This window comes from Halichoerus grypus, chromosome 7 (assembly GCF_964656455.1).
Source record: "Halichoerus grypus chromosome 7, mHalGry1.hap1.1, whole genome shotgun sequence".
NCBI lineage: Eukaryota > Metazoa > Chordata > Mammalia > Carnivora > Phocidae > Halichoerus > Halichoerus grypus.
The window spans coordinates 148,660,824-148,732,912 of NC_135718.1; positions in this window are offsets into that span (position 1 = coordinate 148,660,824).

Below are 72,089 nucleotides of genomic sequence, written 5' to 3' on the forward strand. Positions count from 1 at the left end.
GGTGCCATTAAAGCCAGCCACCAAGCTTCACATCCCCATGATTTCTGTCAAAATTTCAGAATCACAGGAGAGAATTGGCTCAGCTTGGATCAGCTGTAAAATCATCTGGATCAATAGCTATAGCTGAGGGGTGGGGAGGTGAGTAGACATCAAAGGCATGACCAGTCAAAACATACATATGTATCTGTGCACCCTTACTAGGCACCAACAGCATTTCGAGGAGCTAAAGATAAAGTAGAGAACAAGCAGACAGAATTTCTGCCCTCAGGAAGCTCCAGGGATCTGTGCGGGCAAGGCTGCCACCCAATTAGTGTCTATTACACTAAGCCAAGAAACAGTGTTTCCGAGGCTGAAACAGGAGATCTCCAAACTACCAGAAAGCTGTAGGCTCGTTTCTGGAGAATTTGGGGTTTTCGATACAGTGTCCTGAGCTGAAATCCCAAAACCACATAAGAGTTTAGGTTTTAAGGAAAGGGTGAAGAAGAGAGGCAGAGAGAGATTGGGAGAGAAAAAGAGAACCCTTACCAAGTCTAGGAAAGATCAACTTTATTTTAAACAATGTTAGATAATTATTAGGATTAATGGAAAAAATCCAAATTATACCCACATTTATGGTGATTATCTAGTATAGTGCCAGGTGCCATGGATGCTTATTAAATATTGGTCGAACATGAATTTACATTTTATTTATTGATAGGAAACCACAAAATATAAGCATAGTAGCAGATATACAAGCTTTTATAGTCAGGCAGCCTAAACTCTGGGATGTCATTGCTGTGTGACCCTGGACAAAGAAGTTAGACATCTTTAAATGGAGGATATTAAAGCTAAATTGAAATGTATTTTGAGGATTAAATAAAATAGTGTATATAAACTCATATAGTAAGTGCTCAGTAAATGTTTATTCTTTCTTTTTTCTTCTCTTTATCTTATTAAATAGATGCTCTTAACATTTAGAGTTTGATTTTACTAGAAAGTTCAACTTTTTAAAAAAGGCTTGGAAAGTTATTCTTATAAATGTAATGGGCTAGAGTAGAAAACCCAGGTCTCAGATAAACAATGTTTCTCAAAGTTCAAACAATGAGACTGTTCGGTCAAGGCTGCTGCTACCACCACCTGGTGGCAGCATACTGCATAATACTTTTTGAGTTGAATATGAAATCCTAAACATTCCTTAGAGTTTCATATATTACACGTACTTGTAAGGATTTAGACAACATTCTTACAACATATTTTTCTAACCGATATGTGGTAACACTTTGGTATGTAATAAAGATGCCTGATGCAGTAATCTGGTTTTCTAAATTCACTGGTATCTATCTTTTTCAAAAAATATTTTATTTATTTATTTGACAGAGAGAGACACAGCGAGAGAAGGGACACAAGCAGGGGGAGTGGGAGAAGGAGAAGCAGGCCTCCCACTGAGCAGGGAGCTCGATGTGGGGCTCGATCCCAGGACCCGAGCCGAAGGCAGATGCTTAAAGACTGAGCCACCCAGGCGCCCCATCACTGGTATCTATCCTTAATGGCAGCTGCAATACCGGTCTCCCTCAATACTCCTATCACAGTCTCAATCCAAAAGCTTAAGAGTTCCTTTGAAGAGTCATGTAAAAATAAAGCAGATCATGACGCCAAAATTACAAGCAAAAGAAAAAGAAAAAAAAAGTATTATCAAAATTAAAAACCCTGTGCTTGAAGGACATTATCAAGAAAGAGAAAAGAATGGGAGAAAATTTTTGCAAATGATATATGTGATAAGAGACGTGTGCCTAGAACATATAAAGGAGTCCTACAACATCTAATACAAAGGCAAATAACCAATTCAAAAATAGGCGAAAGATTTGGGTAGATATTTCTCTAAAGAAGATATACAAAAGGACAATAAAAAAAAGCTCAGCGTCAGCCATCAGGGAAATGCAAATCAAAGTCATAATGAGACACCACTTTACACACATGAGGATGGCTATAATCAAAAAGACAGTTAATAGCAAGTATTGGCAAAGATGGGGAGAAATTGGAACCCTCACGCACTATTAATGGAAATATAAAACGGTGCAGCTGCTTTGGTGAAATAGTCTAGTAATCTGTCAAAAGGTTAGACCTAAACCTCTCATATGGGCCCCGCGATTCCATTCCTAGATACATATTTAAGAGAAGTGAACATACATCCACACAGAAACTTGTTCGTGAAGGTTCACAAAAGCATGATTCATAACAGCCAAAAAGTGGAAACAACCCTAAATGCCCATCGAACTGATTCTTACAATGGAATATTATCCAGCCATGAAAGAATGAGCACCAATGTATGTGGCAACCCAGCTGAACCTTGCAAACATCATGCAAAGTGCAAGAAGCCAGTCACAAAGCCACATATTAGGTGACCATTTACATAAAATACTCAGAATGGACAAACCCATTGAACAGAAAACAGATACATGTTTGCCTAAGGCTGGGGGCAGGGAGTTGGAAGCTAGTGGCTAAGGGTGGCAGGGTCTCTTTTTGGGGTCATCAATGTTCTAAAATTGATTGTGGTGATGGTTGTCCAACTCTATGAATATATAAAAATATATAAAAAGCCATTGAATTGTGTCCTTTAAATGGGTGAAGTGTATGGTATTTTTTTTTAATGTTTTATTTATTTATTCGTGAGAGTCAGAGAGAGAGAGAGGCAGAGGCAGAGGGAGAAGCAGGCTTCCTACTGAGCAGGGAGCCCGATACGGGGCTCGATCCCAGGACCCTGGGATCATGACCTGAGCCGAAGGCAGACGCTTAACCATCTGAGGCACCCAGGCGCCCCAGAAGTGTATGGTATTTTAATTCTATCTCAATAAACCATGTCTGAAATGGTGAGGGAGAAGTGATCCCCTCTTTATCTCTCCCCTCTACAAACCAAAGCTTCTTCCCGTCTTAGCAAAAAAATGTCAGAACTAAACATTTCAAATCCAACACTGGAAGCTAATCTTCTAGAAACTAAAATCTTTTCCATAAACTAATTTGGAGCCTTGGAAACTTTTTTTGCCCTATTCCATTTTCCCATAAAAGAGTAGTGTCTTCTGGTTTTAGTGGTGTTCATCAAAATAGGAAAAGAATACAATTTTCCATTTAATTGTAAAAAGATTCTCTTTGATTGCCACAGCAGAGCTAGTCCCACCATCAGAAGTCCTATACGTTGGTGTTCTATTCCTGCATTAATGATCTGAGGCATATCTTCCCTACACACACACACACACACACACGTGCATACTCACGTGTGTGCGTGCATGCACACAAACCTCTGGTGCATTAGGCTGTGACGTGGAACAGTTTGGAGAACCTCATCTGCAGTACCTAGGCAGACCCTGGCTAGGTTGGCATAGGCAACCATTTGGTTTCCGGCTTTTACTATATTCCTAAAAACAGCATTTCTGGACCAATACAGGTCATTGAAACAAATCGCAGAATCTAAGCATTGTAAAGCACCTCATAAGTGGCTAAGTCTTACACAGGTCTTCCACTACAAATGAAGCCAGCCCAATCTTTCATTCCTATCTGATTCTGCTACAGTCATAGAGATGTTGTGCAAAGGATAAAAGAGCCATTTTTCATGAACTTCCTCCTTTCTCTGAACAAAGCCCAACGTCAAATCTTTGAAAAGCATGTATTATAGTAAAGAACAAGATTCAAAAAAAAAAAAATGTTTGGAGGCAGTCATGATACAGAAAAATAATTTCCTCTCTCTCCCTCATCCCCAAATAAAAAACAACCTTATGATGTGTTAGATCGGAATGTTTAAATATTGAACCAGTGCCAAAAAAATGATTTGTAAGCCTCAATAAATTTCATGAAATTTAAAAATGATATTATTATCCTATCTGACAGTGTCTTTCAGGGCTTGAAGCTGCATGGCCCAGATTAGGGGTATTCTAATGAAAAATAAATGTGTAGCACATTTGACTTACAAATATAATGATATATATATAATACTCAAAAGATATATATTCAGTGAGGTCCCCTTGCAATTGCTAGTTACTAGTATCAATTCTGCCTCCCACGCAGAGCAATGGAGTCTTTTCCTTGGGTATCAGATGCTCTTAGTTACAATGTTAAAGCTTCTTTCCAGAAAGAAAAGGGAAAAAAAAAAAGCGTGAATCTAGGAAAGGCAGCACAGTGCCTATTCACACACAGTGGAATATCCAAATTAGATATTTTAGAAAGATGGACAACTGATTCTCTATGAGAGGGGTATAATATTCACATATATAATATGAAACTCACAAATCATTTGTATACTGTAAGATATGGCAACATAATGTTGGCTGCAGGGCGGGTGGTCATTTCTAGTCTCAGCTCTATCCATTGCAGTTCCCACTATGAAATACATTCCATAAAGCCGGGAACATAGGAGGAAAGGGTCCTTTTTATCCTATTCTTCCGTTTCCATCTCTTTACCAGAAACACTTTATGCAAATAGCGGCTCTCTCGGCTCTGCAAAGCGGGGAGAGGCAGCCGGGAAGCCGCGGAGGCACGGTGAGAGCGCGGGGCGGGGCGGAGAAGGGCCTTGTTCACTGCGCGGCTCTGAGCCCCCGAGCAGGCACAAGATTGATGATGCTCCCTGGGTGGACGGGAAGATCTCCTCCGTGTGAAAGACTGCTCACGAGGCCTGATAGACTTGTCATCTCTTAATAAACATCACGGAGATGTCGGAGGGGAGAGCAGGAGCCCAGGAGCCGGGCACACCCCAGCAGCGTGCTTGCCTCTCCTGATGATCTACTCGGTGTGTCCTGCCGAAGGTGCTGGGAAGGGTGCGCCTACTTCCCCACCGCAGAAATGCCCCCGCAGGGCCTCATTCCCTCGGGGGACCCGAGCCACGTATTTGGAATCCAGCTTCTCCTTCCTTTGGGACCTCCCCTCCCCCCCCCCCCCCCCCCCCAGTTTCCCCGATCTCCTTGAAGCTGCATTCAGTGGAATCCTGGAAACAGGAGAGGCCCAAGTGTGGCAGACTTTCTGCCCGGGAAATGCAGGGCATCCATGCACTGTCATTTTTCTTAGTCCCTGGGAGTGTTGTCTCTATTTGCAGAGCAATGGAAGCAGAGCATCTAATCAGCTCTCATACACTTAAGCTGGCAGAGTCTGCCCTGGTTCTTCAAGTTCTTCACCTCTGCCCCCCTCTCCCCATCTCTTCTCTCTCTCTCCATCTTATCAATCATTCCTGAAGTCCAGGCCTCTCCACAAAAACGTTCCCTCACCGATCAATTCTGTAGACAATCCTTGGTACCCTTGACTCCACGGGGTCCGCAGAGGAGATTCTCATAGTTTCTTCTCTACTTGACCCCAAGGGAGTCCCACTTCCAGGTCCCACTTTAGGAGCTGGCATGGAGTCCGGGTCACCGACAACTGCTGCTGAGTGCATGTGTATACGGATGAATTCCGTGTTCATCCTTTTCCCTCCCCAACTTAAAAGCCAAACTTGGGGCACCTGCGTGGCTCAGTCTAAGAGCATGTGACTCTTGATCTCAGGTGTTGTGAGTTCTAGCCCCATGTTGGGGTGTAGAGATAACTTAATAAATAAAAGTTTAAAAAAAATCACCAAGTTTACTTTTGGCTTGTAAATAAACATAAAACTATTGTAATGCTCATTTCATTTTCCTTTTGATGGTTAATTCTACTCCTCAATGCCTGATCAGCACATCTGCCCTCGTGTATCTGCGTTGCAACCTTCTGGACAGCAGGGAGGCAGGGCTGTCCCTGGGCAGCCCCCACGGCTTTGGAGGAAGTAAGAAGTCTTTCCTGATGGATGTTGCCAAGGATGATGATGAAGGAAGGCACTCGTGGACACCTTCTTCGGTACTGCTGGCATTTTTCATTGTGTTGAACCAGCCATACAAGCAGCTGGTGTGGCACAAGACAGAGGCTTGGCCATTAGAATAACCGAAAACCCCCAAAACACCAATGGAGCCATAGCTCGGTGGTTGTGTAGGGCCCTGAGGCCCCAGCTCCGGTATTTGGAGCCGTAACCTCCATGCTCCATTTCCCCCTCAGGAAATTGCTCTTTTGATATTTTGAAGTCTTTTATGTATAACATGTGTGTGTGGGCCAAATAGCAAGCTCACATTTTCATCTTGAAATAATTGCGATTAATAAATTACAATGGTGCTGTAGGACAAGCTCCATTCCCAGGGGAACCACGCTATGTTTATATTCCTAGAAGTCAGCCTAGAACTCAAACAGTTCAGCCTCCACTGGAATCCAAGGGGGGTTGACAAAAGATGTGTGTCAGGGGTGGGCAGTGAGGAGGGGGCTGCAGTTTCCTTCTGGAATTGTCTTCTGTTCTCTTAGATGCAGCAGTGCATCTAAGGCAATTGTTTGTGTATTGTTCGCCCACACCCCCAACCTCAGAGCCAGACCAGAACCAGCACATTGGGGGTGGGGGGTAGCACCCCCCCCCCCGATGCCAACCTTTCAAGGAAAACAGCCTCATAGGAAGCCTTGATCAACCGTTCACCCCACAGGTCCGCGCATTGGGCAGACTGGACGAACAGAGAAAGAGGCCATTCTGTGGTGGTGTGGGGTGGGAGTTAGCTGCTTAGCTTAACTGGAAATACCGGTGATTTTTGTGGAAATACGGGAATTGCCTATATCAAAGCCCTTAAACTCAACCGAGGCAGAACAGCCAAAAGGTAGGAAACCCTGGCTCCTAAGTAAGACTAGCTTTGCTTGGATTCCAGGCTCTGCAATTTTAACTGTCGGGCTTTGCCAATTTTTATATAATCCCCCCACACACCTGTTTTCTCACCTGTAAAGTAGGGAGCATCCATGATAACATCTCGCACACAGTCATCATTCAAATATCACAACTATTATTGCTAACATAGCTATTATCATTATTATTACCAGAGCTGATTGAAATCCCCTTTATTAATTTACCTTTCACTGATCGTGTTCTATGTGCTAGGTGTGGTCAAAGATGAGTGAAAACATGTCCCGTGAAACCTGAAACTGTGAAAATATTCATAGAAACAAGCAATTCCCAGACCGTATCAGGCTGGGGGTAAAACTAAGGATGTGATCGTAATAACAAAAGCACTTCATTTGGCTTTGCTCCCACCACTTCTTCCCCAATTAAATCTCAGGGTTCTTGAGTGGCTTCTTGAGGGCTCATGGGCAAGAGATATACCCCATATTCTTCCACTTCAGTTTGCCCCATTGCTGTCTCCTTGGGCTGCCGTCCCCAGTACGGCAAGGAAGATAAACTTTTTATCTGTCTTCGGATGGCCCTAAGCACATGCTTTTGGGGAGCAGAGTATTTTTTAAATGTTGGCTTAATCCTTTAGGCCAGCTTGCCTTCTTCAGTCTGACAGACTCCACCACTATAAATTAATTGCCTTACATCTGTCACTTCACATTTCACACACATTTGTTTCTTGCCAGGACCCTACAAGGGTTGTTTCTTTTTTTTTTCTTGCAAATACCCCTTCCCATAAGTTCACTGATTCCAAAAGCTAGTGACGTCCGCCAACCTCCAAACCGCTGCGAAACCCAGGAGGCCTCCAGCATGGAGCTTCTCCTCCTTCTCGTTCCAGCTGTGCTCGGCACATAGGCACATGCTTCTCCGAATACATGAATGAGGGAATGTGCTGTCTGATGCACCCACTTCATATTCCTACCCCCCGTAACCACAGCGCCAAGAGGAGGTACTTTATGTCTCATCTTATGCCTTAGGGCATGAAACAGGGCAGCCGGGTGATCCTAAGGAGATCCTAGGGATCCAGGGAGATGTTAGCGAATCAACGTCATATTTTTCCTTTTTCTTTCTTGTTGCTTCCTCTCCCAGGCATCTTAGGAGAGATGGAGAAAACAATGAGAGCACATCCTATTGTTCTCAAAATCGTGAGGGTGCCTGTGCACATTTTGTGTTTTGACTTCCTCCTTGTTCCAGGTAGAAAGACACTGGGTTCTCAGAGAACTCTGTCAGTCATAACACAATACAGTCAGCTGCAAGTAACAGAAAATCCCTCAGAGGGCAGCTTGCATGAAGGAAAGATCTAGCAGCTGAACAGAACAACAAGTTCAGGTGTAGGCAGTGGAGGGCTGGTTAGTGGTTCAATGGCCCCAGCCCCTCGTATCCTCAGGCTTGGCCATCCTTACCCTGTGACTTCATCTTTCCGGTCACAAGATGGCAGCTACACTTGCAACCACCGTGTGTGCGCTCCAGAGCAAGAGAGGAGGAAAAGAGCAAAAAGATGTGCGAATTACTCTGTCCTATGAAAAGCCTTCCCAGAAAGCTCATCCAGCAACTACCACTTACATCTTACCCAACAGAACAGGGCCATGTGTTAATCTCCATTTTCAAGGAAGTCTAATGAAGATGAATCTTTTTTAACCAGGCTTACTACAACTCCAAGTGAAATCAGAGTTGTGTCACCAGAGAAGGAGAGACTGGAGCTTGGATAGGTAATTAGTGGTGTCTCCCAAAAGAACAGTGTGGGATGTAGCAAAAAGTGTCACCAAAGACATTTGTAAAAGAAAATGTCCATGTCTAATTTCAAGAAGGACCTTCATGTTAGATGGATGGTGCTCTACAAGGGCATAACAGGATGTCAAAGCTGGACATTTCTCCAGCGGTGGCCCCCAAGGCCAAGAGTGAGATGTTAGGGATCAGGTACACCTGCATTTGCCAAGTGAGCTTAGGGGCATTCTGTATGAGATTTGCACAGGAATAGCCCTCCACTGGGCCTCCCTGAATTAGCCAAGGACACAACTCCAGCCAGCATAAAAGAGTGGAGGTATTCCCCTCACTTGGGTTAGACAAAGAGGTCTCAAGAGAACCACCCGAGGCTTGCCGGTACCCCCGGCGGGTTGAGGAACACAGGGACTGACATCAGATTCTCTGATTCTCTGATTATCCAGCAAAAGACTGAAGATGGCAAGCTATGTTCAGCAATGGCCCGAGGGCAGAGGAGAAGAGGTGGGTGCCTTCAGAGTGAGATGCTCCTCCCCCAAGAGCTGGGCCAAAGCGTCTGCTTTTCAAGAACCAGGTTTAGAACCTCATAGAAGAGAAACACTGGGTTTGTCTGAAAATGGATTTGAATGAAGAAGGCCCGGGATTCTCCCTAACCTGTAGCCTTTCTCTATCTCTGCAGCCCTGGGGTCTCTATGAGTAGTGCGACCTTACATCCTGCTTGGCCTGGGGCCATCCCACATGACCCAGGCTGTCCCAGCATCCCGGAAGCTCTCTGAGAGGTCCTCCTTCTACTCTCAAAAGTGTCCCAGCTTAGACAATTATACGGTTATTTGGTGGCAAGGGACCGATACAAAGCACTGGATCACCAGCCTGCAGTTTCACAAGATCCTAATCAATGAGGGCCTTAAAACGTCACTGGGAAGGGACTTACCCAAACTACTTTGGAGGGAAAGTGTCTACATGGTTAATAGGATTACTCTGAGGCACCAGTTAGGATATAGAAGGGTCAGAGTTGGATCGGTGTTGCTTTCTCAGGATGGTAACTCCAGGTAAGTGGAGGTCTTCATCCTACACACAGGTTAGCCAGTTGGAACAGACCAGGGGAATAGAAGGAAGTGTGAGGGGTATTACCAGTGGTCTTCTGATTCTTGACTCTCCTATGCAGAATTCAGTGCTAAATAAACACTGAACACATAAGTCATCAGTTTAAATATCAGTTGAAAGTGGGGTGAAATAACTTGACTTTCATGGATTCTCACAGGTCTTAGTAGAGCCTTGTAAATGCATCATCATTTAGCAATTATGATTTATCACGTCCTTTTTTTCCTCTACAAAGTTGTTTTGGGGCTCATGAGGGTTGGAATATGCCCAGAGGGAGTTTCCTGTATGTGAAAAGCATCACTTACGTATACAGCAGGACCAAAAATTGGGCGGCAAGTTATCTTTTTGGATATAGATTCTGTCACAGTTACTTTTGTTATCCCTTCCGGAATGTGAGGAGGAAAAACAAAGAAGGAAAGAAAAGGAACCAGATTTAGTTCTATATCCAGGTACATGGGTTAAAAATATCCTGGAAATAGAGCATTGTTGGAAAAATGTCAAAAAATGTATCTGCATATTAGCTTTCTTCACAATATTGATAAAAGTTTTATGAGGACAGTACCCTAGTAGGTGCCACTCATAATCCCTTTGAAATTATGGTATTTCATTAATTATCACCTTTTGGGTATGGTCAATCATCAAGTTTCTCATTTGCTTACTTTATTGCCAGTTCCGATTTCTCCCTGTCCACAGAGTACCATGAAAGAGCTTGTTACATACCGCCTTGGTCCATTCAGGTTGCTATAACAGAATACCCTAGGCTGGATGGCTTATGAACAACAGAAATTGATTTCTCACAGTTCTGGGGGCTGGAAGGTCAAGATTAAGGTGTCAGCAGATTCAGTGTCTGGTGGGAATCCACTTCTTCATTCATAAACGGCCATTTTCTTACTGTGTCTTCATATGGTGGAAGGGGGCTAGGGATCTCTGGGGTTTCCTTTGTAAGGGCACTAATCCCACTCATGAAGGTACCCACTGCCATGATCTAAGCCCTCTCTTCCAAATACCATCACATGGGGGGGGGGTCAGGATTTCAACATATGGAATTTGGGGGTGGGGGACACAAACATTTAATTTATAACACACACCTTGCTGAGATCCAGCTATACTGGGTCTATTCCATTTCTCAGATATCACTATCTAATAATACTATCAAAGAAAGAAATGGGGCTAATCTGGCATGGCTTGTTCTTTGTGAACCCAATAGAGCCTGAACTCTTATTAACCATTATTGCTACCACTTCTAGATGGCCATAGCCATAAACCATAGCATCCAAGGATCGATGCTAGCCTTGTCAGGATCTGTGAAATTTGTCTTCTTTTCCTGTTTGAGAATCAAAATAACAATTGCCCACTTAGACTTCTGGCATCTCTTTGATTTGCCATGATTCTGCAAAGAGCATGCATTTCAGTAAAAGTTGCCAGATATTAAATGCTTACTAGGTACCAATCAGTATGCTGAGAACTCTTACCAGGATCATCCCCTGTATGTCAAGATTAATGGACCCAGCCTAAATGTAACGTGTGAATATAAAATGCTAATTTTTAACATTTTTAAATCAACATAATAGAATTTGTTGTCTATTTTCCTACAAAAGCCAGTTTTTTTCTCAAGTTCTCCTGCCTATCAAGTCACACTTCAACTGTGATATCCTACAACTCATCATTCAAGTCCCTGTTCCCACTGACCTCTGGAAGCCCAGTGCCTTTCTCAAGTCCTGGAGATTTCAAGGAGAGTATGTTTAATCCTATTGTCACTGCTCACCACTGAGAACAGCTCCTCTGGACTTTTTCAAGATTCTTCTCCAGACCACAATGATCTCTCCTCACATCTACCCTCCAAGTTTTGAGCACATCCTCTTTTTATTCCCCCAAGCAGAGCTGACTCTAGGCTATAATAGTCAATTAACTGGATTCAGTAGTTGAGATGATGACACAGTGGAAGGGTCCTGGGTCCACCTCAGCAATCTGAAATATGACAGGTTTGGTAGGGCATGAGGAGAAGAGAAGGAAACCCCCTGTTTTTCTAATCCCTTTATTTAATTTCTCAGACCTGGGGCTAGGGGTGGTCAGACCCTGCTCTGGAGGATCCCACAGCCACATGGTTCCTCTGTGAACAGACCTCAGCCCTCTCTCTCAGGAAGGGAGTTGGGCCAAGATGAGACGGGATGGACCTATGACCAAGCATAAAAGCAATGCAGGTATGAGAGGCAGGTGTCAAGCTACACAAATGAGTCGTATATTAATTCCAGAGATGCTGCCTTTTTTGTAAACATTTGCAGTTTTCTCTTTTTTGAACTGTTTTTGTTTTATGTGGGGACAGAATATCTTTAAGGGAGCAAACCCCCTGCCTTCGTGGTGATTTTAATCTCTAAAAACAGTCAAAAGGTATTCAGAACTAAGTCTGACAATTAAAGTGAGTAATGTGTTTCTGAGTCAAAAACCAGATGTGACAATATTGCAATGATACTGATGTTTTCTGTAACTAGGGAAATAGCTGTTAAGGATATTCCCAAAGAGGAGTTTACAAAGATGTCTGAGCAACTCAACTGATGTTGAGTTTACAAAGATTGAGCAACAATCTTTTTTTTTTTTTTAAAGATTTATTTATTTATTTTGGAGAGAGAGAGAAAGAGAGTGGGGGGAGGGACAGAGGGAGAGAGAGAGAGTCCTCAGGCAGGCTCCCCACTGAGCACAGAGCCCGACATGGGGCTCGATCCCAGGACCCTGAGATCATGACCTGAGCCGAAATCAAGATTCAGATGCCTAACCGACTGAGCCACCCAGGTGCCCCAACTGCAGTTTATTTTGAAGCCAAACACACCCCAAGGAAACATGGTGTTGTGACTAGAACACAGCCTTTGTTGGTCAGATCCCGGGCTTAAGCCACACTCTTCCACTCGTTCTGTCAATCTGGAGACAGCTCGTGGCCATTTTCCATTTCATGCTCCTCTGCTGTAATAAGTGAATAAGAGTTGCCTGGAAATTATTGTGAGGGTTATCATGCCAGGTGAGTGGACTGTTGTGGACCACAGGAAATATTACCTCCACTTTCACGATTTCAGTGGGCAAAGCCGAAGACCCTTGAAAGCCCTTGCTTGCATCCAGTCTCCAGGAAGATACTTTAGAAACACAGAAAAACTGATCACGTCCTCGTTAAGACGTTCTCAATTTGCTGCCTCCAAGTCTCAATGTACACAGGAACAGAAGAGTTAATTCTGACTGTTCAGGTGTCAAATATATTGCAAGGACAAGATATAATTTTATGAAATTAGAGTATTGATAAATGGTGACTCCGTTGGGACAGGCCTACCTGCCCAATGCCCAATAAAATGGAGTTTTGTTTACCACTTTGGCTGTCCCAGTTGGTGGGGCATCCAGGCTGAATTGGCATAGTAACAGAACCCAGAGAAAACTACACAAGTATTCAATGAACTGAAATTTTATTTTATAGAGTATATTCTTACACACACACATATACAGGTTGCACAGAGAGAGAGAGAAATGAAGACTGGGATAGACATCCAGTCTGGAAATCCTGGTTTGAGACAGTGGGAATAATAATGAAAAGATATGTAGAACCATAGTTTCAGATGGTAACGGCCTGTATTGGAGAAATTTTGTCAGCAACTGGATATACTTATTATTACAACTAATTTAAATAATAATAACAATATTTATGGAGCTCCTAAGCCCTGTACTAAATGCTATAGCCACATTATCCTATTTGCTTTATTTAGTATCAAAGTCAGTAACCACTAGCCACATATTTGAGAATGAATTCTCATGGATATAAATAGAGATTATAGGCACGCATCAATTTGCAAGTAACGGACGTCAACTTCGAAAGGGTGCGCAAGCAGTTTGGATTTCTTGGCACATCCCCAGGAGTTGGGGAATAGACAGGCCAACGAGGTGGAGACTATTCTTAGATGCTGGAGGGAGGAAGAGGGGTCATGAGGGCAAGGAGACAGCCCACTATTCTAAAGCAAATCATTTATTGTTGGATTGCTGGTGATTTTACAAAAGAGATGAGTCCGGCAGCTGGGGCAGCCATGTTTCACCAGCAGGCAGAATTATGGGGTCAGTCTGAATTCCATAAAGCTTCTGTGGTTTGTGAAAGGTACTATATGGGCCTCAATAAACAACGATGATCAGTTAACCTCTTGCTTCCGAGATGCTCCTGACTTTCCATTTGCGGTAGGACTGGACTTGGAACGTGGGCGACAGCATCCCCCCATGGATCCTGCCCTTCACAAAGCAAATGCGTTGTGACAAAATGACAGAAGATAATCTCCAAACCTCCGTCCACTTGATAAGTATGGATATTGGGCTTCTGAGTGAAGGTGGCTTATATTACCGCCAACCCCTTCACACCAAACAAAGAAGAAAGAGCTCCTCTGCAGAGCTTTTATTTTGTTTAAAGTCCCTCTGATGGGCTCCCGCGCTCAGTAGTTATATAACAAAGTGGTGGCATAATATATGGGGGCAGTGGGGCGGGAGTTGAACATACCTGTATTTGCAGCCATAATGAGAGCTCGGAGGTAACAAGGGGGGTGATTTGGATAATAATTAATAACCTGAGTTTCAGGGCAACGGGAGCAGCATGCAAATTCTATGGCCCTGCAGTGGCACCTCTTGAAGAAGAAGGTGCTTTATTGCCTCTGTCAGGCGTTCTCTTCTCAGCTGTGATTCCTCCCAGCCTTGGTGGTTTGCATACTGCAGCTAAACATTAGGCGGTAATGAATGACAACCCAGCCACTCTGTGCATTGCAGCGAGAAGCTGCCGTAATTGGCTCCCCCATCACCGTCATCCCCCCCTGCCCTGCAGAGGAGAGGACGCACTGACGGCAAGCACTTTGACAAAATAAAAAGGGCATGGGGACCCAGCACAGTACTCTGGGCCCCCCCCGCCGAGGTGGTTGTGCCAACCCCATATTTACACTCTGCCCGACCGTAGAGCCCACCGGCTTGGGATATGAAATCCGCAGCTCTTCCCTTCACTCTGGGAAGGGCCCGGCTCCAAGGAAAGAACAGAAGTGCTGGAATTCTTGATATGTGCGCCTGCTTTCTGGGTCTCTTCCCTACCCCCGCCACTGTGTCTGGGTTCCACCTGCAGAAGTGCAGGAATGAGAAGATCCACAAGAAAGATGGAAGGGAAGGACAAGGACACACCTCATTTGGACTTGGCTGTCTCTGAAGCAAACCTAAGGCTTCCGCCGTTGTTTTTCACGTCAGACTGAGTGTTCAGATCTTTGGTCTAACTTGACTTTGCCACTAGATATATGATCCTGAATGGGCTGGTGAACCGTTGTGAGTTGCAAATAGCAATAATGTCACCCACAACTACTGAAGAATATATTTAGAAGTTAAAACCATATCAATAGAAAGTTCTATTCTTACGTGTATCTTCTACTCCATCCCCCAATTTTTAAGCTTCTTTCATGTTACAACAACAGACTTAATTTCTGTTGAATTCTTGAATTCCTAAATTAGGCAATCCTCTGACATTTTGGCTTAAGTGACTGAATTTAATTGCAAATTAAATGCCGTATTTCTTACGAGTGCACAGGCCCAGTAATGACTTGAATAGAGGGCCAGGAATGAGCTTGATAATGGAGAGTAAACATTGGCCTAGTAGACTCTTCAATGATGAATATGAAGTCAAACTCTAGGAAGCAAGTAAATGGCACTAACACCTACAACACAGGGGTATTCTGAATGAGGTCCTGGTCTTGTAATTGCAGGAGATGGAAGTGTGGCTGAGGTTACCATTTGGTATTCATTTGTTCCATAGAACTACTCGAATAACATGGAGAATGGTTCTTTGATTTGGCAACTCATACATATAATGATTTGAGAACAAATGAACTAATACCATGAGATAGAACTGTATGCAGTTTATGGAATGGTGAGCAGTTCAGTCTAATCATGAAGAGCAGAGGCTCCTGAGAGAGACTGTCTGGGTTCAAATACAAGTGGAACAAAGTTGTGCTGTGAGGGTCATTAACAGGCTCGTCTTGATTTTGACAGAATGGTCACAGAAGATTGTGCGGCCAGGGTGTGATGAGCAAGGGATTTGTGATTTTATACATGTCACTAATATATATTTATTAATATTTATACATATATAAGTGATCTTCTATATATAAGTGATTTATCAGTGATTACATATATTATTTATTATATATGAAGTATATATCTCAAGTTGAGTTTATTTCCAGAACACAAGGCTTGTTTTTTTGAAAATTAATTAATGTAATTCACCTTTTTAAGGAATAAATAAGAAAATAATGATCATCTCAAGATATGCAGAAAAAAACACTTGATAAAATTCAAAGAAGCATTTTGAGAAAAACCCTTAGAAAACTGGGACTAGGAAGGCACTGCATTATTTCACACCTAAGTCCTTCAGCAAATATATGTAGCAGTGAAATATTGAAAAGCTTTCTTCCTAAAATAGGTAATGAGACAAGGTTACTTACTATCACCTTCTGCTCAACATTATTCAGAAGGGGGTATATAGTGCAATAAGATAATAAAAATATAAATAAAATTGGGGAGGGTATGTGCTACGGTGAGCGCTGTGAATTGTGTAAGACTGTTGAATCACAGACCTGTACCTCTGAAACAAGTAATACATTATATGTTAAAAAAAAAAAAAAAAAAGAAGCAGATAGCAGGAAGGGAAGAATGAAGGAGGGGAAATCGGAGGGGGAGACAAACCATGAGAGATGATGGACTCTGAGAAACAAACAGGGTTCTAGAGGGGAGGGGGTGGGGGGATGGGTTAGCCTGGTGATGGGTATTAAAGAGGGCACGTTCTGCATGGAGCACTGGGTGTTATACACAAACAATGAATCATGGAACACTACATCAAAAACTAATGATGTAATGTATGGTGATTAACATAACATAATTAAAAAAAAGTACAAACCAAAAAATATATATAAATAAAAGGAATTAGAAATATAAATATAAGGATTGGAAAATAGGAAATAAAACTTTCCCATCCACAGGGAACATGACTATGTAGATAAGCCAAAAGAATCTAAACTCTTAGACTTAGTAAGATAATTTAGCGAGATCACCAAATAAAGGTCAAAAACAACAATCAGTTTTGTTTCATCAGAGCATAGACCAACAACAAGGCAAAGAGCATCAAAGAAAGACCACAAGGGGCCAACGAATGAGAGGGAACGAGGTACAACAAATATTAGCTGCTTTGGTTTCTGGGGCTCTTGAGTCCTTAATTCCATTCCTTAAAAGGCCTACCTGTATTTTTCACTCTTGGGTTCACTGGGATACTCCAATTCCTTTTTTGAAGTCAACATCTCTTCTTATTGCCAAAATGAAATAAATAAATAAATAAATAAAACGAAAGGAATTTCTAGTTAAACAAGACTGCAATGCATGGATGTGTCCTTTCTACTGAGGTCCTTTAAATGACAGTGCAAGTATTCTCAAAGATACAGACACATGAGAGCAAAGAATACGGGAGAGGAGACATCCATGAACAAGGGATGCCCTCCCAGGCTTCAGAAAAAAATACTCAGTTGCTGCTGACATTGAAGTCTGCCACATGCATGTGTGCAGAACCTGTGGTCAACTTTCCAGAATCTTGATCTTCATACAGGTATGCCATCATGGATTATGAGATAATCGAGGAAAACATTACTACATCAAATATGGAAGTCAAAACAAAATAATGTGGAAGGAAGAAATAATGCAGAATATATTCACTTTCTACTGCTGTGTAACAAATTAGCACAAACAGAAGCTTAAAATAACTCTCATTTATCAACTCACAGTTTTATAGGCCAGAAGTCTAGGTATGCCATGACTGGGTCTCTGTTCACTGTTTCACAAGGCTGAAATCAAGGTGTTGTCCTCACTGAGTTCCCATCTGGGGGCTTTGGGAAAGATCTACTTCCAAGATCATTTGGGTTGCTGGCAGAATTCATTTATTGTGGTTTTGGACTGAAGGTCCTATTTTCTGGCCAGCTGTCTGCCAGTGATTGCTATTAGCTCCTAGAGGCCACCGTCAGGTCTTTGCCACCTGGCCTCCTTCCATCCTCAAAGCACAAAGGAGAATCTCCCGTGAATCAACTCTCATTCACTCTTTAAACCTCTTTCACCAGGAGGAGTTCAGTCCCATTTAAAGGCTCACCTAATGAGGTCAGGCTCACCCAGGATAATCTTTCTTTAAAGTCCGCTGATTCGAGACCTTAATTACATCTCAAAATCTAATCACAGCAGCACCTAGATTAATATTTGATTGAAAAACTGTGAGCAGGTGCATGTACACCATTGGGCTGAGAATCTGGAGTCCTCTTGGAATTCTGCCTGCCACACAGAGTTCAGAACAGAACCCCATAAAAGGTAGGATTGAAATCCTCAAGGATTAATAGAATATTTTGCATCCATTAAAAAAGAACTGTATGCCATGAAAAAGGAACAATTAGAGAACAAGAAAGCTCTTGGAAATTAAAATATCCCAGCAAAATTCTTTAATTTACAGGAAGATTAGAAGATAACCAAAGGAAAAATAAAATGTTGCAAAGGAAAATAACAATCATGAAAAAGGCGTATGGAAAAATTAAATTCAATGAATAACATCTGTAAGAGATAAATAAAGAGATAAAATGTTAAGAAGAAATAGCCCCCCAAAATTGGAGGTGGTTTCCTTTTAGTACCAATTTATTTGCTTATAACGAAAATTAGAATTTCATTTCAAGATTTAGGTATGACAGATTCTCACATAGAACAGTGTTGATAATATATCATTAAATGCAAAACAAAAGAGTGGGAGAGCAATATACATACTATGGTTTAGTTTCTGCAAAAATAAAGTAATAAGTTTCAAATGTTAGTATACTCATAGAAGAAAAATTTGGAAGAACATAGAAGATGTGAAATGCTGCATAAGAGAGTGAAGTGTCTGAAATGGACAGTTTCTGGTGATGGCAAGATTCAGGTTGTGACCCTGGGGGAAGGTGGCTTATAGTCAGTGGAGAAACAGGTCAAGGCGGCTTACAGTCAGTGGAGAAACAAAGGACAAAACTTGCACGCCACCCAACACTGGTCTTCGGCAGAGATACTGCTTCCTTCCTTCAGAGCATTTGAGCCACCGTCAGAGAAATACTTGTTCTCTGCAATTGCTCAAAATTCAGTACTTGAGTACTGAGCTTCATGTACTGCTGTTTTTATAGTGACCACAAATCTAGTTCTTACTGCACAGAACTTGCGTAATTTCCCCCCGTCTCCACTGTTGGCCATGCCTACTGCCTGATTCACCCTGGAGATGGCTTCTCCTTGTTTTGTCCAGCCCTCTGGCTTTCTCTTCTGTCCCTGACAAACTCTGTGGTCTGCCTGTCATGTGCTAGTGGAAAGGAGTTTAGCCTTCCCATGTATTGGTGAGGAAGAAAATTTTCAGAATGGGTCTGAACTGAAACATTTTCCCCACTCAGAAAAAATGATGTCTCCGCTAGACTTGCTCTGAATTAATGTCAGATGCCTCCCCTGATGGCCATCCTCTGACCTCTTACCAGTAGGCACCTTCAACTCTGTGAGAGAATGCTCCCCCAATGACCTTGTAAATTAAATTTTTTGTTTCCCAGAGGAATAGTTGAATATGCATATCATAGTGATATCCACTTAATATATACATTTTATCCTCATTTCCTTAAGAACTTTTAGATAAACGAAAATAATATAAACTTCATTTTTGATTGCAATTCCCCTTATGTGCTGTTAGTACACAGTTTGGGGCAATGTTTTAAGAGGGAGAGGTTTTAACTGCATGTGCTCGGCGGCTTTTGAGTTATGAGATTAAGCAAAATAGACAGTATAAGGCACAGTGCCTGCTCCCCAGAGGGATTTGACCCAGGAATAACTTAGATAAGAAAGTCTGTGGTCAGAACCAAACTCTGCCTTCACTTATTTGTGCACAATCTCCTTGCATTAATGTTTACTAAGTTCATTTAAGGAATGGTGTACCTGGTCTTCCTTGACCCTGAGACTTCCCTTGATTTCAAATGAGAAGTAGATTTTCATGTACCTCATTCTCAGAATCTAGGACATAAGCTAAGGTCAATTATATAAGGTGTGAATTTTTCTGCATTTTTGCTCCTCCCGCTATGTTTTGAATCACATAAGATCACTTAGGCCTTCAGGCCTAATTTTTGAGATTGTTGATCCCAGTAATTTACAGGAAGTGCCCAGGCAAGCACATTCAGCTACATGGGAGGAGAATAGTTGAGGTCTCTCTTTTCAACTCTATTAAAATTTCAGTAGTAACCACATAGGCTACCTCAGGGCTAGTGAAAAGCTTTATATCTCCTCTACCTTACGATGTCCATCAGTGTCAACCAGAACTACTCTAATAATTATTTAATCTAAATGTTAATCTAAATGTGTGCTTTCTATATGATCCAACTCCAAGCCATGTCTCCTTGGTACTCCCACACCCCATCTCTCTTTGTCTCAATTATCCCACCCTTATAGAAATTCTTGATCTTTCTCCTCTGTGCTACCAAAATTCAAGGCACCATGAGAAGTGTCTGGCAGGACATCTGTCAATATGGATTAGAAGATTCAACTCCAGGGCGCCTGGGTGGCTCAGTTGGTTAAGCGACTGCCTTCGGCTCAGGTCATGATCCTGGAGTCCCGGGATCGAGTCCCGCATCGGGCTCCCTGCTCGGCAGGGAGTCTGCTTCTCCCTCTGACCCTCCTCCCTCTCATGCTCTCTGTCTCTCATTCTCTCTCTCAAATAAATAAATAAAATCTTAAAAAAAAAAAAAAAAGAAGATTCAACTCCATTCTCTAGGCTATTGGGAAGGTGTCCCTTCCTATACTAAATTTCCCAAAGCTAGAGGTCAAAGATTCATATATGACCCAGACACAATCACAACCAACTCCAATGGGCCTACTGTCTGGTAGAGAAACATTAAGGAAGGATCAATAGGGTTTCTGCAGTTTTAGAAGACAGGGTAGGACATTTCAACAACAGCATGAAGATCAGCATGTGGGCATATTCAGCAATGAGTACCCACTTTGCAGGATGGATTGCAATACTGTTTTCAACAGAGCAATAGCAAGATCTAAAGCTATAAATAAAAGCTGTTGTCATATTTATTGTCCAGACATTTTCTTCTCATGTCTTCATTGGATCTCCATCATGATCACCTATATATAGAGTTCTGTGATCACTTCCCCAAATGCTTACTGGTAACTTCACTCATATTTCCTAGATGGGAAAAGATGCCTGGAATTAAGATTTTATATAGAATGTATCATTCCCACCATTACCAGAGAGACCTGGCTGGCCTGAATGGGTACCAGCCATGCCTATTGTGAAGATGGGATTGGGGTTAAGATTCCAAATTATAAGAAATAGTGAAACTAGGGCATCTGGGTGGCTTAGATGTTAAGCATCTGCCTTCGGCTCAGGTCATGATCCTGGGGTCCTGTGATCAAGCCCCGCATTGGGCTCCCTGCTCAGCAGGGAGTCTCCTTCCTCTTCCCTCTGCCTCTCCTCTGCTGCTGCTGCTCATTCTCTTCCTCCTTCTCTACCCCCCCGCTGCAAATGAATAAATAAAATCTTAAAAAAAAAAATGGAGAAATCAAGGAAATGGATGACTGACCAAGTCCAGGTCTATAAAAGAAAAACAAGATACATTTACAAGGGAAAACACATTCAGATGCCAAGTCTTAAGAGTTAAGGGGTAAGGACCAAGGCTGGGTGAAAGAATCAAGAATTCACAGGCATCCAGATTACAAACTGGTTAAACATTATCAAGGTATGGAGCAAGGCAAGGTTGGTACTCAATAAATGCCTTGAAGACCAGCTGTGGTAAACCTCTAGGTGACAACAAGTGTATGTTGCAGATGTGGGATGCTAATTTAAAGGACAAGAGCCAGGTATATATTGAGCTCCTGGCCTAAATCCTACAAAATTACTCACCTGATCCTATGTATATTAATATCTATTCCTAAGATGTCAATAGGTAGGATGAAAATTGTTCCATCTTTCAACCAAAAAGTTCCTTATGAGTAAATATTCAACATAAAAAGAAATCTCTAGCAAGTAAACTTAGTCATACAATTGACTCCCTAAAAGCCTCTTAATTTAAAAATCTGGGCTTTTATAATTAACCTTGTTAAACTATATTATAAAACATTTTATTAGCCTTTGTATCAGTCATCTATTGCTATATAAAAAATTACTACAAATTTAACAGCTTAAAAAAATATTCACTTAGCTTATAGTTCTAGTGGTCAGAAGTTTAGTAGAGCATTATTGGGTTCTCTGCTGAGGTTGAAATCAAGATGTCAGTAGACTGCGTTCTTATCTGGAACTGAAGGCCCTCTTGCAACCCTTCTTATTGGAAGAAATAAATTCCCTGTGTTTGTAGGACTGAAGTCCCTAAGAACTTGCTGGTGTCAGCCAGGGACAAATCTCAGCTCCAAGAACCTTTCCTTGTCCATGTCCACCTCATTATAAAACCGGCAGCACAGAACCTCCCTCGTGGAAAATCCCTCTCACATTTTCTATCTCTCTGATTTCTTCTTCTTCTGCAACCACTCAGAGAAAAGTCTCTGCCTTTAAGGGGCTCATGTGATTAGGTCAGGCCCACCTTGATAATCTTCATATTTTATGATCAACTGATCAGAGATTACAATTACATCTGAAAAATCCCTTCATAACAGTACCTAGAGAAATATCTGACACATACAATGAATCAGCCTCTTGAAGCCATATCTCTAATTCACTCCCTACTCTTCAACAGGTTCTTTCCAGTGACTCAAATGTCCATTATTCTTTGAACACAGAATTTTGTCACCTACTGTCTTTGCTTATTCTTTCTTTTCTTGGGTTGCTCATTTACTCCATTTCCACTATGAAATAGCCTACTTAACTATGAAAAATCCTACTAATAAAAGGACAATTTTGGGGGGGGGGGTGCCTGGGTGGCTCAGTCAGTTAAGCATCTGCCTTTGGCTCAGGTCATGATCCCAGGGTCCTGGGATGGGTCCCACATCAGGGCCTCCTGCTCATCGAGGTCTCCTGCTCCCTCTCCCTCTGCCCCTCCCCCACACTGGTGTTCTCTCACGCGCTCTCACTCTCTCAAATAAATGAATAAAATCTTTAGGGAAAAAAAGGGACAATTTTTGTGGAACATTCTTTTCCACCATACATGACTAGAAAACTGGACAATATATATGAAATAACTCTTTTCAGGCAATAAATGAAAAGCAGCTATGATTCTTGAGAGAAGGGAAACAAATAAAGTGAACTCTATTAATACCCTGGTTTTCCACTGGGAATAAATTTCTGGACTGTATAATTCAGGAAAAGGGAATCCAAACAAAGCCTGGCAGTCTCACAGACTTGAGGAGACCAAGAGTGGAGTTCAGAGATGCCAATGTGACTAGAATTTGCAGGGCTGAGTCCCAGAGAGGAGGGACTCATATAGAGAAAGTGTTCCAGAAATCTGCATGGGTACCTAAGGCCAAACAATTCCCAGAGCTTCACACAGGGCTGGAAATCCTTTAGGTTCTTACCAGCCAGAGGCTAGAGACTGTATATAATACACAGGACATTCACTAGAACACTAGAAGGGTCACACCTTACTAGGGTGAAGAGCAAGGGTTACTCTACTCCTGCCCTAACAAAAGTTTAAAAACATGCCTCAAAATATCATCTCACCCAAAGTAATTATATGGCCTGAAAGAAAAAATCTCAACACTGTTTAAAAGAATACAACAGAATCCAGCAAAGAATTAGGGAATATTCAAAATGTCCAGCATTAAATTTTAAAAATACTGATATGAAAGAGCAAGAAATGTGTCCTATAATCATGGGGTGGGGGGTGAGGGGAAGAAGAAGGAGCCAGTCAATAGAAATGCACCCAGAAAAAAAGAAAATTTAAATTAGCAAGACTTAGAAAAACAGTATTTTAGGGGCTCCTGTTGATCTCAGCTCAGGTCATGATCTCAGGGTTGTGAGATGGAGCCCCATGTCAGGCTCCACACCCAGCTTAAGATTCTCTTTCTCCCTCTTCCTCTGTCCCTTCTCTCTCTCTCTTTCTTCCTCTCTTAAAAAGCAACAACAACAGTATTTTAAATATTATAAATATGCTCAAGGATTAAAGGAAAACATAAACTTACTATGGAATGAAATAGAAGGGGTTTAAAAAAACAAAATAGAATTTCTAGAGATGAAAATGTATCTGAACTGAAAATTACATGGATGGGATCTAAAACAGATTAGATATGGAAAAAGAAAAGATTAGTGAACTTGATGACATAGTAATAGAAAATGTCCAGACTAAAACACAGAAGAAAAAAGACTAAAAAGAATAAAGACTCAGTGGCTTGTGGGAAAATAAGAATAAATTTTAGCCCCAGAAAAGAATAGAAAAAAAACTACTTGAAAAAAATAATGATTGAAATTTTTCTAATCTGATGATGGTCATAACCCATTCTCCCATGAATCTCAACAAACCCCAAGCTGAGTAAACATATAGAAAATCATACCAGTAACATCACAATCAAACTGCTACATACCAATCATAAAGAAAAACAGCTCATGAGCAGAAGAGAGCAAAAATGCTAGAAGAGGGCATTATCAAACTCGGAACCCTATCCATGAAATGAGTAAGAGTAGAGAAAAACAGACCACATCCATGCAAAACCACTGCAAATGTCAGAATTTGTGAACAGAAGATTTTCTACTGACAGATCTCTGAAAAAATAGATAAAAAACAAAGATGAAGAAAACAGTAACACAGCACTTTAAGCAAGCACAGGAGGATATTAATAAGCACCCTGAATCAGAAATATAAAAGCCAAAAATAGAAATGTACCCCAAAAAAGGGTAGAAATAAAATTAGAGTTAATTTTACTGATGAAAGAAATAGAAGAAAAAAATGGGATCATATATATATATATATATATAAACTGAATCACTGGGCACACAAGATTAGATTCAAATGCAAACCTAAACAACATTGAGAAAATCAGTAAAGCAACAAAGAGAATAAAAATGAAATAAAAGAAGAAATGAAAGCTGATAAACTGATAAAAGTGGAAAACGGGAACATGGAAAAGGCAGATATTCCTATGACTCAAAACAATGTAAGAGAATTAAAGCTTAAACTATAACATAAAAGAGAGAGAGAAAGAGAGAGAGAGACATTTAGACTTTCCAGAAACAAAAGAATACATCCATTGAAGGGCTCAGAAGTTACCAGAGAAAACTGACCTAGAATGATATACTCTAAAACATAAAGTAAAAATACTCAAGGACTCTGGAAAAAAGAAAAGATGAAATAAATTGCAGAGGCAAGAAAAATAGTCAGATTTCTGAAAAGCAACATAAAAGAAAACACAATTACAATGGAGCAGCATTTTCAAGAAATAAGGAAAGAAAGTGTGAACCAAGGGTATTATATCCAGCCAAATAGTCATTCAGGTGTTAAGGTTATAACAGAACAGTTTTTCATGGGCCTGAACTCAGGGAGTACCATATGCATGTGCCCTTCCTGAGGAAGATAAACTTTATCCAATCACCTGGCCAGATCTGGGACAATTTGAGCACAGAATAATTAGTCAAATTATAAGCCATGAAAAAAATAGGAATTAAAGAGTCCACATCAATGAGATAGATAGAGAGAGGTGAGAGAGAGAGAGAAGTGGGAATGGGGGTCTCTTATTTAGAGTAGAATGCTGAGGGCTAACAGCTAAGAATACAGGGAGTACTGGAGTTGGAAAACTATCATTTTGCAGCCATCGTGGTAAATACTGAATTAAGCAAGAATCATCAGTGGATGCTAAATCTAAGAGAAATTTGTGATGAAGAATGCAATATTTGCTCAGTGTTAAAATGTCTTTCCATAAACTGCTTTAGCTTGCAAAGGATTAAAAAAACAACACAACAACAACAGTAATTACATAAAGGAAAAAAATCAGACAGCACCATGACTGGGTGATTAAAATAACAACACCTCTGAAGGATAGTTGAGTATTGTATGCTTCCAGAGGTGATAGCCTGAGAAGGATACAGAATCACCTACATAATATTCTTGCTGAGAATACACTACTTCAATCTATGAGTACACATAACATAAACATAAAGGTAGGAATATTCTAGTTAAAAAGGGGGGGTTGTATTCTTCGAAAATTTCATAAAGTCAAAAAATGGCTGCTGAAACATTCCAAATTAATCAGGCTAAAGAGGCATGACAACTAAATGGAATGCCTGATATAGACTGAGTCCTCTAATGGAATGAGAAAAAAATTGGTATAAAAGACAATATGAAATCAACTGGCAAGATTGGAATATAGATGGTAGGTTAGTTAAAAACACTGAATCAATAGAAATATATGAAGTTGATAACTGTACTGTGTAGTCCCTATTTTTAAGAAACACACAAAGTATTTAGTGATATAGGGTCATGATATATGTAACTTACCCTCAAAAGATTCAGAAAAATCATTAGAGAGAGAGAGAAGAGATAATAGAGCAAATGATTATGCAAATGAGGTAAATGCTAACAATAGGTAAATCTGAAAAAAGGCATGTGAGTTTTTCTTGAATTATTTTAACTTTTACAATGTTTTTATAAATTGGAAAATATTTCCAAATAAAATTTTTGCCAAATATGCTTATAGAAGAATATGAAAAACGACTCTATGCCTATAAATGTGACACTTTATATAAAATATACAAATTACTTGAAAACATTACCAAAATTCACTTAAATACAAACCTGAATAGTCTTGTATGTATTAAAGAAATTGAATTTGTCATTAAAACATTCCCACAAAGAAAAAACCAGGTCCAGATGGCTTCACTCTGAGTTCTATCAAACAACTGAGAAAGAAATATTAACAAACCTATGCAAACACTTTCAGAAAACAGAGAAGGTATATACTTCCCAACCCATTGTATGAGGCCAACATTAAACTGATTCCAAAAAGACATTGCAATAAAAGAAACTACAAAAAACAAAAAACCCACAATTCTCTCAACCTGCAAAAGAAACATTCGACCACCATAATGAGATACCACTACACACACTCTAAAATGGCTAAAGTTAAAAATCTGACAATAGCAGGTGTTGTTGAGAATGTAAAGCAACTACAAACCATATAGACAGCTGATTAGAAGTAAAAATTTGGAAAACAGTTCATCAGTTTCTTGTGAAGTTACACATACACTTACCATATGACACAGAAGTTCCTCCAAAGGTATGCGGCCAAGAAAAGTAAAAATATATGTCCACAGAAAGACTTGTGCCTGAATGTTTATAAGCAGCTTTACTCACAGTATTTATGAACTGGAAACAACCCAAATGTCCATCAACAGGGGAAAGGATAAACAAATTGTTGTATACAATGGAATACTACTCAGCACTAAAAGAAAGACTACTTAAAATATGCAACCACATGGGTGAAGTGCAGGAAAAAAAAAGTATGCTGACATAGAATGCATGTCTGTGATCTTATTTATATGGAATTATGCACCGGGAAAAACTAATCTCTAGTGACTAAAAACAACACAAGAGTTGCCTGTGGCAAGGAGTGGAGTAGATATCAACTGTCAAGGGGCATGATGGGATATTCTGGGATGATGGAAACATTCTCTATAGACAGAGGTGGTTTTTACACAGGAATACATACTCAAACTCCTTGAGCTGTGCACTTAAAATGGGTACATTTTATTACATGTAAATTATACTTCAATAATGTTTATTCAAAATCCTTCTTATTCTTTAAAACCCTGCTCAAATGCTGCCTTTCAGTGAAACCTTCCAATCTCCCAATTCATTAGGAAATGCTTCCTCCACCCACCACCAAAACCCTACTACCTTTCTCGACAAGTCTGCTATACGCTATAGATGATGGCTTGTGTCTCCCATTTGAATTTACATTCCCTCCTTATCCCACTGAAATCTTCCACCTGAACCTCTCCACCGAAGTGATTCTTGTTAAGGTTAGTAATAACCCACTAATTGCAAGTCCAATGGCCACTGAATAGGTCTTACCGTACTTGGCTCCTTTTTAGTATCTGAAACATGTCTTTCTCTTGAAACTACTTATCCAGTTTACTTATGTGTTATCACATTCTACTTAATTTCATATTCAGGTTCCTTTCCTGACTTACTTTTAAACAATTACCTAAGGTTTCACTCTTGGTCTTTTCTTATGAAATAGACTCCCTGTATAAGATTTTGCAGTCCAACAGCTTCTACTGCCCGTTGCTGCTAACTTCAAAACATGTCTTTTATTTTTAGTTCTTTTACCTGAACTCAAGACTCATTTACATGCTTACCTTCTAGATATCAAAGATGTTCAAATTATACTTGTCCAGAATTTACCTCATTTTTTTAAAATGTATTCTTCTTCTTGTATTCTCTCTCCTATTAGGAAACCATGTACACCAAGTCAACCACACTGAAGCTAGAGATTATCCTAGATTCCTGACTCACCCTGCATATCCAATTGTATATCCAATTAGTCCTATTGACCCTACTTCTCAATAGTTTCCAAATCATTTATTTATTCTCTTCTTAGACGTAATTCAAAATAATATGAATACCGGATGAAGCTTATATTCCATCCCAGGTTTAAGAAGTAGGAATATCGTAAGTTCAGTTTGGGGCATGTTGAATTTTAAGACAAATGAGCAACAATCAACGGGAAATGTTCATCAGGGAGTTAGATCTATGGGCTTAAATATCAATGAAGGGAACAAACTGGAGATGGAAGTTCAGATTTCGGAGCTGTTGGAATACTAGTGGTATTTAAATTCACACGAGTATGGGCACCCAGGAGCAGGGCCACAGTTAGAAGCCTAATGACCTATTTCCCTCTGGGAAGAAAGGTTGGCTGTAGAGGCAGGAACTTGCAGAAAGAAGTGAAGGCTTGCAAAAGCCACTTTGGAAAATGGGAAAGGATTGAACAAGGAATGTGTGTCATGGTTCTTGAGCAGCACTGAGAGAAGGAAGCAAGAGAACAAGGGAATGAGGAGGTTCAGTGTCCCAACCAAAACACCCTATGATGTACTATTATGATGACTATCCTGGATTATGAATGAAGTCAGCCATGAGTGGGAGTCCTGACAGACTCAGACAACAGGAGGAGGCAAGAAATTGGAGATCATAGTGAAAGCACAGCATAGACATGCAGTGTAAGTAACAGGGCAAAACATAGAGAAGGTCAAAGGTTAGGTCAGAAATAGAATACCCCAGGGGCACTGGAGGGGAGGTGATAGAACTGTGATCTGAAGCATTGGATGTGATGTCAGCAAGGACACTGAATCTCTGTAGTATTTTAGGTGTTTTGGGGGGGTTCCCAGGAAGGCTTTAGCCAGACATCAAAGTCCTCTTTGAAGATGATAAAATGACAGGAAGTCTCCAGTCTCCAGTCACCCATAATATCCTGAGAAAAAGCAAAGAATGTTAATTTAAGAGACTTAAAACCAAATGTAATTAGAGGTCCAGAGACTTTGCTCCAGGCAAGCGCTGAGATTTCGGTCCTCATACAGGGGATTTCCCCCTACTTATAAGCTTGGTTGAAGGTCATCCTGGTGACTTCCCGGTCAGCCACCCAGGGGACAGCTGCTTTTCTTCTGCATCTAAATATCAAAAGGGTCTCTCAGTGCTAGCCAGGCACTGTGCTTGTTGCAGACATACACGTATTTTCAGCAAACCCTATGAATATCTACTGGTCGTTTACTGGGGGTAGGGCACTGGGGCCATAGCTAACTTGGCATGTTGAGGACACCAAAATGCATGAATGTGAAGCCTTACATTCCAAGAGAGGAGGGAGGATGTGAATATGAGAAGATAGGAAAATTTTCGGACAGCCATCACAGGCCAAGTCTCATGAGAGACACAAGCAGAGGCCAAGTCCAAGAGAGAATTCCTGCCACAGAGTTAGATCAACAAGGGACAGGGCCTAGATCTTAAAGGTCAAGTGTCATGCCCAGATGTTTCTTTTAGCATATTTCTCCGGCAACATTATTAAGGACGGATCTGAGCAGAAAAGAGGACAGGAAGTCTCCTGCTACATCAACAGTGGTTCAAATTAACGTGGTGGGGGAGGGGTGCAGAGAACAGACACACCGACATCATGGTGAGTAGGTCTTGTCAGAACGTAGTGACCGATGGGAGGAGAAGCCTGCCACACCAGGAAGAGTTCAGAATGACACCCGAGGTTTTTGTCTGAGGGAAGTGTTTAAATTCACTAAGATAAGGATGCATAGGAAGAGACTTCTGCGCTAGGTACTATTTCAAGTACATAAATAGTATAAGATGCCGTCCCTGGTGGGCTCTACTTCTCTTGTCTCTTTCTTACCTCCTTTATTCAAAGGGTCTTGAATAGCTGCTACTCACAAATTTATTTAAATATTTTTTGTGGCCTAATTGATTGTCATTGACATTGCCTTTACATCAGCACTTTTGAAAGGTTTACAGAAGTTATTTTGAAAATAAGTATAAATAGGGCGCCTGGGTGGCTCAGTTGGTTAAGCGTCTGCCTTCGGCTCAGGTCATGATCCCAGAGTCCTGGGATCCAGTCCCACATCAGGCTTCCTGCTCAGCAGGGAGTCTGTTTCTCCCTCTACCCCTCCCCCCGGCTCATGATATCTGTCTCTCTCTCAAATAAATAAATAAAATCTTAAAAAAAAAAAAAAAAGAAGTATAAATAGTCCATAACAAAGAGATTCCAAAGTTAATTGTGGGTCTCTCTCCAGTGGCCCATCACTTCCCTCTTCCAAATTTTCCATTAAAATAATATAAGGAGATTGAGGCAGATTTTCAAATGTCTTCAGAAACTAGTCAGGTCTATAAAAATATTTCCATTTTTTGAAGATTTTATTTATTTATTTTTTAAGTTTTTATTTAAATTCAATTTAATCAACATATAGTGTATTATTAGTTTCAGAGGTAGAATTCAGTTGCACATAACACCCAGGGCTCATTCTATCAAGTACTCTCCTTAATGCCCATCACCCGGTTACCCCATCCTCTCACCCACTTCCCCTCCAGCAAAACACAGGAGACTCTTAACTACAGGAAACAAACACGGGGTTCCCATTTTTATTTGTTTATTTGTTTCTAAGCGGTGATGGGCAAGAGGTCCATGGACTCCACAGGCTAGAGGCCAGGGCTGAGGCTCAGAACTGTATTTTTCTGTTTAATTTTTTCCTGTAAAGATTTCCAATTTTCTGAAACTTTGAGCTTTCAGCCGGAAATCTCTTAGGCTCTCTGAGTCAGACCTGAGCCTGTGGGATGTGAACACATTTATATGGCTGGATTAAGCAGGTCATTTCTAGCCTCATTTGGCCTAGACGAGAAGCTAGCTTTCCCTAAATTGCAAGTTCTCCCAGGAAAAGTCTTCACCACCCCTGTCTTTTCTATTTTGTCTCCGGAATTGATGGAGCAACGGATGTTTCGCGCGAGAGCAAAAGGAGAGAAAAGGGAATTTGCACGTGTCAGCATCATGATGGCAGTAAAATGCCACCCTCCTACACGTCTAGAGGCCCGGCCGCATAGGCATGTATCTGCCAAGATGAGGATCGGTGGAGAGAAGCCAGGGCCCGGGTAAAACGTCCCAACCAAAGTATTTCTAGTCAGTAATAATAGATGCGAGGCTAGATAAGTCACTCAGAGCCCTTTCTCTCGGTGTTTTCCTGCGGCGTCAGCCCGAGACAGCGCGTGTGTTGTTCAAGCAACCGCGGTCCCGGGCAGGAGTGTTCTCAGGGTCCAGCAGTGCTTCCCACTAAGCGGTGGCTGCGAAGGTCAAACGAGCTCGCTGCTGCAGCCTTTCCTCCAGAGCCCCTGGACCTCGGCTCTCTGGCCGCAGGGTCTGAACACCGATTCACCTGTTTCCCCAACGGGGGCCCGGGAGGGATGGAGCCCGCGGGCTGAGTCTGTAAATCGGCGCCACCCGAAAGCACGTTGCTGGTGGCAGCAGCAAGCCAGAGTTGAATTCCATTTAAATAAAATGCCAAAAGGCAGTCAGCGAAAGTGACATTTATGGTGTTACTACAAATGCATTCAGTGGGAAAGCTCCGTAGCAGAAGCAAGGGGGAAAAAACAAGCTGTAGTGAAAACTGCCATCTGTATATTGTGCCCCGTTTTTAATATTCTGTATTCTCATAAAAAGTGTTGTTTCTGTCACTATTCAATCTCACAAACTCACACAGAACACTGTTAAAAGTCAGCAGTGTGTGAAATGGTATTTTAAAATAAATGAAACCCGCTCGCAGAGCTGCGGAGGAATATTGCAATGCTGGGCGCTGACAGACAGGCACTGAAAAGTAACAACCGTTATCATCTTAAAGCAAAGCGGATTAAATAAAAACCCACAGCCAGTGGTGCATTACCAAGTCTGATATTGACACAGCTGCTGTGGTGGTTATTTTTCATTGTCTCATCAAGACAAAGCATCATGGGATATCAATCTTCCCTCTGTCAGGCCAGGCCTGGTATAAAGTTTTTCGTTTACATTTGCATTATATCCCTTTTATCTCCGGTGCCAGCGTTTTTTGTTTTTTTGTTTTTCCGTCCTGAACTGTGGGGTCGGATGACCTGGAGGGCAATGTTGCGCTATGACCTCCAGGCCAGAGAAGCCCCCTCCTGGGGCAGAGGGTGGCGGTCCCCAGCCCCACCCCCACCTCCCGGCTCCCTCCAGGGGCTGAGATGGCCATTATCGTGGGTGCTGGGGACATCAGCCGCTGTGACGCGCCCGTGTTCAGATGTGGGAGAGAGAAACCAAGAGCAAGAGGGAGACAGATCATGACTAGGAGAATTAAGAAGAGCCTATTAGCGGGGATTGGATTTCTTTCACTTTTCCCGGGAAAGAAGGGGCCCAGTTAGAAGTACACAACTCTCTTGAGAACACTCCAGCTGAGAAGCGGATTAGAGCTTAACTTTTATACACTACTGTTTTATTTTCTGGACCGGCTTACTCTTCCCTGAATCGGCCTTCAACTCGGAAGTTGGCTGAACTGTGGAAAGTGTATTCTAATTTGACTCACAGAAGGCTTTTTATCTTTGAGAAGATAAAAGATATTTTGGGGGGCCCAGAGTTTTCTCTAGGCTTCTTCCCCCACTCTGACGTCCTCTGCTTTGGAAGCTTATTAGTGTGATTTCTTTAGGAGAGAAAATTCAGCTCAGTATTTTGAGCTCTACCGTGTAAGCCATTGACTCCAATGGCAGGGAAGGCTTGACGGTTAAGTTCCTTAAGAAAAGGTGAGAAATGTGTGATTTTATAAGATTGGGGTGGATATAACAAAGGGAGTTGGGCTCAAAGTCCCAACAGGGGTTCTGACTCTGAGCAGCTTCCACCAACCTCCCCCCAGCCCAGGAGGGTTAGAAATGAATGAGAGGATCAACAGAGGGCTTTGTGAGATACTCAGCACAAAGGATTGCTCCTCCTGTGTGCCTTCCACGCCAGCAACAGGCAAGTCGGGTCAAAGGATGCCGTATAAGTTCGGGTGATGCTCACCAGCTGCTCAACACATCGCCTCAATACTCAACATCCCGCTGACTTCACAGAATCAAAGTTTCTCATTCATGTCAGAGCCCACAGGGGTTGGGTTGCCCTACTACACCTTCCAAAATATATGGCCTCCAAGGTCACTGCTAAAGGCAAGAAAGAGCATCCAAGTACGACGTAGGAAGTTTTTAGGGCTTGGCATGGAAGCGGCTTACGTCCCTTCTGCTAACATTCCACTGACCAGAGTGCAGTCCCCCTGCCTCAACCTAACTGCAACCCAGCTGAGAATCTTCTAGGAGTCGTCTGTGTGCTCTGAAAAGAGGTGTAGTGGACAGAGAAAGTTTTTTTTTTTTTTTTGGTCATAGAAGCAGGACAGGGAAGGAAGGGCAAGGCAGAAGAACAGGACGACATTAGCGCTAGGGAGAGAGGAAACACTGCTGCAGAAAGATCAGCTCCTGCCTTCACCTGTTTGGCCATGCTATCAGACGTGATCTCTGTACTGTACACCACCACCGCCAATCTCTGCCTTCCAGCAGGAAGTACCATCTGCAGAAATGTTCTCTAAACTGTGTTCCAGCTATGGTTCCCCAGAAGAGTGACTTAAAACAATACAACTCTTTTTGTGAATGAATCTGGGAGTTGACTGGGTTCAGTCGACATTACAGAATGAATATTTGTGTCCCCCTCCAGCCCCCAATTCATATGTTGGAGACTTAACACCCAAAATGATGATACTAGGAGGTGGGGCCTTTGGGGCTGGGTGATTAGGTTACAGGGGCAGAGCCCTCATGAGTGGAATCAGTGCTCCTATAAAAAGGCCCAAGAAGGCCCCCTTGCCCCTGAGCCATGTGAGGTCATGGTGGGAAGACAGCCGTCTATGAAGAGGCAGGCTCTCACCAGACACCGAGTCTGCTGGCGCCATAATCTTGGACTTCCCAGCCTCCAAAACCATAAGACATAAGTGTCTGTTGTTTATGACCACCCTGTTTATGATATTTTCAGCTGACTCAGAAGCTTCACTGACCTGTGTGCCTCTTGCCCTGGGAAGACTCAAAACAGTTGTGACCAGGCCAGCTGTGTTATCTCCTATAGGTGTGATCTTTCCACATGCTCTCTCTGCCCACTGGTGTCAGGGTGGCTGGGCTTCTGCCATGGCAGCCACAGGCTCTTGGAAATAACTTCTCAGAAGAACCAGCAGGATTTGCGTGGCCTCTTGTAACCAAGCCTCAGAAGTCAAGGGGTCTACTTCTGCCCCATTGAGGCAGTCCCATTTGCCCATTTGTAAGCTGGGCAAAGTTCAAGGGGATGAGAAAAACTCTTCATGGTTCTAAAACCATGACAGACCTGAAAAGTTATTAAACTACTTATCTTGCAGAAGACCAATGTTCAGATTAAATCTACACCCTTGCAAATTCCTAGATGAAAATGTACAGAGTCAGCCTATCATGGGAATAGGCCTAAAATGTTCGTTGTAGAAGAGAAACAAAAAATGTATAGCTATGAGGCACTGATTTCTTTTTTATCTTACTGACCTAATTTGACCCCATTTATGCTATGTTTACACTTACAATAACAAAATCCTTCCAGAGCTGCTCTAAGTGCAGCATTCTCTCCTACCCACCCATCTCCTCAGTAACATCCCTTAAGGTTCAGAATGGATGGGTTCAGCTAAAACTTAGAGTTGGGAAAAGTTCTGAAGAACCTGAAATGTGGCCGTGCCTTGGATGCATGCCCACCTCACATCCTCTCTGTCTGAGAGAACCTTGTCAGAACAGAGTGTTGGGAGATAGCAGAAGAGCACTGAAAACATACCGATGTCTTCCTTAAAATCAAAGCTCCACTTGCCTGTAGGTATAAAAATCTTCACGCTACAGACTCACCCCCCAAATGTAGGACTCAATCGGATACTTTGTGGTAAATAAAATCAGTATGGCTGCCTGAAAATCGGTATCTAGTGTGCCAAAGACGGTCCAGACCCCATCATGGTTTTGAAGCTTCAGCCGTCCCCTCTAACTTCTCCCATTTAGACCCCTCAATAGAGTCAGCCTTATGTTTTGGTACACTGAAGTACTACCATTCCCCTAGAGCCTGACATCTGGCCCTGAACTCCTGGGCATCCTCCTAGGGGCTCTGAACCTCTACTTGACTCTGAGTCCCAGATCTCCACACCACAGACTCTGCCTAATGTTCTTCTCCATATAGTCACAATGCTACCACCCTCCCAAAAAACTCTATTGAGTTCTACTATCATTACAGCAGGAATTGGACCTCCTTATGGAACAGTGCCATAGCCACTTGGGTACTGAAATTTGGACTAATGACCGCAAGAGACAAGCTCCCCAACCAAATTTGTTCCTCGGGCTTGGCCCTATATGTTACTGAGTTAATTCTTCTCCTTCCCATGTGTCATTGAGTTCTCAAGATGCTGAACAATGAAGCTGTATGGGTAATAACAGACAGGTGAATATGACTGTCCATTATCTATTCCAACTCTTTGAATCGTATCTCTTTTTCCTTCATATCCTGAGTCTCCTCTTGTGGAAGGCATTTAAAGTTGAAAATTTGTAAACTCAATAATGTGATCCAATTTGAACTTCCACCAATCTGTGATGTCTCTAGGTTAATAATATAGTCACTTCCTTTATTCAGCATAGATAAAGATGGTATTTTCATTAATCGGAAGTTTTTATAATTAGAAACTCACAATTGAAATAATATAAACTACCTGTTATGAGATATATAGAGCATAACAAAAAACTTTTGGCATGACATTTATTCTGAATATAATTCACCATTCTTTGATGATTCAGAAGTGGCTTTGAAATCATATTATGAAGCTGATGCATCATCTTTATGAGCATCTGTTAACATGGAGTCATTTCTGTGAGCGCAGAGTGTTTGTCAGTTGGGAGTGTACAGTTAATAGGGTGCTCGATAGTAGAGGGTACCTGATAGTGGGCACTGCAAGATGAATATCCTCCAGAAAGTAGTGAATAGAAAGTAATCAGTGTGCTACATCTATCTGTGGTTTCCACGGGTCTCTTTGGGGTTTAAATGTAAAGATGCAGCATGGATGCTCCGTACCACGTACTACCTCCTTCTTAAAACAGCTGGTCACTTTCACCGGCCATGCCTTTTCCTTGCCTACAACAGACCCCACCCCACCCCCCAAAAAAAGAAAGGAAAAAGCCTCAGTCAGGTAATCATTTAAACCTGGCTTTCTTTTTCAGAAACCTCATTGTACATTTGCCACTTTCCATCCAGATTAAATGACTCAGCATTAGTCATTAACCTACAGCGTTATTACCATTCCATAGACATTTCAGGTTTCATGAACACTTCCTTACTGATGACATGCCACTGAGCCTTTTGGAGTTTAGAGAGTTTGGTTATATTTAATTCTAAGCACATGATCACCCTCAGTTTCCAGCTGGGTGTGAGTTCCTACCAGAACCACTATGGCCTCTCTGTGATTAAGAGCCGTTGGAGCATACACTACGCTCACTACGTTTGTGTACTTCTTACATCATTCCAATCCGATTTGAAGGTCCCCGGGGACCCCTTCTAAGTTCACAGATTTGACGTTTCCTCTTGTTAGTTTAGAACTTAAAACTTTCTGAATCCCTCAAATCAGTCCTTAAAACAATGATGTAAGATAGGCAAAGTGGATATTATGAATCCCAAATGCTTTAAGCTATTTACTCAGGGTGATAAAACCAAAGGGTCCTAACCTGGTGCCCCTCTGCCTCTCCCAGCCTTTGTATTTTCAGACTTGCTTGCAACCCAAGCCCTGCCCCAGATGCCCTTGCTTGTCATACCAGTCTTGCCTGAATCTTTGCCGTCAGGTCATTTTTACATGTTAACGATCAGTCCTGCATGCACTGCTTGAGTTATAGATGCACCCACCATCGCCTCACCTGTCAGAACTTCCTAGAATATCACGACCATGGAAGGGCCTCCAAAACTATGTGATGAATGAATGCATTTCTAATTATCCTCAGGTCCAGCACACCCTCTTCATGAAGAGGCCCATTGGCAACTCAGCCATCTCCTGCGTCTCCTGAGGAGCCCACCCTTCACACATGTCAGCAGGAGGAAAAAGAACAGCACTATTCACTTATTTAATCAACATCATTCTGGTCTGCACACTGGAAAGATGATGGGCTGTGAGTCAGATCGACCTGGGTTTAAATCCTAGCTCTGCCATTTGCTGGCTCTGTAAACTTAGACACATTACCTAACCTTCCTGATTCCTACTTTCCTCATGTATAATAGAAAATAATAACCTCTTTGCAGGGTAATTTGAAGGATTAAGATAATATAAGTAAAGCTACGGGCACATTCTAGTCCCCCAATCAGCTGTAAATATGATGACCTCATCTTTACTGCTTTTTAATGTCTTTTTGCCTAGAAAAGAGGCACTTCCAGTCTCCACGGTTTTCAAAGACTGTTTATAAATCTATAGGCCTTCTATCTATGGCTACTCCTTAAATATTGCATTTTCAATGACAGTAGTCAAAACTCTCTTGGCAATTTCATGCTTCTGTACGTCGGGCTTTCTCATATATAATACATTTTCCACCATGGAATGAATGTTTATAACACATTTCCATTATAGATCTCTACAAAGCATGTATATTCAAGAAATCATAATATGTATTACTTATATTTATCATCTATGCATTCCAACTGATAAAAAGTCATAGTGGGATAGGACATCTTCAAAATTTTAGTTGCTTATATAGAAACCTTGCCAGGAGACATTCCCAATGGATATTGGATAGCACAATTTTTAGCTCATAATCAGGTGATTAACAAAATTCCCCTCAGCTAGTGCCTTCGAAGTCATCATCTAGACCTTTGATTTCTAGATAGAGAAAGCTGTGTGGTGTTTCTGATTCCTCTCCAAAGGTCAAGGGGATGACCATAAAGGAAAGAGGGTGGGCAGTACCCCACCCTCAAGAATGCTGTGCTGCATATGGCCACGGGATCTGTAGAGACAAGTCAAAGAGGATGAAAACATCTGAACTCTGATCTTCCCTTTAAACTGTTCCAGCAAAATTAATAGCATTTATACATGAATTGCATGCCCTGATTTATCAACATCAGATTCATAATAAGATCTAGGTAACTGAAATTATACCTTGAATTTAGAACAGCTCCTGGAAGGTCTGCAATTAGATACTAACCCTCTGAAGTGAGTGGCTTCTCGGGGCAAATCTCTGTATCATGACCCAGTGTCTTATTTCTTATTCCTCTTCATTACAAAATTATTTAAATAAATATTAAGCAGCTTATTTACCAACATTCAATTTCACAGTGATTATGTGGAACATTTCTTCAACATGATTAACCACAGAGCAGAGTCACTTCTCATTAGTAAACCTCATTTTTAATGTACTCAGTAAGGCTTCCAAAAAGCAGTATGTTTTCTTTAGACACTACCTCATATAGGTGCATTTCCATGGCCTTACCTAGAGCCTTGCTTAGCGTGAGCATCAAATGGGGTTTGAATCTCAGTCTTTTCAATATAGTTTCTAAATATTGCTTTCAGGTGTCAGTTTCTCTATTCAACCTGATTCAAGTGGGCTATATTATATCTAGGGTTAACTCTCAATAACTTCAGTAGATATTTCATGCTTCTGTTCTCAATATACTAACCCTAATCAGAATAAATCTCTCTAACCCTACATCATTGTGCTGTGGTAAGAGTCCTATTGTTTCTGACTGTAATTACTTCAATTTAGTCAGTCAACTAGACAATCAAATAAATAGGTACCTAAACCCTCATATCTCACAAAGGGGGCCACTAAACAGACTATATTCTTTCTCTTATCTCTAAAGCTCTTCCAAAGTCCAATTTAGTATTGTTTGTACTTGTACAAGAGAGAGCAGACTTTCTAGATGTCTGTCTGAATAGTGGCCCATTTTTAAATTCCTCCCTGAAGAGGTCAAGACTGGTCTAACCACCCATCAGACATTGGAATTTAGTGGGTCGGGGCAGGGCAGAGATCACTATATTTAATTACATGGAATACTGAAAGCCAAAGAATTAACTCATCTGAATTCTAAAGAAAAAAAACTGAAGTCCGCACATCAGAAAAAATTGCCTACGAACCCTAAACCCAAAGAGGCAAGAGTGGAAATAGATGATACGTTATCAGGAGAGGAGGGGGTCATACATCAGAAGATCTGAAGTTACAAGTCTTTCAGAGATGACTTCCGAGTATGCACGGTCAAACACAAGCAGTGATAAGACAGCGATCAGGTGGCCTGAGTAAAAACGGAGATTCTTGGCTGACGAATGCAGCTTACCATTACGAATCAATAGGTCTGTGATAGGGCAGGCTTGTTTCAAGGCCGGAAGCAGGATGGCCACTGCCTAGCAGCTTGAAATTTGGGGCAGCAGTATTGAGATTTTGAAACCCATGTACAAAGGCATCATAACATGAATACACAGGACTCGTCTGTAAGGTCATTAAGCATCACCTATACCCACTGATCTGATTCTGGGAACAAGTCACAAAGAAAGATTTTGGTTTTTATGAATAATTCTCTCTCTCTCTCTTCCTGCTCCCCTTATTTCATGCAGCAATCCTTCACAAATTTGGTTAGTAAATCAGCAATCATGTCTAGTGCAAAAAGACCAGAATAGCGGGCTGCATTAAAACTTACATATCCTGGAGAGAGACCGGCCGTCAGTTGATAGATAGACTGTGTGCTCTACCTGTTTGGCATATGGTCCCACCAAATGATGATCTCTGATTCTCACGGGAGTTTTTAAAAAAGGATTTTGATATTGTTTTCATTTTATGATGTGCACTTTACCACATACAGCGAATGTTGGCAGGTTTCGGCTGAACACTACAGTAGTTTAAGAGCTAAGCATAAAGGAGCATATTCTATCCAGATAGACAGTGCAGCGTACCTGTGGTCCTCTGGTCACGTGATCTGTTGGCCGTCCTCTTGCCAACCCACTTAAATCAAGCATAAATGTCCCTCGAAGGCTGAGTATTTGTTTCTAGACATAGGATCCACAGTTATTAAATCTTTCACCAATTTCTTTTTTTCCCTCCATTTTCTTGACAACAAAGCTCTATGTTTTATAGAACAATGTTTTCTCCATTATACAGTTCCATTATTTTAAAAAAGAGTTGGTGATGCAGAGATCCCAGGAGATATTTGTATCATAAGATGTGATGTTCACAGGAGGGATTCCAGATGCAGATTAATATTTTTAAAGCTTCGAGTCTCTTTGAGGAGTTCTCTCTCACACTTGAAGCATTCAAGATGGTGCCCTGGTTTTGAGAAATGTCAAAGGGAAACAGTTCCTGTCAGCAGATTGACGCTGTGACTGAATTTGCGGTCGTGCTTTTCACACTGCCTTACTCTGTGAACAGTTAAAACTCCATCTGCCCGGGGACCTAGTATAAATATGTAGGATTTTATATGTTAAAATAATTGGATGAAAGAAACATTACATCTCTTTAGTTTCCCCTAAAGAGTGTGCTTCCTGTAACAGTAAGGTTATCAGGGTGAACATCTGCTGAGTGCTCACTGTGTGCTGGGCACTCTTTGCAAGTCTGTAATGTGTTGACTCATTTAGGCCACTTAACATTCCTAAGAGGTACTGGGCATGAATTTACTTTACTTTTATTTAGTTTCTTATGTTACAAAAGAGGAAACTAGGGCAGAGAGGTTAAATCCTCTCTTGGATTTGCTCCAGGTCCTGGAAATCAAAGCTAGGATGTCCAGCTCTAAAACCATACTTGACCAATACACTGTACTGATTCCCTAAATTGTCCCTTAAAATTACATCTAGATTTTTATTCTTAATCTCACTAGTCAGTTGTTCTCCACCAGATTCTTCTTTTTAAGACTTTATTTATTTATTTTAAGAGAGAGAGAGCATGTGTGTGAGCAGTGGGGAGGGGCAGAGGCAGAAGGAGAGAGAGAATCTCCAGCAGACTCCCTGCGGAGCTCAGAGCCCCAATGTGGGCTCAATCTCACGACCCTGAGATCATGACCTGAGCTGAAATCAAGAGCCGGAGGCTTGATCGACTGAGCCACCTAGGCACCCCTCCACCAGATTCTTATCTATGCTTCTAAAATATCTAGATGAGATTTCTTGTTGCAACACAGCCAGTTAGGGGCTGTTGAATAGTTGGCAACTATCATCAGGTGCCCAAGATGATATGTGGATGTTCTTTTCCAGTAAATTTTAATGTAGAGTCCAAGGAAGCTCCAGAACCACCTTTAATTTTCGAGTAGCACCCATACAAATGATCACTCAGATTTACTATGTTCAAGTTCGTAAGATGCCCCAAACTACTTATTAAAAGGTACTCACAGTATTCTCTTTCCTGCTACTCTGGATTCTACCATTTCTTTCCACTAGCTCTCTTGGACTTGTCAATTCCCACCTACCTACACATGTCAGACTATCCTTGCTTGTAGCCTGACCTTGGTTCCCTTAAATTCTTGACTCAAAACCGTAGAGTCATGGCAAATCCGTATAGACAGAAAACAGATTAGTGGCTGCCAGGGGGAAGGGGGAAATTTGGGAGTGATTGCTTAATGGGTACAGGGTTTCTTTGGGGTGACGATCTGGAATGACATAGTGTTGTTAGCTGCACAACATTGTGAATATACTAAAAACCACTGAACTGTACACTTTAAAAATGGCTAAAATGGTGATTTTATGTTATGTGAATTTTATCTCAATTTAAAAAGAAAATCAAGACCAGCATTGTTCACAACCTCACCCAGCCCTGAGGCAACAGACCCCAGTGGGAGTTCTATAGCCATCTAGATGAGGTTTTGCTAGAATAAGAATTTTTCAACCTCACCTTTCTATGTGGCTTCACAGAGGTCAAGTCAAGTGCCTTGGTTGTTACTTTGCCTTATTCCTCAATCATGGGTCTCAGCAGCCTTGAGACTGAGGACGTCTTAACCGTCTGCTTATAAAAACAAGCAGTTCTACTAAAATCCCACCTAAGCACTTATGGCGATTTTAAAACACGTCCGCAAAGTTTTTGACATTCCACCCCACAAAAGGTAGAACCTCATTCTCTTCATCTTAAGTGCAGTCTGGAGTTAGTGACTTGGAAGAAGTGAGTAGAATATGGCAGAAGTGAAGGTATGTGACTGGGTTATAAAAGGCATGGCATCTCCTCCCTGTTCTCTGTCTTGGATCCCTCACTCTGGGGGAAGCGAGCTGCCATGTGCTGAGGACACTCACACAGCAAATTGAGAGGTCCGCTTGCTGAGGACCTGAGGCCTCCTGCCAATTGCCCTATGAGTGGGCTGTTCAGGAAGCAGAGTCTCTAGCCCCAAGTAAGGCTTCAGATGACTGCATCCCTGAACACATCCTGACTGCAACCTCATGAAAGAACCTGGGCCAGAACCAGCCAGCTAAGCTGTTCCTGGATTTCTGACACAGAAACAATAAGACAGTAAATGGATGATGTTTTAAACCAATACATTTTGATAGACTTTGTATGCAGGAATAAATGACTAATACAACTATACTTCATTACCTTCCTTCTGTCAACATCCCCTCCTTCTTCACTCCATCACTCTTAATCCTAAAATTGGTGCTACATCAATAGCTTCTGATTGTTTGCTGATTATTTCATGAAATAAATATAAATATTTCAAATATGGCAAAAACGAGTCTTACAGTGAATACCTATAAATCACCACCTGGATTTTAATATTTTACCACTCTTGGGGCACCTGGGTGGCTCAGTTGGTTGGGCGTCTGCCTTTGGCTCGGGTCATAGTCTCTGGGTCCTGGGATCAAGCCCCACATTGGGCTCCCTGCTTAGCAGGGAACCTGCTTCTCCCTCTCCCTCTGCTCCCCTACTCTTGCTTTCTCTCTCTCTCTCTCAAATAAATAAATAAAATCTTATAAAAAAAAGTATTTTACCACTCTTACCTTTTCATACATCTATCTATCCACCCCCCTCCATTCATCAATCCATCTTATTTTTTATGTATTTCTAAGTAAATTGCGGATATCAGTACCCTTCACCCTAAATATTTCTGTATGCAAGTATGCATAGTAGTAAATGGGTATCAGTAGTTATTTACAATTGTTTTTCTTATGATGTGAAACTTAAATACAACAAAATGCACAATCTTAAGTGCACATTTGCTGGTTTTGACAAAGGCATGCACCTATGTGTATGCAAACCCTTATGAAGCTGTAGCACATTCATGGGTATAAACTGACACTCACTGACAGTCCACAAGATAATTTCTTATAATTCTGTGCCTCTCGGAACATCTACCATCTGATCTGATCACACAGTAGGAGCTCAACCAACACCCTGAAATCCACCAGTGGATGTTACCTGGACCCTTGAAAAAAAAAAAGCCTCTAAATGATTCCAACCACGCGGCTCGGGCAGGCTAGAAAACCAAGACCCTTTGGAGCCTTGAGAAGTGAGGGAAAGGACAGAGAAGCTGCCCTCTGTTCTTTGTCTGTACAAAACCCCTTAAGGAATAGTTTGTCCACCGAAATTAGCATGGTGTAGAGATAGTAAAAATGCTTATGAAAGGCAATTTGTTTTCCATGGAATTCACCAGATGGCCCACACTGTTAGGTATTACTTAAATCTCCACTTGGGAGAACCTGTTATCTCCCTTCCTTATAATAACCCCGTGGCCTGAATATTATGACCTGTACACACAGCAACTACAAAGCTTTGCAACAAGCATTTTAATGGCTTTTGAGAGCACAGAAACAAAGCCAGGTTGTAAGTAAAAATGAAAGAACAACCTCCGGGTTTTAGCACGCAGTAGACAAGGAGAGAAGACCGTTCTGCCTGTGTTGTTAGAAGGGCTCGGCTCAGTCCCCCGGAGCTACCTGTGGGCCGGAACCCGCCCCCGCTCACTTCTGCCTGACTGTCCTTCTCTTACCTCCAGCGCCCCGGCAGTGGCTGCCCCCCCCGCCCCCGCACCTGCACCCGCACCCGGACGCTGGCCCGAATTTACGGTGCCGTGTCTGCCTTTTCTCCTTCTTGGCTTTCTCCTGTCTTCTTTCCTCTGACCCTCTCTCCTTAGCTCCCATCTTTGTCTGTTGCTCTCCTCCCAACACATTTTTCTTGCTCTTTCAATGCATTTCTCCTCACACAGCCCATCTTGCTCACGTGGGCTCTCACTCACGTTGTCTTTATCTCTACCTTCTCATATTTTCTCTTTCTCTCTCTCTGTCTCTTTCTCTCGTCCCTCCTTTTCTCTTGTGTTCTCTTTTTTGCCTTTCAGGCTCTGAATCTCACACCAAACACCCGCTCTCCTAGTTCCTTCTCCTTTTCTGCCCCCCTCCACTCTGAGCCAGCACAATGCCCATTTGAAAACCTTCTTGAAATGGTACTTTTCCTCTTTCCTACAGATGCTAGACTCAGTCTTTTGTAGCAAAGTGAAGAGACCCGATTTTCAACCGTGAAGGTTGTCCGGAGCTGTCTAATTTGTCAGCCTGGTGCCACCTGCCATATGCACAGCCTAAAGCCCCATGACAGCCCTCATTTTCTAAGCTGAACCTCAGCCTTTGCCCCCTGACCCTTTTGTTCACATTCTGTTATTGCAAAGGGACAGAAACACAACCCACTGGAGCCTTATTACAGTTTTAATTTCCCAAGTAGTTCCACAACCTCATTTTCGCCTCCACCCCATCTCCCCCTGTGCAATAGCCTCCCTTTGTGCTCTGTGAGACATAACCCTGAGAATCACATTTACATTTTCTCTGCGGTGGAGATCAATGCTAACACGAGAGTCCCCTGAATGTTTTCTTGGTCCTCTGCCCTTCTCTGATTCTAAATGAATATACCGATTATCCTATAGTTCTTCCTCTCCTCACATCCAAGAGAAAACACATAGGCTAATAGGGGACTCTTCTAGGAGATGGTTTTAAATTTTCTGAGGTCTTGTTGATTTTACTGTTGTTATTTCTGGTACAGCCTCTTCTATCCTGCAGCTCACCAGCAGAGTCCTGTGTCCCTAAACCTACGCTTTCCAACCAGGAAAGCCAAGATTGTTGGTTGGAAGCATCTGGTTTCTGCCTGTCCCCATGGTAAGTTCATTTTGTTTTGAAATTATAGTTAAAATGAATGTCCAGTCTACTGCTAACTTGTGTCGTCATTATGCTCTCTCATTAATTTGGAAAAAGTAATTTATCTTGAAACTTTTAAACCGACAACTAGAAAATTCTGTGAATAAACATAACTTTAAAATACCAAACTAAAAAGTACTTTGTCAACATGTGAATAATTTCATGTAAGACATCGCTGTGAAACCCTGAGTGTTCCACAAAGCCTACTGCGTAGCACCCTGCAAGGGGCCACATGGACTATAGAGTAGACACAGAGCCATTAGACAGAGGAACTTATGTCCTTTTTCTTTGAGTTTCTAGTGGTTCGCAAGATAGCTGACAATATCAACTTAATGAAGTCATGAAATTAATCCGATCCCATTAGTGAACCCAATCATTAGTCGGCATTATCACTTTGCACTTTAGGAGTTCGAGGAGGAGAAGACTTGGTGGACACATGGACATCCATACTACACACTTAGAAAGAAGCGGTCACTTATTTCTGTATTACAGTTTCTTCATCTGTAAAATAAAGAGTCCAAAAGATAGTCTCATAGGGCTCTGTTACCTCTAATAGTATAAAATGATCACCTTGATTTAGCCCCATGTGAACACAACCTACAGACATAACCAAGGAGAATCCAATATTCCAGGGAGAATGGACAAGAAACTCCATTGTATTGAGCACCACAGTGTATGTATTGTAGATATAGAGAAGACTAAATGTGCCCCCTTTTCTCCAAATACCATCTAGTGAGAAAAACAGCATTTAAATTGCAATTATTTATACAAAGTAATCCGATGATAGCTATCATTCTGATTTTCTTAAAATATATATATATATATATAGTTTTCTCTCTTTTTCTTTCTCTCTCTTTCCTAAAAGACTTCCCAAACAATTACATTCCCTATCCATATATAAAGCATCATTTTTTCCCACAAGAGTTAAAAACAATTCAGCTCCAAATATAAAATATGTGACCCAGGATATTAACAATGAGCACAAACAGGGAACCTCTATTCTAATCATGAAATTCCTTGGGGACTGCAAGCAAAGGATCTGGAAGGAGAGGCAGATTAAGGCTAAATCAGATCAAATCAAGGAGAGCAACATAAGATTCTTCAATGAATGAATACCTGCCATGCATCAAGCACTTTGACAAAGGCATGAAGGGAACCACAAAATAATAAACAAGATATTGTTTCTGGGAGCATCTGGGTGGCTCAGTTGGTTGTCTGCCTTCAGCTCAGGTCATGATCTCTGGGTCCTGGGATCGAGTCCACATTGGGCTCCCTGCACAGCGGGGAGTCTGCAAAAGATTGTTTCTGTCTTCAAAGAACCTATTATCTGATGGGAAAGAGTCATGGGTGTAAACTCCTGTTCTGCAAAGCAGAGATATACACAATGCTTATTGGGAAACATTGACAAAATCCTGATGCCAACTGGAAGAATTGAAAAACCCTTTGTTTTGTGCAGATGGTGACATTTAAGCTCACATTTGAAATATCAATGAAAACCTAAACGACAAAGATGGGGTTGAGGGTAGGTGAGTAGTGGTGGAAAGTGGAGGAAGGCATCCCAGATTACTGTGGAAAAACAGACTGGCCATAGATGGTAGTGGCCCAGCCATGTAGGGCTAAAAATTTTGAACCTGATCCAGAAGGTAAAGAGGAGCTGTGGAGGTTTTTAGGTAGAGGAATTCTATGTTGTAGGGACATTACCCTGCTAGAAGTGTGTAGAGTAGGTCAACAGAGGGAGAAACGGGCAACTAGCAGGCTGTTAGAGACGCTCTAAAGAGTCTGTTCAGTGGTCTTAATTCTATTCACCAAATGTTCCCATTCTGCTCCTTCCCAGCACGTGGCAGGATTGGACTTCCCTAGACCCGTGAAGCTGACCATGGCCGCATGACTTGCTTTGACCAATAAAACTGAACAGGAGCGATTTGTAGTGCTTCAGGACAGAAGTACTTTATTTCCAATGCAAAGCACTGCACATCTCTCCGTCCCTCCTGCCCTGGTAACCAGTAATTCTCTAGATGACAGGAGCTTCTTCAGTCCATATCTCTGACTGGAGATGACATGAAGCACAATCCCCAGTGCCAATGTGCAATGGACATGTAGCAACAAGGGAAACGAACCTTTGATATTTTAAGCCACTGAGATTTGAAGGATTTTAGCACATTACCTAACCTATTCTCACTGATAACTTGCCACTAATATAGCTCTGCTTTGGCCAGTAAACACTTTTCTCTCATGTCCTGTTACTTTTTTTTTCCTTTAAGAAGAACTACTCTGTAGCCATACCCGCAGAGCCGGGAAAAGTAAGTCTTCTTTGAGTCTAAACCACTTTACCATTTACAGTCACCAAGGTCTCCACCTTCCAGTAGACTGTGGAGGAGCAGCATGGACTTGACCACAGGTCCAATGAATTGAAAGACTAAAAATTGCCTCTTATGTAAACGTAGTAACAGTACATTCCATCCTTGGTTCTCTCATTTTAAAACTCTGAGGGGCTGTTTCTAGTGTTTTCCACAATGGTTAATTTCCAATTCTCCTGCCCTAGCTAATGGTCTTACTCTGAATAAATGGCTGACATCCTCCTTTGTAAGAAGAGGATGCTTAGGTCCTTCCATTATCAGAGGTCAGATGGAGCTTTGGACTTGGAGGCAGAGATGGGTGCAAATGTTACCAACCTCCTCAGGGGCAGTCTTCCCTGTTCCTGGAATTCTCCCTACCCCTGCCCGGGATGGCCACTCACAATTGAGAAGGGTAGAGCTGGAGGAAATCTAGGTTGGAGTCAATTTTCCAAGCTTTGTGCCTTGGCTGGGTGTTGCACTGGCCCAAAAGAAGAAACACCATTGTCTACTTTGCTCAGTCCTATAGTACGTGCCAACTGCATTGCTCAGATTCCACCAGACTCATACCACAATCATCCAACCCTACTCCCACCCCCAGGCAAGAGGCTTATTCCCGTACTTTCCACAGCATCCTTTGCAAGGCCCTCTCCTACCCTTCATAACAGTCTACGGTAATTATTTGGGGGGCTTTGTCCACCTCTCCCAAAGTGCTGTGTGTTCCCTGAGGACATGTTTTAAGATTTATTTATTTCAGTATCCCTGGATCTTGACACTAGCTGCTCAATAAATACTTGATGAGTTAATAACTGAGAATGAGCAGATGAATAAATCCAGACTCTGATAACTAGTAATGTGACTTTGAGAACTGCTGGCCCCCTCTGAGTTTCTGTTTCTCCATCTGAAACAAGGAGTTTGACCTGTGATCCCTAGAGTCTTTCAGCTCTAAAACCCCTTTGACAATACATCTAACTTGGATCATTCCCAATTCAAATTCCTCTGTATTTTCTCTTTCTCTTGCTCTCCTTCCCTTCTATTTCAGTTACAATGTGTCCTTTGCCAAACATTTCCTTCCTACTCTTATGTAAATATCTTCTCAGTAGAGACTTAAAACTTCTGGTGAATTCCTTTGCTCTACACCTCGTTATATATCACCAGCCTGCCTCCCAGTCAAGCCTCACATATTGACTGAAGGCTTTGGAATTTTGTTGAGTCAACTGCTCTAATCTAGATTTCATTATCACCCTGGTGGCCTCAGTTTCCCTGTAAAGAAAATGATTCCCAAGTCCCACTAATTTTGTCTCCATTCCTCCCTCTTCAATTCTATCCATTTGCAACTCCTTTGTAATCATTCACATGAATGGCCACTTCCTGGACCTCAGTATCCCAGGAACTGCTCTACTCTGTAACTGTTTGAGAACTCCAGCGCACCACAGTCACATCTGTCATAATCTCTTTATCTGCTAGGTCCTCCATTCCCAACTTGTGTAATACCTATCTTTCAGATTTCATCTAGAGCGCCATTTCTCTGAGCCCAGTCGTCTCCCAAATGTATTTGCCTCCTCCTGATTTTATTTCTTTACTTAGCTGGCCCATAAAACATAATTTACATTATCAAACTCTCCCTTGTTAACACCTTCAATTAGCTCCCCTTTTGTCTTTCCTCTATATTCAATCAGCCAATGCTAAATCAATCCAACTACAGGTGTCTCTTGAACAACATGGGTTTGAACTACGTGGGTCCACTTATACACAGGTTTTCTCTTCTTAACATTTTCTCAACATCTTTTCTCTAACATTTTCTTTCCTCTAGCTTACTTTATTGGAAGAGTACAGTATATACTACATATAACATGCAAAATATGTGTTCATTGACTGTTTATGTTATCAGTAAGGCTTCCTGTCCACAGTAGGCTATTAGAGTTTGAGTTTTTAGGAGTCAAAAGTTATAGGCAGATCATTGACTATGCAGGGGTCAGTATCCCTAACCCCTGCATTGTTCAAGGGTCAACTGTATTTGCCTCCCCTCCCCTAAACCTAGATCTTCAAGCCTTACTGGAGAAAATGCCGGTCACTCATATTGGTTCCACAGATTTCTTTGTTCTAGCTTCAGCTTGTTCCTAGAAAACTTTCTGTGTGTTCCTGGCCAGCAATCTCTCCCATCTCCTTCACAGACTATTTCAAACTGTCCTCATCTTTCCCACTATCCCAACATTTCTCATGATTTGACCTCCTAATTCCCTATAGGAATAGAGGTATCCAGCTTATGCACGTTATGCCCTGTGCCTCTGTTGACACCCTGCCATCTGTTCAGAATGTGTGTTTCCTCTTTTTCTTTCTTTCACCTTTTTCAACTGCTCACTGCGTGATGGTTACATCAGGGTTGGGGGCAAGGGTTTTTTATTAAGCCACTGGGCTGAAGTCGAAAACCTCACTGTCATAACTCAACATGTTCCAGCACTCAGCCCACTGAGGGCCCCCTTTCTTTAAGTTTTATTCTCTCACATTATGACAGGAAGCAGCCTGAGGCTGTCACCTAGAAAAACGTGAGATACACAGGATAGGCAAGCACAGGATAGGAAAACATCTTCCACTTATTCTTCTTCAAACAACAATGTTATGGACCTGCTTGCTTCCACTGAAGAGGTAAGCATTGTAGGTCTAGGGCAAAAGACAAGCTGTTTCAGCTGACCTTGAGCCAAGGTACAGGGAGGCTTTCTGGTGGCCAGACCAGCTCACAGGGTGGTTACACTGGAATTGGGACAAAAGCCTCCTTGCATTTACCTCTGTCTCTCTCATTCTCTCTTGCTATCTCTCTATCTCTTTCTCAATCTCTCTCTCTCTCTCTTTCAAGATATGTATGAAGAAGAGAGTCTTCATGGCTATAGCATCCTGGTCAATGTTTAACAACCAGCTATTAGTGGGAAAAGCATCTCTTGGTTGTGTTTGCCAATTTCTGTAGTGTAAATATCCCACCATGACCAATTTCAAGCTATCAATGTGATATCAATAAACAAAAAATTGAAAAGAGATGCATACGGTTGGCTCTTACAGGCCCGTGTGAGCTGGTGCCAGCATACTGCTGTGTGCTATTCATGTCCTGAACGGCTAGTTAGTAAGTGCTTACTGCAGTCTAGGTCATGTGATCTAACTGCAGGAGACATGGTAGACATGATTCCTGTTCTCATGATGCTTACAAGCCAACGGAGGACAGAAGCTAGTTCTCCAGGAACCCAGGCCTCTGTCATCTTTTCCACCTTTAATCCAATTTCTTTTTAATTTATGCTGTATAAATTATTTGTATAATTTATGTGTAACAATTATTATGTAGATGTATTTTATCCTGCATTATAAACTCCCTCAAAATGGATATTCCCTAAAATGATATGCCCTCATTTTGACCCTACCATAGCTGGCCAGCATATGGTGCATAGTAAGTCTTTTTACCTACTTATTAAAGAGATGAATACATGTGGGAATGGCTGATGGGTTAACTTGGGTTTTTGTATAATTGGGTGTCAGCCAGGACTGGGGTTGGAGTGGAGAGAATATCTGTTCAGATAACCTCTTCCCTTCCAGTTCCTTCTATTCCCAGGTGACTGAGTTCATTATGCTAGTCAAGTTTGGAGTGACCTCATCCATACCCTCCTCCTTGACTCAAAGGCAGTGGAGTTCCAAATAAAAATGAGTCACACAGAACCCACCCACAGTAGTTTACGAGTCCAAGCGATTGCTACTGTGCATCCTTAATAGCAGTGTAATCAAAAGTTATGATGCATTTTTCTGTAATCACAAGAAATGATACCCACTTAGTGCTAAGTAAAGCAAATTCCCACCAAAAAAAAAAAAAAGAAAAGGCAAAAGCATTTCAATTTTCATTTTGAAACGAGTGAGTCAGAATCAATTTGGCAAAGCAGTTAACAGCAACTATATACCCCTTTCCAGTTCATAACAGGTACAATTTTCTTTTAACAAACAGCCAGGCAGAGGTCTCTGATGCTGGATTAACATAGTATGTTCAAGCCTTCTTACTATTGTGTATTTAAATTGGATAATAGAGGCCATCAGAGAAGCACCAATGTGAATCTTAAGAAGCAGACCAATTTGCCAGCATCGAGAACATATTCTTAGGGGAAAAAAATAAATATAAATAAACTGGTAAGGAGTTTTTTCATGGGGATTTCAGAACACTACAGCCTAAAAGTGCACCCCAATTGCTTTTGTGTGAGCTATTTGCAGCTGCACTGAACCCAAGTTAGAGCAGAAAAGAGATATCTTCATTTTGTAAAGAGCTTTGTATTTCCTCACTCTTTCCCCTAAAATGAGGATGTCAGCTAAAAAGAGACAAGTGTTAAATTTTAATTGGATTGGGAAGACCAACATTCTCCCATTTCTTCATCACATACACACGTGTGTGCACAACACACGCTGTCTTCTCTGGGAACTGTAATGACATTTGACAAAATGTATTTGTCTAATGTAATTATGTGGCCTAAGAAACTGATTTGCAAGAAAAAAAATCATGGTAACCTTAAATTATCACGATGGCACATTTTTTTCTTATATCTCCTTTCTTCTCTGTCCTCCTCTCTCTGTCTTTAATTCTTTAGAGAACCATACTGTAAACGTGCATGTGTGCGTGCATATGTGTGCGTGTGTATATTTTTCATTTAGCAGCAGGTTTTAATAAATTATTGAAGTACCATAAAAAAGTAGGTTCTCTGAACCAACTGGCATTTTTGGTTTTTGTTTTTCTTGCCATTTCTTTAGTTAAAGATTTGAACAAGAAGACTGCATTGCAGTTGTTAAGATAAAATCCTTCTTTTTTTTTTTTTTTAAAGATTTTATTTATTTGACAGAGAGAGACACAGCGAGAGAGGGAACACAAGCAGGGGGAGTGGGAGAGGGAGGAGCAGGCTTCCTGCTGAGCAGGGAGCCCGATGCGGGGCTTGATCCCAGGACCCCGGGATCATGACCTGAGCCGAAGGCAGACGCTTAACGACTGAGCCACCCAGGTGCCCCAAGATAAAATCCGTCTTATAAAGTATTCTGAGGTTCCTATCCAAGGGCACTAGAGTAACAGAATGGATGCACATTCCTGGTACTACCTTTCTAAGAGCTACAAATAATGAAAGCAGACTGGATGCATGCAATTATTAAAACATAAACTGCTAGAAATGAAGTCACTTTAAAGATGCAAAGTCCTACTTTCTTATTTTGCAGACTTCAAATAAGTGCTTCCGAAATTTTCACTGAAGCAGCTCTTGGAATCAATATTGTAGGATTCTAATCCTAAGACTCAATTATACGATGCAGGCAAAAGCTGGGTATTGATCCTGTTGATGTGAAATAAAAGCCAATGAGTGCACCTGTAGCCAAAACACTCCTGGAGGAAAAATAACAAGGGTCTTATTTTTATTTGCATGCGTGGATTGTGCTTCCTTATTTGTACCCTTTGCCCGAGGGATCCAGTCCAGCTTGGGGATAACAGATCCTATTCCAAAAGTTGTAGGAATTACTGTGCTGTAAGTCGTGGCCCATACTTTGGATTCAGTATGGTGGATACAGATCACAGGTTTGGAAATACAGTAAGATTTGCTGAAACTATTTATGAAAAAGAATAAATTGTTCTTTTATAATATTCCATGTTGAAAACTCTTCTTTGTTCCCTTTTTATCTCAAGGAAAGCCTTTGGAGGGGAAGCTGAATTTAAAAAAAAAGATGACACCCATTTCTGCTGAAAATATATTAACAGGATGATTCCTATACAGAGATATAAATATAAGAAGGTCAAGAAAGTTATATGCCAAAATAGTCACCCTGATAAACTATCTCCTATTAATAAGATTATAGGTGATTTTTATCTTCTTTATGTTTATAATATGTATTTTCTGCAATTACTACATATGACTTCTAAAATAAAAATGAAAACAAATGCACAACTCTCCAGCAATGTTTTTAATATCAGGGAGACAGACCAAGAGGAAGGACCTGGGATAACCCAAAGGACGGAGCCCAGGGGAATACAGTGAAAGAGTGAAGTTGAGGTCAAGAGACAGTCCCTGGGGAAATTGCCTGACCACACTAGAATGGCCTAAGTGTCCTGGTCATGGGAAGGGGGACAGGGAGAGCTGCAGCCTTGGACGCAACAGGAAAGATGAAACCATTCAACTTTGAAAGCTTGAGTCTCTTGTTACCTCCTCCCTTCTCTGGTCTCTTGATCAGACCAGTCTAGCCCAAGAGCCAGAATACACGTCTGGGTGTACTGGTCACACCCTGCACGAGACTCTGCGGCTGAGCGTGTGGGAGCTGAAACCCTGTCCAGTCTCCACCTGCCACATCTCATGTCCCATCGTGGGTAGAACCTCCCCAAGGAATAGGCACTTTTTCTAATCACTGAACAGCACTGCGTGGGCCAGCACAATGTGAACTAGTGAACTAGTTCCATTATAAGATCAGATATTTTAAAATCCAGACATGGCTTTCTATCAACATTCTTAACATTTAAATGCAGTTGAATGTAGTCATGAGAACATTTTCACGTAGGCATCCCGATGCCCCATCCCTTCCTCTGCCAAATCCACATTTGGGCAATTGAGCACAGTAGTTAAACAATCCCAAGGGGCAAATCTGCAGATTGTTAAAGGCAATTGAAATAAGAGTTTATAATGGGATACGATTTTGAAACAACAATTCTATTATTTGACACTACAAATGTTCCCTCGTTTATATGAACTGAAGAAGGAATTATCACCTTAAAAGATTTTTTTTAAAAAAGAGCAAATTTGACATTAACTGGAGAAAGTGACAATTAAGAGAGAAAATTGGCTAAGTATATTTAACCATTTGGCAAATCCTAGTGCATGAATACCTGGGATGAGTATCTCACCTTGCTCTTAAAAAGGATTTACAGAGGTTATCATATGGGTCTAGCCAGCAGTTAAACATAGTCTTAAAAGAGACTCCAGCCACCCAGCTCCTTGACTGACATCCCAAAGACCCTATCTATAGTGACAGTTACCTTGGAGAGACTCAAAGGGAAGAAGAATGTGGAAGAAGAGAGAAAGAGAGCATTCCTGACGATCTATTATAGATGAAGTAGCATGCCAAGTCCTTTTCATATACTACCTCATTTACACACAATCTCATTAATTGATCATTAATGACTCTTCAGCGTGTGACAGCTATGTTAGATCTAGGCCAGGCCCAGCATTCAAGGAGATAGGAAAGAATTTATCACATTCCTCTGGCTCTGTAGCCTTGGCCATTTGCCGGCAGGAGCCAGGTCTGAGTCACCCAAGAACAGCCAGGCTGTCCACCAAGGAAGGGCAATCTAGAGTGGGAAGCAGAGTCTGAGTAGGACAGCGAAGGATGCAGAGTTTTGTCAGTTTTGTCAAGCTCAGCACAATGAATAGTGCCCTCAGGGAAGTCTGGGGTCACAAGTCCCAAGCAGAGCTTTGGACATCGAAAGCAGAAATGTCGAGAGAGAAGGGATGAGGTGTGGGAGGCTCTCGATTCAGGTGACCAGAGTCCTTGTTCCCTTTTCTTCTGTTCACTAACTTCACCTCCACGGATTTTTAAAAAATATCCTTGAATAAAATACAAAAGGGGCACTAGATTTTGAAGTGTAGGATAGGGACATATTATAGTCAGAATCATAGAATTTTATAGCTGGAAAGAAACATGGAGAGTCCCTAGGCAAGTTTCCCCGTATGTTCTGTAGAGTTCGGTGTTCTGCGGCACCCCGGGGCTTAAGGGGGGTTTGGGGTCGGGCCAGCGAGGGGTTTGGCTGGTACAGGGGAGAGGGAGTAGGCAAAGGTTAATTTTACTGTCTTTTCTACATTAGGATTCTTGATAAGATTTCCTTTAGAGAAAAAAAAAACAAAGGAATTCTATTATGCTTTTTTAAAAGTAGGAGAGGGTTGTCAACCACTTCTTTTGACTGAGGAAGTACTTGGCATTGGGATGTAGAGAAGGTGACTTGCCCAAGGACCCACGAGGTGGTGGCCGTACCTCCGGTCCCCAGAGTCTCACGATGACATCAGGCTGCCTCTCATCATGCAGCCTCATTCCCCGTGAGGTGGTTTAATTAAAGCTGTGGCCATTGGTTTCCATCTTAAGATCCTAATTATTTTATGTTAAATATCTTGGTAGCTAGTAAAAATGAATTAAATGCATAAACACAACATTAAGTTTAAATAAAGTCCGTATGGACTTTAATATTTTAATCTGTTACTGCCTCTGCAGATAAAACCGCTTGCCCTTTCTGAGGGTAAAAGTCTAATAACTTCTTTCTTGAAGGTCAGGATATTATTTTTTTAGGAGGAAAATTGTTCTCTTAAACCAACCAAGTATAATTTCCAGGCGTTCGTTTTTTTTTTTTTAATCTCGCAAGAATTTACATAGAAGTGATAAATGGTAAGTGACAGTGGAGTTCTCTAATCCCTTCCCAACCAGCTCTGATATAGTCATAAACTTCCAGAAAAAAAGTCTGAAACCACAGGAGGCCAACACTGCATTTACCACCTCAGGTTTTATGATCTTCGTCACAGGCACAGGGACTAAGATCTGGAGCCATGAGACACACAGGGTCCTAGCATCTCTCCTGGCTCACCCATATCTCCCGAATAGGTAATAAATAATAATAATAAGCAAGAGCGTTTGTGTGTGTCCAGCATTGTTAAAATGCTGCGCATGTATTATCTCATTGAATCTTCACAAGGACGCTCTACAGTGGGGGCTAGTACCCTCTCTATTTTAAACCAAGATAAAATACTTTATCCCAAATCATGCAGGATTCAACCCAGGCAGCCTGACTCCAGAGCCCAGAGAAGGGGACCGCTAGAGAAGCAACGCAAATTAAATATAATTGAGTTGAGTGACTTTGAAATCAGATCCAAAAAACAAAAAATAGCCATTGTAAGAAGGACCAAGTTAGAGCACAAAAATGCAAGAACATGGGTCTATCACTTGGGAAGGTTTCACATTCCCAAAAGGAATCAGGAAGGAGGGATGAATTAGGGCAGAAGAGGCGGGAATGGGGGCTGGGTGCCATACGTTGAGATGCTCCCCTCCTTAGATCTGTACTCCAACCTAGAAACAGATTCTGGGAGCTGAGATGCCAGAGGAACACTAGATTAGGGAGAAAGGAACAACACAGACTACCTGGGAGCCCAGCTGGAATGGGGGGTAGCCTGGCAAGGAGGAAAAGCCCAAGTCCTGAGAACTGACAGGAGCAGCCGTGGGGAAGCTGAGAGGCCGCCGAGGTGGACAGTGGAGCCGGCCGAGACGAAGCCCAAGGAGGCCAGAGGAGAAGCAGAACAGGAGACGGGAGGGAGAGGAGCCAAATAGGCCTGGGGTGGGTGGTGCCTCTAGTCATATTCCCAGCCTCCTCGAGCAGGCACCACCTCATTCACGACTCCTGCCCTTTGATAGACTTCTTAAAAGCCACAACTGTGTCTAGTTCATCTTGAATCCTTCACGTAAACCACATTTTTCAAATGATCCAAACAGAGCAGAAAGCAAACTACACCGAGTACTTAAAATTAGTACAACCCATGGGGCGCCTGGGTGGCTCAGTTGGTTAAACGTCTGCCTTCGGCTCAGGTCATGATCCCAGGGTCCTGGGATGGAGCCCCACATCGAGTCCCCTGCTTGGCGTGGAGCCTGCTTTTCCCTCTGTCTCTGCTCCCCCTGCTTTGCTTTCTCTCCCTCCCTCTCTCTCAGTCAAATAAATAAATAAAATCTTTAAATAAATAAAATTAGTACGAGCCTGGCTGGCCAGAAAGTTGCCCATTGATGTTTGACACTTGCTAGCTGCAGACATTCAGGAATTATGAATTGAATTGGGTTGAGTTGAATTGATTGGCGATTCCCTTGCTGGAAGTTTCAGGCGTAAGGTAGAGATACCGGTGAGTAAGCATGATTTGGGATAAAGTATTTTATCTTCTAAAATCGCCTCTGGCTAGGACAAAGCCAGTGACACTGTCTAAGAGGGCAGGTTTTAAAACCCCTGCGACACCTTCCCTTAGTGTCCTCACATAAACAAAGCCATTCTCAAGTAAAAGCAGGAAGAGCCTGGATGGTGAGGGGAGAGGGGCAGATGTGGGAGGAGAGCAGGCCTCCCCGCTCATCATCTGGGGGAATAACTTGGGGGGAGGTTAGTCTACCAGGAAACTTGGCGGGGGTGAGGGAACGAATCCCAGAAACTAAACCCACCATCTCCACTGTTCTGTGTCTGGCTAAGCTTTGCCTATATGCATCTGTTTCCATTTGAAACAAATGAAAACCTTCCTTTTCTCTTCTTGACATCAAAGCCAGAGACCTGGCCTCAGTTCGTTGTCGTAGCTGCAATCAGTAATAACACTTAAGACCGTGATTACTCAGGGCGCTGTGGAGAGACAGGGGTAGGTCACAGGCAGTAGGAACCTGTCCCCACGGGAGGCAGGGCATGCTCGTGCTATCCCAGCCTCACACCACACGTCAGGCAGAGCCCCGGGGAGGTGTTACAGCAACTCAGCCACGGTGGGAGCATGGGGACACCGGCTGGGACAGGACCAGCAGTTACCATCAGCCTCCGCCCCAGAGCTTCATTCATTTTTTTCCAGTGTGAATGCAATTCCAGCCCTATCCACCTCCTTCCCTCTTCCCTTTTCTTTTCCTCTGGCCCGAATCTGAGGGACAAACAGCTTCACCAGTTTCAACAATACATATAGATTCGTCAGGATTTCACTGACCCAGACACACCATACAAATTAGCACAATCCTGGGAGGGGTCCTCAAAAAGAAAAACCAGGCAGAGAACTTAAATGAAAATAGTCAAGCCTGCCTTTCCTTTCTTTATCTTTCTGGTGGGTTCGTAGCAACTGAGATGGGTGGGGGGGGTGGAGAGGATTTCTGATGGCAGAGAGCTGCCTCCATCCATTTTGGCTCTGCTTGAAACACCCGGAAGAATGACATTGAGTTAAACTTAGCTCAGAGTGAAAAAAATGACAACAGCATTGCAAATGTTTAAAGCCTATAAAAATAGACACAAGGCTAGAGTTGTTCCCTTGCCCCAGGCTTGACACACACTTGGCACACAAATTTTTGTGGAATGAATAAAGACTACATGCAAAACTGTACTAGAACACAATATTTCCTGTATCTTCCTGGCCCTTGGAGATCTATGCCCTCCTCTCTTTTCCATGGCATTGAGCTGCCTGTCCCTTCAAAGCTGCCATCTCCCCATCACTCACTCAATGCCTTCATCCACATGCCTTTCCCCACAGTGGATCTGCAAAACTGGACTCATCTTTGCAAACCCTGCCCGGGTACCGTGGAGTCCAGGTCGGCTGGGGGAGAGTTTACTTCTCTTTCTGCCTTGTCCCCGCTTCTCCATGCTTCCATTGTGTTCAATGGCATTCTTGTCTCTACTAACCACTCTGAATTCCAGGCTGGTAAGGACTGAGATTTCAGTGATTAGCACAGTGAGGGGCATATAATCTGTTCTTGAAAAGTTCAGTGAATGAATAAATGATCTTCAGTGGATTCAAATCAAATTGGGGGGAAAGTTCTTTCCATGACCCCAAAGCACACCCAAACCCTACCAATTAGTTAAACAAAAACACACAGTTGATGGCAAGGAAAGCAAAGAAAAGACGATCATAAACCCATTCTCACCCTAAAAAAAAAAAAAAAAAGTCAGAGACATAAAAACTGCTCATGAAATATTAGCAGCAATGCAGCTTCATACAGGCAGGAAGGAGACCATGCTGATTTGTGGTTTCATAGTTTAAGGCACACACTTCCCGGGGGGGATGACACCTTCCAGTGCGTTTCACTGGCATGCAGGCGTGGCTGAATTCTGGGAGGCTATTTGGCATGAAAATTATTTCACTGAACCATGACTTCATATAATAGCCTCGAAATCATCACTGCATCTTCCACAAAAACAACATTTATCTACTTTGCACTCAAGGCTCTTGATATTAGAATCTACACAATAGATTCTATCCAGAATCTGGTGCTGTCTCTAAAAACGAATATTCATTGTCTTTAAAGACGGTGAGCTTAAATTCCGCTCTTGCCTTGGATTTCCAGAAGCTCACAATCATATTAAGTGTTCAGTTTATTAATATCTTACCCCTAGTTACTGATTTTAATTATAATTTCCTTTTTCCATGTGTTTTCTGACCATTTCCTATTATTTATTTTAGCTACCCCCTATACATGTGCGTGTGTGTGTGTGTGTTATTGTAAGCTACCTCAAATCCATGCAGGATATAGGCAGACTACAAATCATACATTAGATAAAAACAAAAAAGAAGAGCAATTGGGCAAGACTGGGAAACAATGACCTCGTTAGACTGAGGACCCCTACAACCTGAATGTATTGGCTTGAACCATATGAAATTGCCAAAATTCTCTCATGCTGTACCTATAAAAATGGCAATGGTTTTGGCCCAATTCCTGCCTCCCATGAGTTATTTTCAAAACCTTTGGGATTTCCAGGATATCTTGGTTCTGTTCATTCTGAGCTAATGTTTACCCTGCCACCATGGTTTTCAAGCTCAGCTTCCATATCAGGACCCTCTCTGGGGTTTTAAATACCCAAACCTTACCCTAAAATAATTAAACCAATATCTTAAAAAATAAATATCTGTTAGGATTGGACACAAATATCAATATTCCTTAAAGCTCCTCGGGTGACTCTAAACGATACAGATGTAGTTGAGAATCGCCGTTCTATGGGAAATAACCCTTTACGTCTCAAATATACTTTCACCTAAAGATCTGAGAATAGATCCTGCTGAGTTCCACCACGGTCGTTCGATTATCAAGAAGACTCTAGAGACACACTTATAGACCCAGCTGTCCTTCTAGACCAAGAGATGGACCTACAATCTGATTCTCTTGTTTAGACTCCCAAGCTTTTGTCATTTCCAGTCTGTAACCCTGTTGTTCCAAGGTTACCTAGGGGGAAACTGAGAACACCATGTCCTACCTCTCCACCTCTTTGGCATTATCAAATGATATCTTCTCCTTTTACTCATTGGCCAGACACAAAAATAGTCAAATACTGGACATACAGTTGCCAAGAGCTCCTGTCTCCACCTCTGTTTAGGAAACACTGAATCCTGATAAAGGCTCTTCTTTCGGAAAACACCTGTTTTCCAAAACAGAAAGGCTAGTTGCTCAGGCTACAAAACTATCTGTAAACAGGCATCTGCTCCCATTCTAAGTGTTCAGCAATGGTTTGCCTTGCCTTCAGAGACCTCGACATTATCCACCTTGGCTTGGCACCCCAAAGAGCCAGTGATGTAAGCCAGATGCTGAGAGCTTCAGGCTGAGTCTGACATCATCCTCCTGTCAGGGACTCTGCCTTCTCCCGCCATTGGCCACTGCTGTGTGTGCCAAAGTTAAAGGTGGGCACTTAGCACATTTATTACATACGGGGCTTATTAGCTAACCGGGCTCTGTTGTGATAAATTGGCTGTGTGCTTCATTTGGACTCTCAATGCTCTGCAGGTTTTTCTAATTTAGTTTTGCCATGGCTCAGCCAAACTGGGATTCAGAGGAAGAAGAAGGGAAAGAGGGGAAAAAAAAGAGAAGAAAGCTTGTGTTGTATATCAAATCCTTGCTTCTCCTCTTGCCTGCTCTGAAATGAAGGGCCCTTTAAGCTGCCATCATCCTCAACAGCATCCACAGAGCTGTCTTCCTCAGGGAGGTTTGCTTTTCTCAAAGTGCCCCAACTCTTTCATGATGACTCCTCCATTCATTATGAATAGTTGCTGCTTTGGTCCAAAGCTGTCACTTTTTTTTTCTTTCTTCCCTTCCTTTTAAGTTTGGATTTAAATGTGCACACATGCACACTCACACCCACCTCCTCAGTACCACCGCTAAACCCAGGCGGGCGGGAGGAAGGGAGCGGCAAGGGGAGGTGGGAGAGGGTTGCTTGCTGTGTCCTGTGTGAATTGCTCTGTACCTGCAGCCTTTGAGAGCCTTCAGATCTTTCTCCCTCCGAGCGAACACCAGAGCACTGAAGGCTGCTTTGAAACATGGCAGGCTTTGAGTGCATATGTGCGTGCTTGTGCAATGAAACACGAAAACCTATTTCCCTATCAGAGTGACTGACATTTCTTTCCTCCTTAATGCAGGCCTTGATCTTTCCCTGACTGAGTTTCCTGATTCCCTCCAGCTTGCTTTATCAGTAGGTGAACCCTCATCAAAGGACACAGAAATCAGACGGTCCCTGATGCCAGGCCTGTATTAGCCTGTGAGGGCCACTGACCACATCCCAGGGGCAACACCTGGGGGGCAGATGCCAGCTCTGTGGCCTTGAATGAGGAAATCCCAAGATGCCACCTGCCTCAAAGTTGGAGAGCAAAGAAGAGAGGTTTGCCCTCTTCTTCTACCTGTCTCTAATATCACTGGGGTCATTTCCCACAGAGAGTGTGGTGCTAGGCCCCCATTCAGGACTGTGCATATCATTCACCCAATTCTACTCAAACTATTCTAAGGAAAAGAGTTGAGAGAGTAGCAGCATAAGTTGGTGATAAGCTCTGGACTCTGGACTTAGGTAGACGTGGGTATTCCCAGCCCCACTTGTTAGTTGTATTTATATAAGTTACTTAATCTTTCCAACCTCCCCGTCAGTAAAGTAGGTAGAAGGACTGCCCACCTCACGGGATTGCAGTCTTACACACGTAAAGCTCCTGGCTCACAGGAGCTCAGGAGGTGTTCCCATTTTCGTGATGATGACTTCTTAGACATTTTGAAAGTATCAAAGCCCCTGTCAGCCCCTTTTGCACCCCTCATCTTCTGCTCTCTGAGAAGGGATTCCAGGTCCTATTTCAAGAAGGAAGGGCTCAGACAGCCCAGTGGGGAAGGCGGGAGGGAAAGGGCTGGAAAGGACGGGAGGAACTGAGCATCACCGTGCTTCCAGCATGGCAGGGCCCCAAGGACTCAGGATAAATAGCTCCTAGTACTCAAGTCTCTTCATTCGAAGCTGTACATCTTTTCTACATTCTAACATTTCTGAAATCGAGATGTATTTTCCACTAATGTATATGTCTAATACAGTAGCAGTTTTTTCTCAAGAGGGAAATACTCCATCAATGGTACGTACATCCTAGCATTGAAGGCACGTGTACAATCCAGAAAAGTATTTCAGAAGAGAACCTGGCTTTGCAGCCCTGCTCTGTGTATCAAGTGACAGCCTGGTTTAGAATAGCCAAGACGACAACTGGCCCTTTGTTGAGCAAGCCTTCGTATGTAGGAATCATTCTGTTAGGAAATGGAGGGAAAGTGTAGAGTCCTGCTCACATTCTTGGAAACCTCCCTCGTAACCTGATGGCATCATGAGAATTTCTCATTCAGGTCTGACTCTGACCATAACTCAAAAGCACCAGGTGATGATCACTGGACCAATATGTAACCTTTCCGAGAGTGAACTGTATTTGTAAAGACCTGTGTGCTAAGTCTCAGAGGCCTAAAGAAAGAAGAAGCACCCCTCATGTATATTCCTGCTTCAGTATTTGCTAGTTGGTTAACTCAACCAGTGACATTTACTGAGTGCCCACGACGTGCCTGGTACTGTTAGGAACTTGAGGCACAAAAGGTAATATGCCCTCAGGTAACTTACAGGCAGGGAGCAGAGACAGACAAGCAGGATGCATTTCTTAGTTGCATTACAAATCCAGGTATTATGGTCTCCATAAACCCCACCATTCTGCAGGTTGGAATTTTTTTTATTCCCAGTCTACAGAGGGGCAACTGATATTTTAAGGGGTTAAGAGCCTTGCTCAAGGACAAATAAAACCTTTAAGAGGTACAGTTAGTATTTAAATTTTATTTCATCCCGCAACCTGCCCCCGGCCTGGGCATTCCTGGTCCTCTTAGACTGCTCCGCTTTTTGTCCTGTGCTTGTCTTTTCCAAGCCTCTTACCATGTTCTAACATATTGTTTACTTATTGTTTTAGCTTTTTAATAATGTTCTATCTCAATCCACTGGAATGTAAATGCCACAGTGATTTTGTTTTGATCATTGACTGCACATAGTAAGTGCTTAATAAATAGTTGGTGGATAGACAAGTTAATAGATGATCCTGAAGACTTAATCCTTTCTTCTGATCCCTAGTATAAAGCCAAACAGTCCAAAGTAAGTCCTATTTAGAGGCTTATATAAAATGCTATGGGAGCGCAGAGAGTAACTTAAAAATATTGGCTAAATGTGGGTACAGAAATCTGGAAAAGTGTGAAAGCAGAGTTTACCAAAGTCCCGCCCACTGACAGCCTATTTCAGGGTTCTATCAGGATGTGCTAAAAATGCAGGTTCCTGGGTCCTACCTCAGATGTACTGCTTTCCATTGTCTAAGCCTAAAAATGTGCATTTTAACACATGTCCCAGGTGGTTGGTACGTATCCCCCAAAGTCTGAGAATCACTGAAGGGTTACAGCTGGGAGACGAGACCTGGGAAGGGTGGAGGAAGAACAAGAAGCATATTGAATGCTTTTTTTTTTAAGATTTATTTATTTTTAGAGAAAGCAGGCACGCGCGCGTGAGTGTGGGGAGGGGCTGAGGGAGAGGGAGAGAAGCAGACTCCCCCGAAGAGCATAAAGCTCTCCTTGGAGCTTGATCTCACGACCCTGAGATCATGACCTGAGCGGAAACCAAGAGTCAGATGCTCAACCACTCAAACCAACTGAGCCACCCAGGTGCCTCCGATTGCTTTCATAGATGAAGACAATGCCCAGATGAGTTAAGTCACTTGTCCCAAAGCCAGTAAGTCAGAAGAAGTTGGTGTCAGGCTCTTTCTGAGATATTTTATGGGCTTTAGGGATCACCTTTTACTTCTTTGCATCCTTACCCCATTGTACTTTAGTAGTCACTCAAAAAATATTTATGGAACAAGCCAAACCCTTATACTACAGAAATAGATGAAATAATTGCTCTTATCCCCCCAACTCGAGCCAGTGGGGGATCTCATTTTATGAACCTCCCAGCCAACCCCTCCAAATCCCAGACTTGATGACCCAGGGCCCCTAGGAGGCCAAAAACAGACAGGCCAGGACTGTCTTGGAGAAGGGAATCAGTGGTGGATGGGGGAGCCTGGGTGTGGGAGGCAGGTAGGAAAACACGGAAGCGAGTGAAACATTCCAGTCTGGCTGGACTACTTTGTACTTTCAAAGCGTGTCACTGCTCTCAGCCATCCCGAGGCTGACAACACAGACACGCACTCGAACAAAGAGTTTCCATAGCACAGCAGCCTCGAGGTTAGTTTGACTTTCTCCATTATCTCCACTTCCGGGGGTCTGTCCGTCCTTCACTTCGTCAACCAAGGGCTTAACTTGAAAACAACAATAAAAACAGAAAGACTGCCGTGAAGTTTTCTTTTTATGTCAAGTCTCCAGAAAAGAAAAAAACGAGAAAAAGAAAACACACCCTGACAACATCCCGTGTCCCGTCACATCCCATTTTTACAGTATAGCTGTGGGGTGTGTGATCCGCAGCCAGAAATAAAACAGGACTGGAAGAGTCAGCCATCTGTCTGGAAGTGCAACAGTCCCAGATGGCGCTTCCTTTCTGGCTTTCTGGGAACAATCTCCTCTGTCTAACGAAATGAGGCAGAAATTGCCCAGTGAGTTAGTGGGGGGTGATGAACTCACCCTCCCCGCTCTGACATGAGGATTTGAAATGCCCCAGCAATGCTCGATTTATCTGTCTATATTCTCTTGCCCTTACTCTCGTCCTGCATCAGACATGTTCTTCTGTGGTTTCAAAATGAGTGTGTGTGTGTGTGTGTGTGTGAATTTTTCAAGGGCGGGAACAGTTTCTTCAACTTCTTGTGCTCCCAGTCCTAGGCTGCCCAAAAGGCAGTATGCTCTTTCATCCTGTACACAGTGGTGACAAATACTGAATGACTGACTGACTGACTGACCGACTGACTGACTGACTGATAGTCCAAGTACCTTGCTAGAGGAGGAGAAAGGACTCTTCCTAAGTCTTGCTAACCACAACATGCCTTTGCTCCCGATTATCAGTTGCCCAGAGTCCATTCTTTGAAGTCAACTTTGTATCAATCCAGATAGATACAAATTTTAAGTCAGGGGCTCGGGTAGGAAAGAGGCCAAGAGATGGCGAATCCATATACTGTTATCCAAAGCCCCCGGCTCGGCCTTTAGAAGACTGTCTTAACTCTACCAACTACGAGTGAGACCATGCACAAGTAAGATATTTAATCATCAGGAGCCTGATCTGTCTCATCTCACATAGTAAATTCTGAGCTCTTTGGACACAAAAACTGCAGAGTGTATCTTAATCATCACTGTCCCTCCTCCATTGTCCAGCACAGTAGTTTTTGGGTTTGAGCCACCGCAGAGCCGCCTGGGGGGCTTGTGAAAACACAGACTGCTGGCCCCATCCCCAGAGTCTCTGATTCCGTAGTTCTGGTGCGAGGTCCCCAAATTTTCATCCTAACAAGTTCCAAGGTGACGCGAATGCTGTAGGGCAGGAACCACATGCTGAGCACCTCAGGTGAGCATACTCCATGCCCACAACAAGAAGTCAGGAAATGTTTGTTTCGTGAATGAATGCCTGAGTGAATCCAAAAAAAATGACTTGAGAAATATGTAATTCTTGACATGAATCGAAGAACTGCAAACAATGTGACTACCTCCTTTGTGGAGTTTTAGAGTCATGGACTCGGGACTGTGTATAGGGCTCAACGTGACCTATCTGCACACGAACAATAAACTGGTTCTCCTGCAGGCCAGAAGCTCTCCAGTTTATGAAGCTTTAGCAAGCTGAGAAGACAATCCAAAAGTCTGCACGGGAAGGTAACCCCAGTAATGTTTGGAATGAAATAATTGTTTTCTCTGTAGTAAAGACATTTTAGCCCCAGGAAGATAGAAAAGTAAGTAAAGAAAGTCAAACATATTATTAATCTATTTCTTTTATGCATCTGTATACACACATCTTTTCTCTGGGGAAAAAAAACTGCTCTTAAGGACTAAAAACACTCATGCATAACAGGAATCTTCAGTTTCATCTTCTGCTTTATAGAAATTGTTTGGCAATCACAGGGGCCAACCTCACCTATCCCTAAAACACTAAATAAATGAATTGGTTTTACTTTAAAAAAAAGATTTTATTTATTTATTTTAGAGATTGAGGACACAAGAGCAGAGAGAGGGGCAGCAGGAGAGGGAGAGAGAGAACTTCAAGCAGACTCCAAGCTGAGCATAGAGCCTGATGCAGGGCTCCACTCCAGGACCCTGAGATCATGACCTGAGCTGAAACTAAGAATTGGACGCTCAACCGACTGAGCCACCCAGGTGCCCCTGGTTTTACTTTTAATGATAGGTTGATGTTTTTAAACCAAGCGTGGCCCTTCTAATTAGGTAAATAAGAAACTTGCAGTAGAGTGCCTACCACCTAATCTGAAGAACGTCCTGTGCACTTTCCTGGCCCCAAAGTAAGGATGTAAGGCCAGCAGTGAAATATCAGTGGTCTCACAGTTTTCAAACTAACCTCCCCAACCTTTCTCATGAACAGGTCACAAAAAGCCTGTTCTGCATCTCCTGACCAAAAACTAACTGCATTACAGAAGAGGGAGCCAAATCTACAATTACGATAGAGCTTCATGACACTTCTCTCTCAATAACTGAGGGAACCAATGTAGACCAAAAACAACTGTGTGTATCTAAATTCTGTGACATCAAATAGCATTTAGTAAAGAGGACACATCATTGTTCTTTGGCCCCAAGCACACACCTCCACACAAACACCCTGGGAATCTCATCTTTGTATGGACCCTCAAGGCTTGTTGGAATTATACCTATAACTTATGGAAGACAGGACAGACCAATAATGCCCCTCGGACTTGTACAAAGTATGAATCGCTTCTTCTTCTGCAGTGAGGACTTAGGTGAGATTAGTCTGGAACCTGAGGAGAGGCAGTCCAATTTAAAGGTTTGCTTTGCTAATAACAAATGACGTTAAACACCGTGGTGGTCCTCGGGGCTCTGCTTCCAGTCCCACAGATGCCCATTCCTCATCGAGAAAGTTCAGGTTGGAGAGAACAAAGATTGACCAGAATATCTTGATGGGTATAAAAATCCCAGCCACATATTTCCCTCCTCCTTTTCCTGCTGAGAGGAAACATAGACCTACTTTTCGTGTGATTAAAGAGGGTTGTGTCAAGCTTTCCATACTTTCATCCTGGTGAGGAGGCCTTTTGCCCTCTCTTCATTCTGCTTTCCTACCTACCCTATCCCTAGATTGGCACTTTCTTTAAACCTATTAAAATTTTCTTACCATCTATTGAATAAAATCCAAGTTATTTTTTTTTTAAAGATTTTACCTATTTATTTGAGGGAGAGAGAATGAGAGACAGAGAGCACGAGAGGGAAGAGGGTCAGAGGGAGAAGCAGACCCCCCACTGAGCAGGGAGCCCAATGTGGGACTCGATCCTGGGACTCCAGGATCATGACCTGGGCCGAAGGCAGTCGCTTAACCAACTGAGCCACCCAGGTGCCCAAAAATCCAAGTTATTTTTGTGGGATATCCACAAACCTGTCCTACTGATTACATTAACCTCATCTACCAAATCTCTTCTAACGACCAAACCATGCACCGTGCAAACCAAAACTACCCTCGGCCTTCTGGGTGTTCGCATGTTTCTGTCCCATTCATCAAACAAGCTTCTCTTTGTTCTCTCGACCTTGTCTCATGTTACCTCCTCCACGAAGCTGTCTGGACTGCCTCTTGCATGCTTCCTCCTGGGCATGCCTCCTTTGTGGCTGCAATCACCCTGTATCATAGTTGTGTACTTGTATATCCTGATGGCAGAAACAGTACCTTCTGGTGCACATAAGTGTGTTTTTAAGCTTGTTGAATAAGCACACTAACAATAGCAGAAAAAAACCCTTAGCTTACTAGTGGAGGGTCTCTGCTGGACTACCCTGCCCACTGAGGTAGACCCCAACATCCCTGAGGTCTTCTGGTCACTCTACATTCAATGGCAGCTACGTGAAGGGAAGCAGGATGTAAACTCTTAGGATCTTGGAATCCTAACCATGAATGACTTTATCTTTGTCACTTGATGGCTCCTTGGGTGTCACTCAAACAATAAATTCTCTCATCCCATTTACATGAGGTGTAAATGTGTTTTCACACTTCTGTCTGGTGAAGTACTTTCTGTAATGTGGATGGTTAATTACCTGACAATGAATCCCCTCTCCTGAGAGGAAGCTGAGGAACAATGGTGGAAGGACAGAGAAAATTATTTGGAACACACCCCCTCACAGAGCAAGCCAAACAGACATGTGCTATTACTTGGGAAATGTTTTCTCCAGAGCTACCCATTCCTGCCCCCGCCCCTCTCATACTTTTACTTCCTATTCATTTTCTTCCACTGTTTTCTCTGTCAAATCACAGAGAACACCAAGTAACCTTCTGGGTTTTTAAGAGATTTCATTGTACTTGGTAATGTATGATTTATAAACATAAATAAAATAAATAGGATTCTGAGGGAATAAATTCTAAGTGGAATATCAATAAATCTCCTCCCTCCGATCATGTCTCTATGATTTTCTCCTTCTTCCTTTCTCCCCACCTCCTTTCCCAGACTGGGAGAGTGGTCCGTTCTTTCCACCAGAGGAAACTGGGGGGGGGGGGGCGGGGAGGTAAGATTGTGTGAAAATGGAGCACAAGACTGCATTGAAATGTAAATTCCTTCAAATTATTAAGCACCGGAGAGCAGCTCTTGCCAGTCCTTTGTTCCTCAGAGTCAGAATGTGTAATCTAGAAGAATAAATATCCAGTCAGATATCAGCCACACAAAGAAATCTGGGCCATACATATTCAGGGCCCTATGTCCCACAGATACCCCTCTTCCTTTTCGGGAAGTTTCTGGTCACAGCCACTAATCACTGACCTGAACACCTCTAAATTGGGGTCCAGATTATAGTCATTTCTGCCTGCCCCATCTCCCAGCCCTCACCCCTGTCAGCTGTCTGCAAACCTAGACCTCCCTATAGGTCTTTCACCAGAAGACCATCTGGTTCATGCCTCCTTTCAGCCTAGCACTGGAGATGCATTGGCTGGGGACTTCCTTTTCAATGGGACTTCTTTCTCAACATTTTTGCCCAGAGTGGCACTCCTCACAGCTTGGGATGAATGGCTCTGTATTCTCATTTACATTTTTCATTCCCTCTTAGCTTCAGGAACCCACAGATCTTCCAAGTAGGAGAGCAGACTATTTACCAGTTCTCTCTTTGCCAACGAGAGGAGAGGGGCTGAAGATGGAGTTCAGTTGCCATCGGCCAATGAGTTAATCAATCACGCCTCTGTAATTAAGCCTCCATAAAAACTCAAAAGGACCAGGTTCGGAGACCTTCCAGGTTAGGGCACCAGAATGCTTCCATGTGCCACCATGCGAGGCCCCATACTCCATAGGAACATAAGTTCTTTTGTTTTGGATTTCCCCCTACATATCTCTTCATCCAGCTGTTGGTTCATATCCTTTTAATATCCTTTGGGATACACTGGTACTCTAGTAAGTAAATGGATTTCCTGAGTTCTGTGAGCTGCTCTAGCAAATTAGTAAAACCCAGGAAGGGGGCCATAGGAACCTCTGATTTATAGCTGGCCCATTGGAAATACAGGTGACAACTTGGACTTGCCATTTGCATCCCGAGTGAGAGGAGGTTGTTGGAACCTCCACTTTGGATGCAGACATGCTTTGTGTGGAGCCTTGTCCGGATGGACGGTGAGGCCCTGAGGACACTGGTGGGGACAGCTGGGAAGGCAGGGCTGGGGTTGTCAAGAATAAGTGGGATGACCATGGTGTGAAAGGAAAGAAAGGGAAGTAAAACCAGAAGTAAAAGTTTCAGAAAAGAAAAAAAAGAGAAAACTGAAAGAATGAACAATAGGAAAAAACAAAAAGAGTTTAGAAGAACCTCAAGTGCTAGCACCAGAGAACGATTAGGCAGATAAACCAGGGCTGGACAGACCTCCAATCTGCCAAAGAAACGTTTGGTGTAAATAATGGAGCTTATGGAGTCAATGCTCTGAATCCATTCTTAAGTGACTTCATGGATTTTGAAAAGTTACCAAAAGATACAATAGACCCAACCTGAAAAGTCACTCTATTGCGCAAGTTTGGGGAATCCTTGGATGGAGATGTGTGCTTGTCTTTGGAAATTGATGATGTGTAAAAATTACCACTTCTTGGACAGTGACTCACAGAAGTGAGAGAGCTGAGCAGAAGAAAGGTGTGGGTCCTGGAGCAGGACCAAAGTCCACCAGGACAGACAGCCTAAATCCCAGGGTGATGGTGTGATGGAGGATATGTGCAAGACTCCAAAGACCTCATGTGATGTTTCCATCTTCCTCCCGCATCTCCTCTGTGTTGTGCACAATCCCTTCAACATGCATCATGATTTCCTCTCCTTTCAGTCCTGCCAAATGCTACCATCAGAAGTGCTGGCTAATTTTTTTTTTTTAGATCTTATTTATTTATTTGAGAGACAGAGTGTGAGCCAGGAGGGGCAGAGGGGGAAGGAGAGGAGAAGGAGAAAGAATCTGAAGCAGACTTCACACTGAGCACAGAGCCTGACACCGGGCTCCATCCCACGACCCTGAGATCATGACTTGAGCTGAAACCAAGAGTCAGACGCTCAGCTGACTGAGCCACCCAGGCACTCCAGAAGGTCTGGCTATTTAACCCCTTGATAGTTAGGTTCCAGTGTAGGAATGAGGGAATTGGATCTAGCTGCCAAGGAGTGAAAATCTGGAAGCTCAGTTTCTACTAAATCATAGTTTAAAAAAAAATCCTAATAATGTCACTGTTGCCTTCTGATTCCATAGCAGTGCCACTAAATTGGAAACAAAGGTTGCCATTTGACCAGTTTGTGTAGTGTCTGCTAACACCATTGGGACTTAACCACACCTCCTTGAACTGCTTCATAACTTGTCAAGGAAAGCAGTTTTCAAAAAAGTATGTGGTGTGCACGGAGTATTAAAAGAGAGCTGGAAGATTAAAATAAACACACACACATTGTAAAGTGCTTGTTTCAGAGTGGAGACACTGTTCTTGAGAAGCCACTAGTTTGATACTTAAATAACCCAGGGGCACCTGGGTGGCACAGTCCATTAAGCCTCCAACTCTTGGTTTCAGCTCAGGTGGTGATCTCAGGGTCCTGAGATCGAGCCCCGCGTCTGGCTCTGCACTCAGCATGGAGTCTGCTTGGGATTCTTTCTCTCCCTTTTCCTCTGCCTCTCCTGCCTGCTCTCTTTCTCTCTCAAATAAATAAATAAATCTTTAAAAACAAAACAATGCAAAAATTAAACAACCCAAACCCTCCAACTTTGAAGTTCCACGAGGTAAACTATGATTGCATGGCAAATTGTAGAATCTCCTGAGTGTCACTGGGCCTTGACTGTCTAGTGGTTTGTTAAAAAACAAAATTCAATTGAGTACATTTGAAGTCTAATTGGCTTTATTACAGGATTCATGAATTGAGCAGCACCCCTAATCTAGCAAGTAGAGGGGCGCTCGGGGGAGTTGTACATGATGGGAGGTTTTTATAGGAAGGAGGG